This window comes from Apium graveolens, chromosome 1, assembly GCF_009905375.1.
Source record: "Apium graveolens cultivar Ventura chromosome 1, ASM990537v1, whole genome shotgun sequence".
Classification (NCBI taxonomy): Eukaryota; Viridiplantae; Streptophyta; class Magnoliopsida; order Apiales; family Apiaceae; genus Apium; species Apium graveolens.
Window position 1 is genome coordinate 62890000 of NC_133647.1, and position 72089 is coordinate 62962088.

General features: G+C 37.2%; 3 protein-coding genes and 1 non-coding gene across 5 annotated transcripts; 1 reads left to right on the forward strand and 3 right to left on the reverse strand.

Annotated features, from left to right (window-relative positions):
* Nucleotides 1-20340: 20340 nt before the first annotated feature.
* Nucleotides 20341-20447, forward strand: LOC141680869 (small nucleolar RNA R71). Its single transcript, XR_012558437.1, has one exon. It is a non-coding gene; the product is annotated as a small nucleolar RNA R71 (small nucleolar RNA).
* A 17563-nt stretch (nt 20448-38010) lies between these two features.
* LOC141673617 (uncharacterized) lies at nt 38011-39525 on the reverse strand. Its single transcript, XM_074480386.1, has one exon. The coding sequence runs from the start codon at nt 39523-39525 to the stop codon at nt 38011-38013; it is 1515 nt and encodes a 504-aa protein (XP_074336487.1).
* A 3-nt stretch (nt 39526-39528) lies between these two features.
* On the reverse strand, nt 39529-43094 carry LOC141673679 (uncharacterized). Its single transcript, XM_074480439.1, has 8 exons — nt 43091-43094; nt 42928-42987; nt 41862-42830; nt 41275-41523; nt 40934-41186; nt 40677-40809; nt 39792-40596; nt 39529-39650 (listed from the first exon to the last, which is right to left on the reverse strand). The coding sequence occupies exons 1-8, from the start codon at nt 43092-43094 to the stop codon at nt 39529-39531; spliced, it is 2595 nt and encodes an 864-aa protein (XP_074336540.1).
* On the reverse strand, nt 42528-44441 carry LOC141719861 (uncharacterized). 2 transcript variants are annotated; one of them, XM_074522232.1, is made up of 7 exons: nt 44047-44441; nt 43889-43943; nt 43651-43771; nt 43498-43575; nt 43074-43389; nt 42928-42984; nt 42528-42830 (listed from the first exon to the last, which is right to left on the reverse strand). In XM_074522232.1, exons 2-5 carry the CDS (start codon nt 43940-43942, stop codon nt 43196-43198), a joined length of 447 nt encoding a protein of 148 aa, XP_074378333.1. In that variant the 5' UTR covers nt 43943; nt 44047-44441; the 3' UTR covers nt 42528-42830; nt 42928-42984; nt 43074-43195. The 2 variants fall into 2 exon arrangements, with proteins under 2 accessions (XP_074378333.1, XP_074378328.1); XM_074522227.1 differs by having other exon boundaries at nt 42928-42987.
* Between the last annotated feature and the right edge of the window lie 27648 nt (nt 44442-72089).

The following is a 72089-nucleotide window of genomic DNA, read 5'->3' on the forward strand; positions in this document are numbered from 1 at the left end:
ATGTCTGAAAAACTGATAACTTTGGAAGCTAGTCAGATTACTACAAATTTCAAGTTGGATGCTATTTTCTCTCTTCTACAGAGTCTAGATGCCAAAAAGGGGGAGATAGTATCACAGAAGACAAAATGTCAACCTGGATCAGTTTTGAGGAAAAATACCAATTCTGATGATGATGGTGATAAAGAAGAAAAAGAGATATCTGATGCTATGAAAGTTGATACTATGAAAGTTCAATTTGGAACTGGAATTCAAAGTCAAAAGAAGACACAGTCAACTCATGTCTCTAAGGATAGATCAGATAGATCTAACAAGGAAGCTACTTTTGTTACTCCTAGTTTAATTCCTGATTTCAAAGATACAAATTCTGATGATTTTCCTGACACTGAAAGAGTTATAATGAATTCTTGATTCTGTGAAGTCTAAAGAAGAAGAAATTTTATTTCGAATGGATTTACAGATTCTCTCTGCTAATGTTGAAGCTGTTAGTGTTGAAAACTTCAAGGAAGAAGATATTATTTCTGATAGAGAAGAAAGAGCTCAGGAAGGAAAAATCAGAATAGCTGTTGATAAAGCAGATCAAGAATACACGAATATGCTTAAAAGATCTGAAAGGAATAGATGGAGGAGTTTAAATGAGAAAATGTTGCAAGAAAAAGCAGAAAGGAGAGTTCAAGTATTTCCAAAGATCAAAAACAAATGTAAATGGAGAAAGGTTACTGATCTTAACTGTAATGATAAATTGAGTTTTACCTCTGAAGGAATAAGGTTGGATGGTTTACTTAGTTCTAATACCATGGGAAATAATAACTCTTGGTTAGAACAAGCTAAGAAGCTGAAGTTGTTTGAACCATTCACAAGAGCTGGAATAGGACATCATGAAGCTAAAATTGTCAACTTAAAATTATTGAACTATACACTTGCTGATAGTCTAGATTAGGAAATAACTGCTGATCATCTGGATAGACTTGAAGCTGTGAAGATTATTCTTGATAAACATGATGGTTCTGAATCTAAATAGAAGATCTTACTCTTATTGCTAGCATGGCAAGTTCTAAATCCTTAAATTCACTTTCGCTTCATTAAGAATTAACACACTATCTTATAAGTTCGCGACGATCATAAGACGAATACGCACAACCAATACTAAGATATCATTCAATCACCACATACTAAGGTATCAAAAAAATTTAACTAAAGAAATCCATAAATAAATCCGCTAGAACCCCACAATAACAATTAGCCCATAATCGGACTCATCATCAACATGGGTTCCGATGAAAACATGACATATAAAATGTAGTCTTTATACGAATAATTATGCCAAGTATAAACAAGAGTATAGGTTCAGCAACACAAGAACAAGCATCCAAATTACAACTCAAAATAAAGATTCACAAGAATAAACTAGATCGTCTTCACCTTTGTTGAATTGTGCTATAGGTCTCTTATCATCTTCTCCTTGCGCTCTGGTCCATCTCTTTATTAAAATGACCTAATATGAATATATATAACAGCCATCAACAAACTGAATTTTGGGAATAATAGTGCGCGGCCGCGCCGGGGTTCTAAAAATACAGCGCGCCCGCACTGTGATAGCGCGCGCCCGCACTGTGATAGCGCGCGCCCACACCGTCCTTCTGGGAAAAACTCAGATTTCTTCTTAAATCTCGCTGCTTCGAGCCGGCTTTCCACAAGCTTTTATTCCAGCATCACCAGGACATCAAATTAGCGCTAAAATAATGCTAATTCACCTGATTACCTGAATAATGCGTGAAATGAAAAAAACACTAGAAAACACATTAAAACACTTAACAACTTGAGTACAAATGCATCAATTTAAAGCTTATTAGAGCATAAATGTCATAAATGCCACTCAACATATCCCCAAACTTGAATCGATGTTTGACCTCAAGCATAAACAGACTCAAAGAACAAGAAACAAAAATGCATGAATGCAACTATATGAATGCAACAATCCTAATAGAATAACTCAACCAATCAACAAGCAACATATCAACAAATGCAGCTACTCGCATGAAGATCAATCAAATCGTTCAAATCAACTTACAAACTAGAGACTTGCGTGTGTGAAGATGCTTACAGATATACAATCGCAACTAGATCCATAATCATGACTCACTACTCATCAAGGCAATCACAAGGTTATAAATAAAATAAAAAGCTAGACTCAAAATAACTTATAGCACTTCAATTCTTATATTGGAGTTTTATACGGATTCATGCTTTTATTCACAACAAAACAACACAAGTATGCTTATTTGATCGTGCAATGAGTGAGGTCCACAAAAGACTTATACAATAGCACCCATATAGCGAGCGTTAGGTTAACGGATCCCAGACCATAAAAGTCTTAGGTCACTAGGCATAAAGTCCCCTAAGAACTTAATAACTCGAGTACTAAAGAGCCCACTCGTGATCAATTATACATAACACTTTTTTTTTCTTTTTTTTTTCTTTTATCAATTTCTGAATGAGTGTGTTTCGCTCCATCTCATTCAACCCTAGACTACTCATAAAAATATGAGCCGGCTACTAGCCATTTGACACCTAGCCACACAACTAGCAATAAAATCCAATTTCTCCAATTTTTAAATATCCATGTCTTTTATTATTTAGAGAATACCCTAAATTCTAAATATAAACAAATGATTAAACCTCGATAAATCAACAAACCATGATCTAGAATTCTAGCAACCTATAAGACTTAGTGAAATACAAGTGTCTCTAGCATGTAAGTCAATTTAATATGACTTAACATCTCTAAACACGACAACACTACACTAACATCAATATCGCAAGTCAATCGAAAAAATTATCTAAGGGATCATGTTATAATGCAAATGCATGAAACTACATGAACAAATTATCATAAAACTACCAAAATAAAAAAAAATTACATGGAAAAATATGCAAACTATATAAACTAAACTATCATGAACATGCAACTATATGAGACTCACACAAACATATTCCTTCAACTACTACCCCCAAACTTAAAATATTCACTGTTCTCAGTGAAGGTAATACTAAGGAATCAGGCATACCTACTCTGAATCAGAATCCTCACCCTCAAGGGGTGGAGTGTCAGGTGTGTCAGGAGGCGGATACATAGAGTCCTCACCAAATACTGGCCACTGAATGTCAACTATGGTGGCTCTAAATGCAGTCTGAAGTGCCTGGGTGAGATCTTGTGCAAAATGACTATGGATGTCATGCATCGCATCCATCTTCCTCGCAAGACGCCTATACTGTGTCAAACTCAAACCAGCTCCCATCTCTGCTCTGGCTGCCTCCTGCTGCTGCTGCGATGGTCCTCCTTCATCTCCAAACTAAGATCTCCACGCAATCCTGCTCGCCTGACCAGCAGCTGGCCTCCCACCAGGTAGGTGGTCAAAAGAATACCCAAGCCCCTTCAGATCGGGCTTACCTCCATCTCATTCCTGCATCGTAGCCAAAGTAGTGCTATTGATCAGAGCACACGGAATCTGCAATTGCTCATGTACGGGCCAATGCATACCAACTGCCACGCACAGCTTTGTCACCACGGACACATACGGAATAGACCCCGTAGTGCTCCCCCTCAAGAACTTCAGAATCCCCTAGTAGATAACCATCCCAAAATCTATATAATCACCCTGCAGAATGCCCCATAACAGCCGTGCACGCTCCATACTAACCTCATGCACATGCGAAGATGGCATGATATTAGCACATATAAAAGTGTTCCATGCACGGGAAAACATGTTCATGTCGGACGCCGGGAACGTAGAATACTCGGTGACTTTGCCCCTCTTGATCTTCCAGTGAGTGTTGGGCTGGCACAGAGTAGCTACAATGAGATCCATATCAAAGTCCTCTGGAGTCTTATCGTTCCAGGTATCCTGCCCGGGCTTCCTCGCGGTCTGCTCAATCACAGTCCTGATAGCCTCTGCACTATACTCCACCATCCTCCCTCGTACCACAGTAAAGCCATTCTTCTCGGCCTTGACTCGAACTCGCTAACCACACTCATAGGCACAGCAGCTGGTGCCTCACAAAAAGGAACCCAGCCCATCTCAAGAATTATCTCCAAAAGCTTACCATCATTTCCTGATGGCGGAAAACCTCGCTATTTGATGATTGGCTTCGAAAGAAGCCTCGTGTACTCCTCATCAGCTTCAAGAGTAGAAAACCTGAGCCTCACACCATACGCAGTTGAAGAATTTGTGGTGCTGCTTCCAACTTGTGTTCTTTGTCTCATGGGTGCTATGGAAATTGATTAGAGAGAATAAGAGTTTTGTTTGAGAGAGAATTTATGTTTGAGAATTTGTGAATTGGTGAAGAAGTTTGTGTATGGGGTGTATGTATATGTAGGTGGTGAAAAGAGAATTAGATATGGAATAAAAGTGGGATTTGATTATGGGAATAATGGGAGTAATGGGTTTGATTTAGAGTAGGAATTATGGGATGTGGGAGAGTAAAATCCGGTCGGGAAATGATTTTGGGACAAAATTCCCGTTTCCCCCCCTTAAACTTCCTTTTATTTTTTTCTAGAGTCGGGACACGGTGAGGCCGCGCGCTGGGATGACGCGGGCGCGCGCTACTTAACCCAAACAGGCACGGCCGCGCGCTGTAACAACGCGGGTGCGCCGTGTTTCTGTGTAAATGGTGCGGCTGCGCGCTGGGACAGTGCGGGCGCGCCAGGCTTCTGTAGTCAGACCTGAATTTTTTCCATTTTTTGATTTTTTGTGATTTTCTCTTTTCTTCTTGCTTCCTCTACTTACTAATGTACAACAAACTTGGGTTACCTCCCAAGAAGCGCTTCTTTTACATCGCTAGCTCGACGTAGAATCTTGAGATCAAGTGGACAATAAAATGGCACTAACCGCCTCGCGGGTTGCCGTGTCATCATAATAATGCTTCAACCATTGACCATTTACCTTGAATGCTTGGCCCGAATCATTTTCAAAAATTTCCACCGCTCCATGTGGAAACACAGTTTTGATTATGAAGGGCCCTAACCATCTTGACTTCAACTTTCCAGGAAAAAGACGGAGACGAGAGTTGAATAAAAGAACTTGTTGCCCTGGCACAAATTTCTTGAGCACTAGACCCCGATCGTGCCACCTCTTGACGTTCTCCTTATACATCTTGGTTCTCATAAGCTTGAAGTCGAAACTCGTCAAGTTCATTCAACTGAAGCATCCTCTTCTTTCTAGCTGCATCCAAGTCTATATTCAATTTCTTCAAAGCCCAATATGCTTTATGCTCGAGCTCCATAGGCAATTGATACCCCTTACCATACACCCACTGAAACGGCGACATTCCCAGTGGAGTCTTATATGATGTTCTATATGCCCAAACAGCTTCATCAAGCTTCAAAGACCAATCCTTCCTTGATGGACATACCACTTTCTCCAAAATGCACTTGATCTCTCTATTAGATACCTCAGCTTGACCATTTGTCTGAGGATGATAAGCCGTAGCAATACGATGATTCACATTATACCTTTTCATCATGACAGTGAACTTGCGATTGCAAAAATGCGACCCCTCATCACTGATTATGACCCTTGGAGTTCCAAACCTTGTGAATATTTGCTTGTGAAAAAAATTAAGCACCACTTTTGCATTGTTTGTTGGCAATGCCTTAACTTTTACCCATTTCGACACATAATCAACCGCCAACAAAATATACTGATTGTTACAAGATGAGACAAATGTCCCCATGAAGTCAATTGCCTAAACATCAAAGACCTAAACCTCGAGAAGCACATTAAGAGGAATCCCATCCTTCTTAGATATATTACCCACACGTTGACATCGATCACATTTCAAAACAAACTGATGAGCATCTTTAAACAATGTTGGCCAAAAGAACCCTGCTTGAAGAACACGAGCTACTGTCTTTTCTCCACCATAATTTCCTCCATAAGCCGTTGAGTGGCAATCTCACAAGATTACCCCCATTTAGCTGTAAGGAATACATCTCCTGATGATTTGGTCAGCTCCTTGGCAAAAAAGAAACGGCTCATCCCACATATACCACTTCGCCTCATGTAGAAACTTCTTCCTTTGAGCATAAGATAAGTCGGGAGGCATGATACTACTCACAAGGTAGTTCACAATATCTGCAAACCACGGCTCTTCTTCTTTCACTCCAAACAGATGCTCGTCGGGAAAAGACTCATTTATCAATGTCTTATCCAATGAAGTAGCATTAGGATTCTCTAAACGCGAGAGATGATCAGCAACTTAATTTTTAGTTCCTTTTCTGTCCTTGATCTCTAGTTCAAATTCTTGGAGCAAAAGAACCCATCAAATCAATCTAGGCTTTGAGTCCTTCTATGAGACGAGATATCGAATGACGGCGTGATCAGTGAAAACTGTCACCTTAGTCCCAAGTAGATATAATTGAAATTTCTCAAAACCGTAGACAATAGCCAAAAGTTCTTTTTCCTTAGTAGTGTAATTCAGTTGAGCAACATTTAGAGTCTTACTAGCGTAGTAGACCACATGAAATATGTTGTTCTTTCTTTGCCCAAGAACTGCTTCAACTGCGTAATCACTTGAATCACAAATCATCTCGAAAGGCTCATTCCAATCAGGTACCGTTATGACAGGTTTCGTGATTAAACTCTTCTACAATGTCTAAAAAGCTGCAAGGCACTCGTCATCAAATTTAAAAAGAACATCTTTCTCTAATAGACTGCAAAAAGGCTTTGAAATTTTCGAGAAATCTTTGATGAAACACCTGTAGAAACTCGCATGACCAAGAAAACTGTGAATTCCCCTAACAGAAGTTGGTGGAGCAAGATTCTCAATGACCCCCACCTTGGCATTCTCCACCTCTAGGCCTATATTAGAAACCTTGTGACCGAGAATGATGCCCTGACGCACCATAAAATAACATTTCTCCCAATTGAGAACCAGATTAGTCTCAACACACCTCTTGAGAACGTGTCCCAGATTCTACAAGCATTCATCAAAAGAATCGCCAAAGACTGAGAATTCTTCCATGAACACCTCAACATTCTGGCCAATCATGTCAGAAAAGATAGCCATCATACATCTCTGAAATGTGGCTAGTGCACCACACAGACCAAAAGAAACTCGTCTAATGGTGAAAGTACCAAATGGACAAGTGAAGTTAGTCTTCTCCTGATCTTCTAGAGCGATACAAATTTGATTGTAACCCGAATAGCCATCCAGAAGACAGTGATACTCATGACCGGCTAACCTGCCAAACATCTGATCAATGAAGGGCAATGGGAAGTGGTCCTTCCTAGTGGCTTTGTTCAGCTTCCAATAGTCCATACAGACTCTCCACCCCGTGACTTTCCTTGTCGGAATAAGCTCATTCTTTTCATTTGCTACCACGGTTATTCCACCTTTCTTTGGTACACATTGAACCGGGCTTACCCATGAACTGTTAGAGATAGGATAGATGATCTCTGCATCTAGCCACTTCAGAATTTCCTTCTTTACTACTTCCTTCATGATAGGATTAAGTCTTCTTTGATGCTCGACTGTAGGCTTGCTACCTTCCTCTAGCAGAATTTTATGCATACAGTAAGAAGGGCTGATCCCCTTGATATCTGCTATAGTCCATCCAATTGCCGATCTAAACTCTCTCAGACTCCTCAAAAGCTTTTCCTCATGACTACCTGAAAGGTCAGATGTAATAATAACAGGAAGAGTAGATGCATCACCTAAAAATACATACCTCAAATGCTCAGGTAAAGGCTTAAGCTCAAGAGAGGGGGTTTCCTCAATAGAAGGCTTGAGGCGTTTAGGAGCTTTGTTCAATTCCTCCATTCCAAGAGATTCAAAAGGCATATCAATCTTCCTCTTCCAGGGAAAAGCATTCAAATACTGCAATTGCTCTTCACCTTCGTCATCTTCACTATCTGAATTCCCCAATAAGGCTTTTTCTAAGGCATCATATCTTAGCAATTGATGAAGTTCCGATGTGACCACCAAATCGACCAAATCCACTTTTAAGCACTCCTCATTATCAGTAGGAAATTTCATAGCATTGAACACATTAAAAGTCACATCCTGATCAAGCACTCGTATTGTAAGCTCACACTTCTACACATCGATCAAGGTTTGTCCAGTGGCCAAGAAAGGTCTTCCCAAGATTATGGGAATCTTCTTATCCTCCTCAAAATCAAGAATTACAAAATCAGCAGGAAAGATGATTTTATCAACCTTGACCAAGACATCCTCCACGATACCTCACGAATATGTAATAGAACGGTCGGCCAACTACTAGGTCATATAAGTTGGTTTGTTATAGGGAATAAATAAATCCTGATTACGTAATTAAATATTGCATTAATTACACATAATTTGGGCTACAGGGCCCAATAAGAAGATGTATGACATTCAGACCAAAAAGGTTAACATATTGATCTGGCCCGATGGACCAGATCAGGCCTGATGGAACAAAGAAGGCCCAAAACCCTGAATATTAATTAATTTCATAATTAATTAATAAGGGAAAAATCAGCTATTAAGAAGAGTCCCAATAAGGACATAAATCCTTGTAGATTGGCCTCCAAGGGACCTAGAAGGATAAGGAATCAGTTTCCTACCATTTAGGACTCCAAAGTCCATTCTAATTTTGAGACTTGACTACCAAGTCTCCTATACCAAGTCCAATTCAAGGACTCCCAATATATATATAAGGGGCCTCACCCCACAAATCAGAACTACGTTTTTTGACTTGATCCTTGGCAATCAGCAAGGTACGTAGGCATCTTGTTAAGGCATATCGAGTCACTAAAACAAGAGCAGTCAAATCGAGCCACGAAGCTCACGTTCCTTAATAATAAATGCAGCAATTATATACCTTAGTTTTTAATCCATAACATTTGGCGCCGTCTGTGGGAAAGCACAATAACAACCATGACGAGAACACGAAGAACAATTAGAGCCCTTGAAGGAGGAACACCAGCGGGGACAACCCAAGTGATTTCATCAACCGTGGAGGTACCTCCTCATTCAACTTATGCAGCCACCCAAGGAGAAGCCCAGATAGGGGCAACTGAACCTCAGCCACAAGGGACGATTCACTCGGCTACTCAAGGTATGAATCCCCAAATTCAACAACTACATGCACCTGTGAATTCTCAACCCATTGGGTATGAGTATTTAACTATTGTGACTACTACCCCCCATATGGGATACCCCTTTACCCCGAGGTTGGAGGAAGTGGACATGCTGGGCGGAGTGAAGCACGAGGGCGATCGCCCCCTATATACAAGGTTTGGCTTCTATCCCTGAGGATCAGGAATTTTATGGTCCTTACACTGAGAGAAAATCTGAATCTTCAGATGATGAAGTGGCCCCAAGAAGGAGGCGTGCTGGCAAAGAGCCGATGGCTGATGGTCGTCAACGTCCTAGGAGCACCCAATGGATGAATTCCCAAGAATTGCAGGAAAGGATCAGGGCTTATGAGGCTGAGATTCAAAGGCTAAAGCGCGACTTGGAGGCGCACCAGAATGCCAGACCCCCACTACCTCCAAGGGGGAGGAATCATCTTCCCTATCATAGACCTGGATGGTCCAACACAGAGAAGGGTTGTTGTCCTAAGGGCCGATCCAAGCAATCTTCTTCCCCTTGGAGATCCTGATGATCCTACCCCACCATTCACTGAATAAATAATGAATGCCCATATCTCAAGGAAGTTCAAGATGCCCACTATCAAAACTTATGATGGCACTGGAGGTCCCGCCAATCATGTCAGGACATTCTCTAATGCACTGTTTCTACAACCCGTAAATGACGCTATTAAGTGTCGGGCCTTTCCTCAAACCCTGTCAGGTATGGCTCAAAGATGGTATAGTCGTCTGCCCCCAAACTCTATTGGGTCCTTCAGAGAATTAAGTCAAGCTTTTATTAAGCAGTTCATCAGTGGGAGAGTGCATGAGAAAAGTTCAGCATCCCTCATGAGCATTGTGCAGGGAGCGAAGGAATCCTTAAGAGACTATCTAAATCATTTCACGAAGGAAGCTTTAAAAGTCCCGAACCTTGATGACAAGGTAGCCATGATAGCACTGCAACAGGGAACTAGAGATGAGTTTTTCAATATGTCCTTGGCCAAACGCCCCCCTGAAAGCATGTTGCAGCTCCAGGATAGGGCAGGGAAGTACATCAAGGTAGAAGAGATTATGAAGAAGACAGTCGTGAGCAACGAGCCCGCTGGAGGCAAGAAGCGCAAAACCCTGACTCAACTCCGAAGAGAGGAGGACCTGGAAAAAAATTTACTGGGTATGCTAAGCTGAATGCTCCAAGGAGCCAAATTTTAATGGAAATTGAGAAAGATTGAGATATTCACTGGCCTAAGCCCTTGAAGGCCGATCCTGCCAAGTTAGATAAGAGCAAGTATTGTAGATTTCATAAGGATGTTGGTCATGACACTGATGATTGTAGGCAACTAAAAGATGAAATTGAGTTCCTTATTAGAAAAGGGAGATTAAACAAGTACACTGGAGATGGAGGAGACAGGAGCAACAATGTGAGAAAAAACTTTGACGATCGAAGAAGAGATCAAGAAGTTCAGGGGTAAAATCCCCAACCTAGGGGACCGGTGATAAATACAATCTTCGGAGGACCGCGACCCCGAGGGCCTGTGATAAACACAATTTTTGGAGGACCAACTGCTGCTGGATTATCCAAGAACTCCAGGAAAGCGTATGCCCGAAAAGTTATATATATTGTTGGAGAAGCCCCGAAGAGGGCCAGGACAGGAGTAACAATGTCTTTTGATGATTCTGATCTGAAGGGTGTGAAATTTCCCCATGACGACCCGTTGGTCATAACCCCGATAATAGGGAACAGCCCGGTGAGGAGGGTCCTTGTGGATAATGGTGCTTCAGTGGATATCTTGCTCCATGACACCTTTTTAATGATGGGATATAATGATTCCCAATTGACCCCAACCGACATGCCCATATATGGATTTGCGGGAGTGGAGTGCCCCGTGGAAGAGATAATCAAGTTACCACGAACCATAGGACAGGAACCAAGGCAAGCAACTCAAATGTTGGACTTTGTGGTGGTGAAGGCTAGTTTGACTTACAACACTATCATGGGAAGAACAGGGATACATGCCTTCAAGGCAGTCACTTCTTCCTACCATTAAGTTATGAAGTTTCCCACTCGGGACGGGATCGGAGAAGAGAGAGGAGATCAAAAAATGGCTAGAAGTTATTATGTGGCTTCTTTGAGGGCAGATGGAGTTGGGGGGCAGGTTCTTCCTATTAAAGATCTGGATATCCGAGAGAATGATGAGAAAAAAGGAAAGCCAGCAGAAGACTTGGTTTTGATTCCTTTAGCCCCCGAGGATCCTGAGAGGGTGACTTTCATCGGAGCCACACTCGAGGAGCCCCTTACAGAGAAGTTGGTGAACTTTTTGCAAGAAAATAGTGACGTGTTTGCATGGTCAGCAGCTGATATGCAGGCATAGACCCGGAACTAATTACTCACAAGCTGAATGTGGACCCAAATTAGAAGATGGTGAAGCAAAAGAAAAGAAGTTTTGCTCCAGAAAGGCAAGAAGCTATAAAACAGGAAGTAGAGAAGCTCTTAGAGGCTAGTTTCATTAAGGAGATTCAAATTCTGGAATGGTTAGCAAACCCTGTAATGGTGAAGAAGGCCAATGGAAAATGGAGGATGTGTGTGGACTTCACTGATCTGAATGATGTCTGTCCTAAGGACTGTTTCCCATTACCAAGGATTGATACTTTGATAGATGCCACTGCTGGGCATGAGATGCTGAGCTTCATGGATGGATTTAATGGATACAATCAGATCAAGATGCACAAGGACGACATCCCAAAGGTATCATTCGTCACTGACTTTGGTGTTTAATGTTATCTTGTTATGGTATTTGGTCTAAAGAATGCAGGAGCCACCTATCAAAGGCTGGTAAATAAAATTTTTAAGGATCTTATTGGTAAGACCATGGAAGTTTATGTTGATGACATGTTAGTCAAGAGTCTAGTGAAGACTGACCATATAACCCATTTGAGGGAAGCTTTCGAAGTCCTAAGGTACCACAAGATGATGTGCTTTCGGAGTAGGATCTGGAAAGTTTTTGGGATTGATGGTCTCCAAGAGAGGAATCGAGGCCAATCCCAATAAAATAAAGGCAATCCTGGACATGGAGCCCCAAAAAACTATCAAAGATGTTCAAAAGCTCACTGGAAAGGTTGCTGCATTGGGACGATTCATCTTAAAGTCTGGAGACAAGTGTTTGTCATTCTTCAAGTCTTTAAAGAAGGTTAAGGATTTTGTATGGAGTGAAGAGAGCCAGAAGGCATTCGAGGAATTAAAGAAATATATGGCTCAGGCCTCGTTGCTGGCCAAGCCAGCTTCGAATGAAGTTTTATACTTATACTTGGCCGTTTCAGAGAGTGCCTTGAGCGCTGTATTGGTTAAAGAGGAACTAAAAATCCAGAAACCCGTGTACTATGTCAGTAAAATTCTGCATGGAGCTGAGTTGAACTCAACTATTGAGAAGTTTGCTTTAGCCTTGGTAATGGCTTCGAGAAAGTTGTGTCCTTACTTCCAGGCTCACAAGATTGAGTTGCTAACAAATCAACCCCTAAGAAATATCATTCATAGTCCCAAGGCTAGTGGGAGGTTGATCAAGTGGGCAATAGAGCTAGGAGAATTTGATATTAAGTATAAGCCACGAACGGCAATAAAAGCCCAAGCATTGGCTGACTTCGTGGTGGAATGTACCATACCCAACCAAGAAGTCGGGGGGCAGGAGGATACCATACCTCAAGACAAGGGAGTTGAGGATACCATACGTCAAGATAAGGAAGTTGATAAGGAAAAAGAATATTGGGTTCTCTATTTTGATGGAGCATCAAAAAAAAATTCAAGTGGAGCAGGTTTGGTTTTACAAAGCCCTGATGGGTTCTTGATTGAGTATGCAATGAAGTTAGACTTCCTGACCACAAACAATAAGGCAGAATATGAAGCTCTGATAGCTGGCCTCGGCCTAGCAGGGACATTGAGAGTCAAGAACTTAAAGGTCTGTGGAGACTCGAAGTTGGTTATATCCCAGGTGAAGGGAGAGTTTGAGGCAAGGGATGAAACGATGGCTAAATATGTCCGCCTAGTAAGGGCTGTAATGACCCAATTCGATGAATGCCATGTTGAGCACATTCCAAGGGAGGAAAATGCTAAGGTAGATGCCTTATCTAAGTTTGCTTCATCCGAGATAGAGGAAAGTTCAGGAAGTGTATACTTCCGCATTCTGAAGACACGGAGCATTGATGTTAAGCTTGTAGCTCCTATAGGTCTGGGGACATCATGGATAGATCCCATTAAGACCCATATTCAAACCGGTTGGTTGCCAAATGATGCTACTGAAGCACGGAAGTTGGCTGTTCGAGCACTAAGATACTCTTTGATAGATGGGATTTTGTATAAAAGATCTTATGTGGTTCTTTACTTAAGGTGTCCCAGGCCCGATGAGGCACGCTTGGCTCTTGAAGAAGTACTTGAAGGTATCTATGGGCAACACTTGGGGGCAGAGCACTAGCTCATAAGATAGCCCATTTAGGTTTCTATTGGCCAGAAATGATGGCCGATGCCAAAGAATATGTGAAGAAGTGTGACCGCTGTCAGAAGCATGCACCTGTCGTTAGACAGCCCCCCGAGATGCTAGCCTCCATCAACTCACCCATCCCCTTTGCTATGTGGGGAATGGATATACTTGGGCCTTTCCCCATGGCCACGGCAAAAAGGAAGTTCCTGATTGTAGTCATTGATTATTTTACTAAGTGGATTGAAGCCAAGCCTTTGGCCAAAATCACAACTAAGCAGGTTGCACAATTCCTGTGGGAAAATATCATGTGCCGGTATGGAATTCCTCACATCCTGGTCACTGACAATGGAACACAGTTCAACAATGAGGAATTCAAGAAGTATTGTGAGGAGAATGAAATTGAATTAAGATTTACCTCTGTGGCTCACCCACAAGCCAATGGGCAAGCGGAAGTGGCGAATCGAAAAATCCTAGATGGACTAAAGAAGAGGGTCGAGAAGTCAAGGAATAACTGGGTGGATGAAATACTCCCAATACTATGGGCCTATAGGACTACTTGTAGAGTCACGACTAGAGCAACTCCCTTCATGTTAGCATATGGGGCAGAAGCAGTTGTTCCTGTAGATATATCACATTCCTCCCCCAGGATTCAAGCTTTCAATGCTGAGGAAAATGAGGAAGGGAAAAGGTTAGCCCTGGATCTAATTGATGAAGTACGAGATGAGGCACATACGAACATAGTGGAATATCATAAAAAGGCTTCGTTCTACTGCAACCTAAGGGTTAAATAAAGGTTCTTCAAACAAGGTGACTTAGTCTTAAGGAAGGTGGAAGCTTCTGGTATAGGACAGAAAGGGAAACTTGCCCCAAATTGGGAAGGGCCATACAAGGTTAAGAGCGTTCAGGGTAGAGGAACCTACAAGCTGGAGACTATGGATGGTTTTGAAGTCCCGAGAACTTGGCATGCCCAAAACCTGAAGGTTTACAATATGTAAAATAGTTAAAGCTCGATTCTCACTTGTCGGAATGACGAGTAGGTTTAAAAGCACCTTGAAGCTTTGTTTGCTTAGGATCTTTATATATTTAATATAGGATATATTTAGTTTTATCAGGGTTGAACCCATCTCATGTAAGGTATTGAGAATACCAAGTAATAATAAAAAGCGTTCAGCTTAATCTAGCCTATTAGATTGATACATTGTGAAGGATAAAACCAAGTTATAAACTTGAGTTTGAAAACTCAGAAAAAACACGATAATACTTGGACAATACAAGTGAAATTAGCAAAAGTCAATTACAAAGTTCGATATTAAAAAGAAAAATACATAATAATGCAAAAAACTTAGGTCTTAGAAGGCTCAGATTCTTCAGAACCACTATCTGAAGTCTCCTCGGACGTCTCTTCAGTCAGTCCCTCGAAAGTCTCTTCAGAAGTCTCCGCAGAGGTTTCCTCGGAACTACCCTCGGACGCTTTGGATGCCACAGGGGATGCTGGTTTTGGAGGCTCTTCTACCCTGGACTTCTTTATAATAGGCTTGGTCCCCTCCTCAGAAGAAGATTCCTCCTCTTCAAAGCTGGATTCAGGCTCCTTCCTTTTTTCGCCTTGGCATGGCTTCCTGATGGCGCTCTAACCAGAGACACTGAAGGGCCATCCTTAATCAGATCGGCAAGCTTATCTGCAATGCCCCCGAGTGCTGGGACTTGCACAGGGCAAGGGAAGGAAGATTGTTCAAGGACCTCAGGAAACTCTTCCTGGATAGCCTCCACAGTAGCGCCCCATCCTTCCTTGTAGCTGACTGGATGAAGGAGGGCATCGTGCTCCACCATTAAGTCCTTGAATTCTTGAGTATCCATCCAGCCATCAAAGGCCTTGTCCTTCTGGGCCTTGAAAATAACAATCTCAGCCCGGGCCGTTTCAAGGTCGGAAGTTGAGGAGGCAAGTTGGGCTTGAAGAGCCTCTATCCTCTGGTTGGCCTCCTCCAGCTTCTTGTTTGCGTCTTCTAGGCCAACTTTCCAAGCCTTGGCTTGGTGAATTGCCCCTTGAAAATGGACGTTTGCCTACAAGAGACAAAGGAAAAGTGGGAAACAAGAAAAATTACAACAGAAAGCTATTAATGCAAAAAGAAAAATATGTACCATCGCCAAAGCCTGAGCTCCAAAAAGCTCATTAGCCTCCAAGTCCTGTTGAAGGACAAGGTCATGATAGTCTACAGGGGAAATAGAATGCATAGACCATTCCTTGGAAAGTGATGTGTTGCCAACAATCGAATCCTTTCCCCAGATTCCCCAAGCAGGTTGGAAGAAAGCCCCTGGTTTCTATTTTGTACGTAAAGGTTGGCTGGGCCCTCCTCGTCTCCTTCCTTCGCCTGAAGAAGGAATTCTGGGAAGCGATCCCCAAGGCGCGGGTCCTTAAGACCTTCCCGGCGCGTTTCATCCGGGTCATTTCCAGGTCTTTAGGCTTTGTAGCCTCTTCGATCTTCTCAGCAACTGCAACGAATAAGATAAGTGAATTGAGAAATTAGCAAAGTAAAAAGTGGGAGGAAGAAGACAACTAGAGAAGGAAGGAAACGTACTTTTTTTAGGAACGGGAGAAAGGCCACGTTCTACAAGAACGGTCTCCCTGATAAGATCCCAAGAGTGGGAAGTCCCATTATCTTGAGTAAGGAGGTTGAAGGCTCTGGTTTCCTCCTCAGATAAAACTATATCATTCGGGCTCCCATCCACAACTAGCCCAAAAGACGAACGAAAGAGGGTTCCCCAATTGTCGCCCTCCCAAAGGACGTACATAAAATCCTTCTTCCACCCCAAGTTATTGTCGGGGATGGAATTCCCATTCACTATGTGGGGAACAGTGGGGCGTTGGTTCAAAGAAACCCACCCCGGATTCTTGTCGGGGATGTTCTTGAACTGAAAGATCTTTTTGAACGTAGCAACCGAGGTAGGGATGTTGTGCTTGGCGCATTGCGACAAGTAGCAAAGAATCAACCTCCAAGAGTTTGGAGGGAGTTGGCAAGGGTTGATGCCCACATCAGCTAGCAGAACAGGGATAAATGAGTTAAAGGGGAGTCTGATACATGCCCTTAGAGTGTCCCTGTAGACACATAGAGCGTCTTTCTTCCATTAGCAGGCCCTATCGGCCGGACTCGCAAGAACCAGCTTGAAGGGTTCCTTGATTTTGAAACAAGTACTCAGCTTATCCGGCTCCTTTGGATCCCGGAAGACACTGATATGGTCGTGCACATCCAGATGCGCATCAGACGGGTACTCATCCCCTCGGGTGTTGATCATATCAATCAAGGAAGTGTACCTCGATCGAATGGGGAACTCATTAGACTTTTTGGCCACGTTCATCTTGGCTAAACGAGTCATTCTCTTATCAGCCATCTGAAAAAAGGGCGCAAAAGAAGACAATTTTAAAACACAAGCTATGCAAAAATGAGCAAAAGAAAAGAAGAGAGAAAGGTATTTTACCTGAAGTAACGCTGCAAAAAGGGGCTGGCTTGCTAAGTGAAGGTTTTGGGGCTCAAAAACTCCGACCTACAATTATTTCTCTGAGATCTTTAGGAGAAGAAAAGAGGAAGGGAATTCAGAAATGAGAAAGTGAGAAATGAGTGACCCTAGTTACTTCTTTATATAGGCGAAAAAGGGAAGATGAAAAGGCAGAAAAGCCCATTAAGCTGAAGGCCCAAAGAAAAAGCCCAAATTCTGGAATGTTCCAGAATATCTTTAGAATTATTAAGTTTTGGAACCTTCCAGAATATCTTCAATAATTCTTAAGGCTCAAACGAGGCCCAAATCCAAAAAGGATGTGGAAAAGTGAAGGCCGAAATCCAAAAAGGATTTGGAAAAGTAAAGGCCCAAACAAGGCCCAATCCAAGTTGGATTAGGAAAAGCCCATTAAAGACCGGGATTGAGGTCGAATTTGAGGTCGTAAATCCTATTCGAATTCTTTCGAACAGGCACCTGAAAAATACGGGTTAAAAAGACCAGGATGGAGGTCGAAGTTGAAGTCGTGGATCAAGTTCGAATTCTTTCGAGCAGAAGCCAGAAAAGCACTTATCAATAAGACCATGATTGAGGTCGAAATCCTGGTCATGAATCAAGCACGAAATTTTTGAGAAGAAGGACCAAGATCCAGGTCGTAGGTTTGACTAGGATCCAGGTCGAAACCCTGGTCGTGATTCCTAGTCGAAACCTTACGAACAGGAGTCAAAAAGGTACCAAAACTTCGACCAAGATCCAGGTCGTAGGTTCGACTAGGATCCAGGTCGAAACCCTGGTTGTGATTCATAGTCGAAACCCTGGTCGTGATTCATAGTCGAAACCTTGCGAACAGGAATCAAATAAGGACAAAAATTTTGACCAAAACCCAGGTCGAAGGTTCGATTAGGATCCTGGTCGAAATCCAGGTCAACCTAGTCGAAATCTTTTGAACAGGAATCAAACAAGGATATAAATTTTGACCAAAATCCAGGTTGAAGGTTCGACTAGGATCCTGGTCGAAATCCAGGTCGTGGAACCTAGTCGAAATCCTTCGACAAGGATTAAAATGCTGGCCCAAAGTTCGAATAGGATCCGGGTCGAATTTTCGACTAGGATCCTGGTCGAAAAGGGCTGAAAGTTAGAAAATGTTTTTGAAAAGTTGCAGAAAATTTGGAAAATCTCGAAAATAAAGGGAAAATTCCTAAAAAATACCAGAAAATTCCTAAAAAGAGGGAAAAAGGTAAGAAAATAATAGGGAAGTTTTTGAACAACCCTGAAGCCGTGTACAAGGCAAATCGTTGTAAATGTGTAGGTCGCTCCACACTTTACACAAAATGATACCCTGTAAGGGAATGAGTGAACTTAACTTTTGCGAAATCTTATACGGTTTCCCAAAAGTTGGGGGGCAAATGATAGGGAATAAATAAATCCTGATTATGTAATTAAATATTGCATTAATTACACATGATTTGGGCTACAAGGCCCAATAAGAAGATGTATGACATTCAGACCAAATAGGTTAACACATTGATCAGGCCCGATGGACCAGATCATGCCTGATGGAACAAAAAAGGCCCTAAATCCTGAATATTAATTAATTTCATAATTAATTAATAAGGGAAAAATCAGCTATTAAGAAGTGTCCCAATAAGGACATAAATCCTTATAGATTAGCCTCCAAGGGACCTAGAAGGATAAGGAATCAGTTTCCTACCACTTAGGACTCCAAAGTCCATTCTAATTCTGAGACTTGACTACCAAGTCTCTTATACCAAGTCCAATTCAAGGACTCCCAATATCTATATAAGGGGCCTCACCCCACAAATCAGAACTATTTTTTTTGACTTGATCCTTGGCAATCAGCAAGGTACGTAGGCATCTTGTTAAGGTAGATCGAGTCACTAAACACAAGAGCAGTCAAATCGAGCCACGAAGCTCACATTCCTTAATAATAAACCCAACAATTATATACCTTAGTTTTTAATCCAAAACAGTTTTGGATCAGGTAAGTCCAACTGCTTGAAGATTGACAAGAGCATCAGATTGATGCTAGCTCCCAAGTCACATAAGCATCTTTCAAAAGACATTTTTCCAATAGTACATGGAATAGTGAAGCTTCCTGGATCTTTAAGTTTCTGAGGTAACTTCTGCTACAGCACAATACTGCATTCCTCCGTAAGAGCGATAGTCTCTGAATCATCTAGTTTCACCTTCCGAGAGAGAATACCGTTCATAAACCTTGCATAAATAGGCTTCTGCTCGAGAGCCTCGGTGAAAGGTATGTTGATATGAAGTTTCTTGAACACCTCCAGAAACTTCTCAAATTGCTTGTCCAGCTTTTTCTTCTGCAACTGCTTAGGAAAAGGCGGTGAAGGATAGATCTGTTTCTCCCCTGTATTACCTTCAGGCGGAGTGTGCTCAACAGTAGTCTTCCTTGGTTCCACTTCTTCATCCTACTTCTTTGCTTCTTTCTCAGCCTCAGCTTCTTCAGTTAACTCTTAAGTTTGTTCGGGATTCGCAACCTTCCCAGACCTCAAATTGATTGCCTTTACCTGCTCCTTAGCTTCCCTCTTTCCTGGCACTTCAATGTCACTAGGCAATGTACCAGGTTGACGATTTAGCAAGACATTGGAAATTTACCCAATTTGATCTTCCAGGGTCTTGATAGAAACAGCTTGAGTCTTGCACATAAGCTTCAACTCCTCTAATTCAGATTTTTCATTAGCTTGTTGCAGCTGGAGTTATTGTCTTGGTGCATACTGCAGTTGCTGAAAACCAGTGGGTTGTATTGCTTAGCTGGATACTGCTGAAAAGGATGTTGAACCGCATTTTGAGCATTGCTCCGGCTGAAATTAGGATGATTGCGGTTATTAGGATGATAGGTGGCTGGCACAGGTTGCTGCGATCGCTGGAAGTTGCTCACGAACTGAGATGATTCACTAGAAATTGTGCACTGATCAGTCTCATGGGCACCAGAACAAAGCTCACAGACACTAGTGATTTGATTAACTCCATAATTCGCCAAGGTGTCCACCTTCATCGTCAAAGCCTTAAGTTGGGCAGCGATAGTAGTTGCTGCATCCAACTCCAGAATTCCTGCTACTTTTCCCTGAGTCAATCTCTGGGAAGGATTCTGGTACTCATTAGCAGCCATCAGTTCAGTAAGTTCATAAGCTTCATCGTAGCTCTTAGCCCACAAGGCTCCTCCTGATGCTGCATCAAGCATGGGTCTAGAAGTAGGACCCAATCCATTATAGAAATAATTAATAATCATCCAATCAGGCATGCCATGGTGTGGGCACTTCCTTAGCATCTCCTTATATCGATCCCAAGCCTCACACAGAGATTCTCCAGTTTGCTGTGCAAACTGGGTAAGGGCATTCCTGATTGCAGCAGTCTTCGCCATGGGGAAGAATTTAGTGAGAAACTTTTGAGAAAGATCTTCCCAAGTGGTGATAGACCCTGCTGGTAGAGAATGCAACCATCACTTAGCTTTGTCCCTCATAGAGAATGGGAAGAGTTGCAGCTTGATAGCATCTTCAGTCACATCATTGAACTTGAAAGTGTCGCAGATCTTGATGAAATTCCTGATGTGCTTGTTGCGGTCTTCAGTTGGAGAATCCCCAAATTGAACTGAGTTTTGTATCTTCTGGATCGTGCTTGACTTGATCTCAAAAGTGTTAGCCCTGATGGCTGGTCTGATGATGCTAGACTGAATGTCCTTAATCTTAGGTTTAGAATAGTCCATCAAAGCCTTCGGATTTTCTGCTTGATCACCCATAGCTACTAAAATTGGCTCTTCAACTTTCTCTTCTTCCTCTAACTTCTCTTTATCCTCAAAAATTTCCCTACGAACTACCACAAGTTCTTCCTCGGCTTTATCCAGTGTTCTCTTGCGAGTACGCGAACGCGTATGCATACACCCCCGCTAGAGTACCTGAAATAAGACAAGGAAATAATTAGGTAACAATGTCCGAGTCAATGAACCTTTAACGACCACTGATGGAAAGCACATAAACTATAAATTAACATTGCAGTCCCCAGCAGCGGCGCCAAAAACTTGTTAGTCGCTAAACACGCGCTAATAATACACACAAGTATACGAGTTCGCAAGTAGTAAAGAATCTTTTCTAGTTCGTTCCCACATAGACTGTATTGGTTAACTGTTTAATTTATGCACCTAAGCAACAATGTATGGTTATTATCCAATGCTAAGACGATAATAAATTGAGATTGTTTATAACTAAAAGTTAACTAATAATTATAACTATGAGAATAAGATTGACTGAATTAATATATATGACAAACATGGGATTCTAACTTATTTAAATACTTCATTCAATAGTCTTATTATTCTTAACCTTAGCATGCAATGGTGATGATACTAATCAGATAACACGAAATTGATAAATGCCAACTTTTATTGCACGAGTACCATTCTACCAGACATCCACAAAAGAGATAGAAGCTGAATAGGCACCAATTATATTGAGACCCTATATGTCTATAGAATTTGACAACATAACGGTTTAAGCACAAGTTATCTATCTTGATTACATAGGTCAAGTAAGATGGTTAAAATTACCTACGAATCATGCATGACAAATACATGAACCTATGCTAGCATGGCAAGTTCTAAATCCTTAAATTCACTTTCGCTTCATTAAGAATTAACACACTATCTTATAAGTTCGCGACGCTCATAAGACGAATACGCACAACCAATACTAAGATATCTTTCAATCACCACATATTAAGGTATCAAAAAAATTTAACTAAAGAAATCCATAAATAAATCCGCTAGAACCCCACAATAACAATTAGCCCATAATCGGACTCATCATCAACGTGGGTTCCGATGAAAACATGACATATAAAACGTAGTCTTTATACGAATAATTATGCCAAGTATAAACAAGAGTATAGGTTCAGCAACACAAGAACAAGCATCCAAATTACAACTCAAAATAAAGATTCACAAGAATAAACTAGATAGTCTTCGCCTTTGTTGAATTGTGCTAAAGGTCTCTTGTCATCTTCTCCTTGCGCTCCGGTCTGTCTCTTTATTAAAACGACCTAATATGAATATATATAGCATCCCTCAACAATCTGGAAGCCTTCCCTTTTAGAATTGTATTAGAAACAGGATTCTTGAATTCGGCATCGGCGCGGCCGCGCGCTATCACAGTGCGGGTGCGCTGTATTTTAGGAACCCCGGCGCGGCCGCACGCTATCACAGCGCGGGCGCGCCGTCCTTCTGGGAAAAACTCAATTTCTTCTTAAATCTCGCTGCTTCGAGTCGGCTTTCCACGAGCTTTTATTCCAACATCACCTGGACACCAAATTAGCACCAGAACAATGCTAATTCACCTGATTACCTGAATAATGCCTGAAATGCAAAAACACTAGAAAACACATTAAAACACTTAACAACTTGAGTACAAATGCATCAATTCAAAGCTTATTAGAGCATAAATAAGTGTCATAAATGCCACTCAACACATGACCAAGTTCAGAAACATATCACTCACTCCAATGACTCAAGACTGAAGCTGGATCAGATGCACTCTAGCAGATACACTCCTTCAGCCTTGCTTATGGAAGAAATTAAAAAGGTTGTGCAGGATACTTTTGGGTCTCTACTTCCTCCACATCTCAATCCTCATCAACCATGCAAATTCAAGAACTTCAACAGCAATTGTCTTCTTGCCAAACCTCAAATAACTCACTAAGAGCACAAGTACATGCTCTCATATCCTTGGTGTAGAGTCAACAAACAGACATAAAAACCATGGTGGACTCTCACAAGCATCTCCAAATGCAGAATTATGTGGCTTTGGGAGCCATCATGGGGAAGCTGAACAAACCATTGCCCTCATTGCCTACAATTGTAAGGCCATAAATACCAACTCCCCTACGCATGCATGTTCCCAAGACTAGGGGGAGACAACACCTAGGATTCAACAATCCAAGGATGCTGGTAAATCAAAGGAGCCTATTACATCAACTCAGCATGGCCAAAGTTCTTCACAAGCTCAACAATTCCAAGATGTGGGAAAAGAAAGACTCAACAAGGCTGCAGAAGGACCAAATGAAGATCAAGAATTCAGTGAACTTCTTGTAGTCCTGAGGAAGTCTCTTCAAAACAACTACATCACCTACAAAAGAGCATTGGCCAAGAACATCAACTCCATTAGAGCAGTTGTTGTGAAAATTGATAATTATTTGGAGAAAAGGATTGTTATGAATATCAATGATACTGGTGTGGAAAGATGTCTCCAGGTGTCTCTTCCAAATATCAGAACCTTAAGAGCATCTGAGCTGGATGTAGTGATTTATAAGGTACATGTGGTCATCATAGAGGACACCCAATTGCTTCATGAACTCAAAAAGGCTCAAATAGATGCATTTCATGAAGCTTATCTATATCCAAGTAACGGGGTGGCCTACATATGTTCTCAGACCAAGAAATGCAAGATCTTTAATGTTCCCAAGAACCGTGTTAGAGGAAACATGAGGCTGATTATGACTCTTAAATCTGATCTGAAACGCAAAAAGAACAAGAAAATTGAAGATTAAGAAATGATCAGAATCCTTGAAAGGTACCTTGTAAATATTGATACCATGTTGCCAACCTCACAATTCAATTTAAAAGATGACAAAGATGATGATGAGCAGAAGCATGATAAGCCAAAACCTTCTGGATCAAATCCAAGTCAATCTTCAAGAGCAACTGGCAGCAAAGATAAGAAGAAGGATGAGCGCAAAGAAGATCATAAGAGGAAGGAAGATGAAAGGAGAAAGAAGAAGAAGGAAGATGGTTTAGGACCACAACCATCCTTTTAGATCAAACACTCAACCATCCTTCACCTCAAAGCAAAAATTCTTTTATAAGCCAACTGCAAACTCTCTTCTCAAATTCCCAATCACTACCAGCCAAACTAGCCTAAAGAAAATCTCAAACCCACCTTCATTTAAACCACCAACCAAGATTCACTTTAAATCTGTTGAGAGAAAAACAAAGCAACTGCAAGTTACTGAAAGATCTCTCTGGAATTGCTATGATCAATCTGACTTTCTGCCACTAAATTGGTGCCACACAGATGAAGAATATTTTCAACAGCTAGCTGAAGAAATAGTCAGAGCCTGGGTTGTATCATATACAGAAATCAGAATATATTATGATGATGGTTTTTTCACTTTACTTGTCAGTAACCTAAGGGACACACTTTCAACCAAAGAATTCAAAAGAGTAATTAGTTTAATGAAGGATAAAAATACAATCACAAGGTTTTGGAAAGCTGTATGTTGTGTATGGGTGAAAGAAAGGGATGAGAAAAATGCAAGGGCAAAGGCTAAAAAGGAAGAAAAATATAGGAAGTATGCAGAAGAACTTGCAAGAATTGAGAAAATATCAAATGAGCTTAAAGTAAAAGGGATGAGCAGACTTTCCAAAGATGGACATTTTCTGAACATAAAGGTTGGAAGATACTCCAGATTTAGAGCTAGTTACTTAAATGGTTATTCATTAGATGAGTGGCTCAAGCTTGTAGAAGCTTTAAGAGGAACTGAAATTATAGAAGAAATGGAAGTGTTAGTAACTCTTAAGGATCTCATTAGAAAGGAGCCCAAGTATGAGGACTTTATGTAATGAATGCACTTGTTAAAACTTCTATAACCACTCAATGTTAAATGATTTATTTCTGTCAAGTTGTATGTAAAGTTTTAATTGTTCATTATAGCTTGGGGTTAGTCTTGTTACCAGGCATGAATTTGTGATAAGCAATCTTCTCACAAATTAGAGGATATTGTTGTGCAAGACATGCATGTACTATAACAAGACTAAGTCAATTTGACAACCCTAAGTACGTTGTATGATAATCTAAGTTTGCATTTTGTATTGCATCACTTAAGTATGTAAAAGGATAAATAGATTAGACTAGAGTATATTTATGTAAACAGTCTCAAGCCTAAGAATAAACTCTAGAAGAAGATTATTAAGATCATGCCTTAGAGACAATGTGAAGAAGCTTGGAGTTGATAAATCTATTTTGGGAAAAACATTTTATGTCAAGAAATCTACAAGTCACTGATTAAGTCTTATAGAGAAGTCATTCGAGAACTCCAGAATGACTTATCGAGAAGTCTAGAAAAGCTTATAGAGAAGTCTCAGAGATATCGACAAGCCAAAATGAAGACATACAGATTGGAGATATCGACAAGTAAAAATATCACTAGAGATCTCTGAGATATCGATAAGTCAAAATATCACTAGAGATCTCTGAGATATCGATAAGTCAAATTATCACTAGAGATCTCTGAGATATCAAAAAGTCATTTCTTCACTAGAGAACTCAGAGATATCGATAAGCCAAAATAAAGACATGAAGATTGGAGATCTCGACAAGCCTAATTCTCTTTTAGAGAACTCAGAGACTTTGATAAGTCAAAACAGCTATAGAGTAATAAGAGATCTCGATAAGCCATTATTGTAACACCCCCAAATCCGGGGTCGGGGATCTGAGTTTTCATGAGTTCCATTTCCCTTAATAACATTAATCTTAACACACAACCAACTACTGCGTATTGTGACCCCACAATATACACACACACCACAAGTTATAGTCTCAGAGATGAACATCAAAAATAACACAAGTCATTTTATTTCACAATTATAAGTCATTACACCTCAAAAGGGTTTCTGAATAGATTTACATATTCTTTTCCATTATTACAATTCATAAATATACATAAGTCTGGTACATCAAAAGTTGAAAGCCTGGCCTATTAGTAGTTCTTACCTCAGCTACAGCGGCATCAACGCCTATAAGAAACTGCGGAACATTTCCTATCCGCTCGTGACTTGGGAGCTTGGTCCAGTTCATCTTGTCTAGCTGTTGTTGCATGATGAAAGAATAAGGCAAGGGTGAGCAAAAAGCCCACCAAAATAACATGTATAATAATTAACAATCTATGAGCATTCTCATAGTACTCATGAAAGTCTTGGTCAAGAAGAAATGAACTAAGTTTGATATCTTAACGCGATGAAGTCACAAAAATATTCAGTATATATATACACTTTTTCAAAATATTTGAAATCCTCTGCCATGCATAATATACATAGAGTTCTAGTTTATAACTATATAAAAATATCATTGCAAGGTGATCTCATATATCTAACCTTGTCTCAACGTTTTTCTGAAAATCTTTGTCATGTATAAGATAATCATTACTAGATATAAGTTGAAAGGATGAAGTTACAAGATACTCCAATATACTTATATCTTTTCCAAATACTGCTTGAACTACTACCGTTCAAGGTACAATCAGTTTCAATAGTTCATCATATATTGATGAAGTTACAAGGTAAGACTCGTATATAACTCATTTTCATAAATACTCTTAAGGGCTTTTATTTGGTCAAGGAAACTCAAATCTTTGATCATTAACAAAATGTGAAGTTATGAGATACTTCAATTGATGGAAACATCATTTTGAAAACTCGACCTTGCCAACACTCAACAGTCGCCCAGCCGTAGCCTTTCTATCGAAGTGCTCTGGGTAATGTTGCAGAAATATCCAAACCGGATGATGAACTCATTATGAGAATTTACCGTGCTAGAAAGACCACTGACGATGATCAGTCGCTGTAGTATAACCCCACAATTTTTTACATGTAGAGGGGAATAGCCGGATTTACTTGTCGACCGAATGCTGGACTCCTAAGGAATGAACCGTCTTAGCGGAACTTCCAGGCCATTTGGGCCAATAAATAAGGCTGGGCCGACGCCACTCGATCACTTACGCTACTCCTAGTTCAGATGAAATCCATGACTCTGAAATGTAAAGCTCGTCTCCCCTTTCCCCAAGTAAGAACTTGTTGATACAACTCCACCAAGAAGTCGCATCTAGTTGGAAATAAAAACTCACCAATTATCCCAGGTGATACCTGTTAATGGATTAACTTATTCCAAGAATTTTACTTCCCGAGTGTTGGGTAAGTAATAAAACAACAACCTTGTTGCGAATATAAAAATACATCACGGAGCCAGATCCCTCAGATTTTTGAGCGAGTATTAAATCCCCTTCGAAAGGAAGATCTAAAATTTGAAAATGAGTTTTGGGATCCGCTCTAACTTTCAAAAATAGTTTTGATAAAATTTGAAAATAATCTCTGGAAATATTTAAAGTAAGAATGATTTGATGGTATCAATCATTTTTCGAATACTTGGCGAATATCGAAACATTATTCTTTAAGAAAATAAAAAATATTATTTAATAAAATAAGTGGAGTCATAAGTCCTCGAATGATTATTCAAACTAATATTCATTTATTAAATAAAATAAGTTTCATAAGTAGAAACTCTATTTAAATAAATAAAATAGTCTTGGATCGTAATAAGAATCTTAAATGAATATTCGTAAAATAATATTTACTTATAATTTAAAAAATATCGAATAAACCTTATTCGATTAATAGTTTTGAAACTATATATATAATATACTCGGGAACATCATCTCCCGGTTTAGAAAAATGTTCAACTTTGGGTCCCCTATACTAAGGGTATACGCAACTACTACTTATCTCTAGTATATGTATTATGTAGTTTATAAGCAAGTGAATTGACAATGAAATATCAAGATCTCAAAACAAGCATGCATATATTCATCATATCAACATGCTTCAATATATCGCAAGGTTTGCTAATAATAATCATGCACTTATCTCAAGATAATGCATATATATATATAACATCACAACAATAGTTATACGGGTAGAAAACTTGCCTGAGTGTTCCGGGTTAGACTTAAGCTTAGAGTGGGTCTAGTAAACTATGAACAACATAATCCAGAATTAAACCACGGTCGCTTAAGAAACTAGACTTTATCCATTTAGACCCTAATGTTCGCTTTTGCGCTTAACGATTTACACAAGTCGCTCGAGTACCCTCGGCTCCACCATTTTTATAAAATTAATCGTTAAACATTTTAAGGCGACTCTTTCGCGAATACTTTACCAACTGCCTAATCCACCTTAAAAAATTGTTTTGTAATCTAATTAGTCTTTTAAGGGCCTTAAACAAGGTCTCAAAGTTATGCGAGAGGTAAGGGTTCATTCGCGAAACGCCATTACTTAAAACGGTCGTTTCTTCTAAATCGTACATCGGATCTAAGCGAACCATATACCAAAACGAAGCTTATGACACGATCTAGCTATACATGGAAAAGTTACAGTTCAGTCAGTGAGTTCCCTGGTCTGAAATTCATGCACAAACAGTTTATATGAAAATGGGCGTTACAACGGCTATGTTTACGCGATTTTCCAAAATTACCAATCCAAACAACCACCAAATCCTCACCCAAAACATCAACCAACATCAAAAACACAAGATCTTACCTAAACTACCAATTCAAGTCAAAACCCTTCAAAATCATAACTCATTACAAGTACTAACATAGATCAATCAACAAACATCTTTTAAACCACCAAAACTAACTAATACACATGGATCTTACTTATACAAACATGGATCTAACTTATATAAATATGGGTCTAACTTTAATTTCACCAAATCATCCAAAAACTCATTATAAATCAAAGTCAAATGTGACGGCCTCAACCCCGGGCTCAGGAGTTGACGTCACTAAACACAATTACTAGAAATATAAACAACAAGATTATTATTAATATATACTAACTCAACCCTGGACCAAGATCCGATCCAGTTTCAATTATGATCCAGGCGACATATTATTACAAACCATTTATTCAAAAGTCTGACACAAACTGACTTATTCAGCAACTCATCAGACCGCACGTGGTCTGATACTAACTACCTCTGAGTAGCCGGATCCAGAAGGGGTGGAGACATGGTTCTGCCAAGGTCTGATTGGTCTTCTAGGCATCTGTGATATATATATATACTAGTAGGGGTGCCCGCGGTGCTGGGCGTTCAAAGATTTTTAATTAATACAAAAATTAACATAATCAATAAATTGTTTAGTCACAATTAAATCCTTGAATTTAAAGTTTTACAGTCTGGGCCTTTCCGTAATATAGAAATGTGGAAAACATCATGTATACATTTGTGGCCCATTACACCAAAGCATGCAGTTGGATAATTTCTTTCATGCCTCGTCCTTCAAATCAAAATATCAAATTGATTCTGAATCTACATTAAGTTGGGACATGCCATCAAGGTGATAAGTTGATGTTGAAGTCTGTAACAAATACCAAAAGAAAGATGGATTTAAGAAAATGTTATATTTTTATTTACTAACTTTGTATATTCAGAAGAGGTGAAGCATACCTCTGTGTTGTCTTTGGCTTTGAGCTCTTCTTTGCTTGTTTTCTTAGCATTTTGAATATGTCTGAACCCCAAGCAGATGCTATTAGGTGTGTAACTTGACCCTTTGCTCAACATGTTATCTTTGTTGATAGTAATCTGTACTGTTATTTCTTTTGATTGAAGGTTTTTCAATTCTAGGGGGAAAGTTGATTTAGTTCTTTGCTACAATGAAGATAAGTAATGTTGTGATTATTGAGCAGACCTATTGCAATATTTACGAATGTGCTGTAGTTTTTTATAGTTGGAATACCTGGTCGTAAATTTCCTGTGCTCTTTTCTCGATTATAGCTCTGACTTGTCTGTCCTTCAGAATTAATTCCATACCGCCAGTTCTATCAGCTACAACAATTGATACTCTAAACCTGTGACATATAATAATGTTATTGATGTAGCGTCATGGGTCGAAGCTGTCTTTGAAGTTGACTGAAATCGTCTACCTTTTTTTCGGATGTGGAATAATCCGTTTACAGAGTTTGCAGATGTAGTTTCCTATTTCGTGTACAACCTCGTTCTTGCAATTGGTGTACAGTCTGAAGAACCAGGCGGGTTTGTCGTCAACATACTAATGACAACATGTGAAATTACTTCAAGCTGCATAATAAAACAAAGCTACGTTAATGGAAATTGGTTATTCATTTCAAATTAACATATTGACATCAACATAGAACCTCCATTGACTGTGGTTGTAGCTGTTTGATTTGGGCGATGTCGAGCTGCTTGATTTGTTTCTGCTTTATCCTCGTTGTTATTTGCTGTGAAAAATTGGATCCTGCAATCTGCTTGTAAATTGTATGGTTTTTAGGCACAATTTCCTTTCATTTACTTTAGCAACTGTTATGAAATAATTACCTTTTTCTAATTTTTTTCATGCTATGGTGTTTATGGTTCAAGTAGAAATGTGTTGCAGCTACATGGGACAAATCAACTTCGTCTTCAACCAGTTGAATTGGTTGTGGTTAGTATTCACCAAAGCAGTTTAAAGTGCATCTTAAAAGCTAACATATAATGATGCATTCATAATGTAACAGTTGCATATAACATTTGAACTTCAAACCTTTCCAAAGACCAATCTTTGCAGAGGCAAATATAACTATTACTGGTTCATCCAAAGGTTTCTGAAGTTCTTCAAACAATTTCTTGGCCATGTTGTCCCGGAAAGTTACATTGATATGCGACCATTCATGAAAAAATAATTGGTTATTTTATGCGATTTGAATAGTTCATAGGAAAAATATGGTAACTGCTAGTTTTAGGATAGCTTTGTAACCTCCCATCAGTGATTTGAAACTTCAACTATGTTTGTTGTTGCCCTAATCGGTTAACAACCTGTGACAGCTTTATTGATGATCGATTACAAATGATTCCAATAACATCTAGTAGCCAAAAAAAGGAGATAGATGTTCATTTCAAACAATCCAAGGACTGTTAAAGAAGAAATTATATAATGAAGAAATGAATTACCTGTCAAGTATGTATTCACATTAGCTAATCCCCGTAAATCAACATGGTCGTTGAAATCAAATGTGTCATCTGGTAATTTCGAATCTTTCTCATCCAAAAGCTTAACCTTAGTGTCTTCTCCGAAAATTAGTTTGTATTCATTGAAGACGGTTCTGAACTTTTCGTCGTCTTTGTATTTTTCCACATCAAAATGTGTTATACTGCATGTAGTTCCCAAAGCAAGCTTATCGTGCAACTGGTCGTTGCATTTGGCTGGTACAAATGCTTGGATCTTCGTTTCCTGTAAGATTATTAAGTTCTTTTCTTAGAAATGAAAACAGCGTAAGTGTTCAAATTTTTTGCTTTGTTAGAAAATATGTTCTTCACCTGTTTGTCAATGAGTAGCAGATTGAAGTTGCTGAAAGGTTGTCCTTGTTTTGTACTGCCTCTCCACAAATGAACAACTTTAACTTTGATCTTCCAGTCTCTTCTACTTTCGTTTATAGAAGCCAAATCATCGAATCTCTTAGTATTGGTTGACATTTTGTTAGTATTTGTGGAAGCTGGTTGTGTTTTAGGAAGTTAGTACTTTAATGGATGGGAGAAGTTGACAGATGAGTGTTAGAAGTTATGAGGTGATATGCCATATTGGAATAAATATATCAGTTATATTAGCTGACCTAACCACACCTTGATTTTATTATTGTTCTTGTCCTTGGTAAATCAGCTCAATATTCTTAGTTATAATACTTAACTGCAAACCAGATTTTACTATATAGCGAATAGTACTCATTACATTACAAATTATCATAAGTTTCCCAAAAGGGCACAAAATGTACTGAGTAACAAAGTATTGCATTTAATTTGGAAGCATCAAAAAGTACGCAATAGTGCTGAATCCTCCTACAGCTGCTTGCACCTTGTAATATAACATCAGGGCTGCAATCAAAAATTTCAAGTAAGAAAGTAGAATAAAATTATGGGCCATATATTTAATGTTTCAACCTCTATCACCTTCTCAATTTTGATATTTTTGAAAAGTTTTGGAGGTGCTTTTTCTTGTTGGTCAAATGGCAAGGTCTCTGGAGTCTTTCTTGCTCTTGTTTTCTTGGTTGTAGATTTTGCCGTTTGGGGAGTTTTCCCAGCAGTAGTAGGGGAGCCAATTTCCTGAAAGTAAAATGTTTTCTTTTTAAAGGTTTAGAATACTACAGGATTTAAAAAATTTGCCATGTAGTGGGACTAAATTGAAATAGAACATTACGTCTAAAATTGACATGTCCTTTTCTTCATTTTCCTTTTCTTTCCCAGGTGAGTGATTAGCTGTAATTTATGTTGCACTAATAACTTCCACAGCTTCATACATAACGGACATGTTCTTGATGTTCTCCTCATTCAGTAAGATTTTAATTGTGTAGTGTTTGTGCTGAAGCTGTTTTAATACCTCAGGGAAGGGTTCCGCAGCTGGTTCCTATATTGTAACATGTAGGAAAATATAGATTTTATTAGGCTGAAATCTTAATTAGTCCTACTGAAATTGTAAACTTATAATTAAGAATACTTACTTCCAAGTATTCGCCTTGAATGTCAAAAACCGAAATTTCAAGCAGCTTCCTAATCTCTAAGTCCGGAAAAACTATACCAACAGATGACTAACCATCAGAGCATATTGTAAGGACGCGGAAAACGTAATTTGCCAAAGCAGTTGTTAGTAAAATTTATAAATAAATAAACGTATTATGCCAAACCAAATAAGTTTCAAATTGATAAAATTGCTCATCATATACTGTTTCATAAATTTGCAAAGGTTTATGCAAAATCGGTACGGATTGTCTGGATGTGGGATGACACGGTTGCATTTGCCACATTTGTAATCACCATCTACATTGTGTATTTGAACATCGCATCTTCCGCAACGTGCAAAGTACCTTGAGGCTTTTTCATCAACCCTCTTCACTGTGATCTCAATTGTAACTTCTTTCTGCATAATTTGAAAAAAAAATTAGTAGGTTCAGTTGTACAATCTTTCTGAGTAAAAGGTGTATTCAGTTTCAATAACCTTAATCCACTCAGTTCCTAGCTTGGTCAGTTGTCCAATTGTTATTATTTTAGGCTCATCAAACAACTTCTCTTCCTCATCACTGTATATATCTAGCATTGGTCTTCCTTTGAAACTGTTTCATTTATTTTGACAATGTAATAGTTGAATGACAAAACATTTTTTGTCATGCAGAAATCATTAGCAGAAGCATCTTACGTATTTCTCAACTCTGCGACGCAGAAATGTTCTGGATTGATATATACTCTTGTAGCCGGGTAGTTTGTCAAATTAATGGTACCTATTTTTTAGAGAAAAGATCAATTGATGGTGCACTATTACAAAAAGTCGATGTAATATCAGTAATAGCAAAAAGAACTTAAGGCCTGCAAATACCATCATATAAGCTTATCTTAGCAGAAGCTATTATCATTACAACTGTTTCGTCGCTCTTTTTTTCAAGTTCCATTTCACAGGAATCTCCAAAATCGTTGAACAGAGTAACTGGGATTGTATATCTGCTTTGAAATGATGAAATGTTAAATAAAAATTTTATTTTCTTAGTAGTTGTTAACAGTTTGCAGGTGTAGTGCCAAAATTTATATTACCTGCCATCCGTTAATTCAAACATGAATCTCCTAGTTTCAACATTGTTATTTACCGTGCTGACTACAGGCCTTGTGTTTTTCACAATACCCGCCACATCTAAACAAATTAGTGGTTCAACATATCATGTAAACATTTGAAGTTAGTAATTAAGACTTGCCTGTATGTAGAAATTGTAATATATGAAGACATAATATGAATGCAATGTAATAATATTTGGTTTTAGAACAACTGTTACCAATTAAGAAACGATTGTTCTTGGCTCCTTGTGCAATTTCAGGATACGCGCAGAAATCAAATGCATATTTTTCCACTGGTAGACCATCTCCACTTGCCTTGACGCATTTGGTGTTTTCGTTGAAATAAATATGCTTAGACGTTCTAACTACACGGTATGTTTCATTGCCAGCGTATTCCTTAACTTTGAAAGATGACAACTCATAAATTTCACCTTCCTCTAGATTTGTTGTTACATTGTCAAGGTACTTTGCGTTTATAAAAGCGTGAATTCTATTGTTCTGTTAATTCATGAGTAAATATTACTAAGGGTTATGGTGTGACGACATATATGGATGTGTAAAATAAGCTAAATATTGGAGTTTTTTCAGGAATACATACTGAATCATCAAGAAATATGATATTGACTCCCCAGAATTGCTGAGTTTCTCTGTTAATACCTTTCCAAACTGCCTGCACTCTTACTCTACAAGTCCACTCCGAATATGTTGTGTCAATATCCTCTAAGGCGGCGTACTTTTGTAAATCCATAATAAATAGATCTACACATGGAAGAAATAATTAATAAGGTTACAATTTGCCTTCATAAATGTAAGCAAGAAGAGAAATAAATTTGCAGATCTTATGGGGTTAGAAAGTGTGTTACTTGTAGTGCAGTAGGAGTAAATGTAGTAATGAATCTTTGGTTGTTTGAAGTGAATTAATAAGATGAATCTTGTATAAAGATTTAAGAAGTAGGGTTAGTACATAAAGTTTACAGTGGAAGGAAGCTAAGAATAAAAAGTACAACTTTAGTTCACTTGCATAAGGTGTAAACAGCTAGTCCTTTTATTGTTCACCGGTTAATATTTTTGGGTTACTTAGTCGAACTACGGTGACACCTGCAAAAACTGGAGCATATTAGACATTGCTGGTGGATATGTCTCTTTATCTTGAAAAAGGCGTAGTTGTTTTGCCAGAGTATAAGCTATGGGTTATATATTGTGGCAAGGACTTTTTATAAAACTGATGTAAGATGTAGCAATATGATATGGACTCCAGTTGGACAGTCCTTCTTGCTGCGTTAATGTTTTAGGCGGGAAAGTTATTCAACTAAACTTATTGGTTAGAAATTTAAGATTTCAAGAATTACTATAATGTTACAGCAATTACCCCTTTTAATAATAATAATAAGGAAATTGAATGTCCGTAATAATGTGAGAAAGAAAATTGTGAAATTGTTAAAGTTACAATAAAAGATTAAGTTCTCTGTTGTTTTTTTATATTTGTGTGACGTTGAATATCGAATTTTTGATATACTAACTATCGTTAATAAATTAAGATATATTTGGTATAGTTACAAAATTTGAAATGTAATAAGTTTATTTTATGGTGATTCCCTTATATATTTAGTCTATTCAATGGATTTATAAAATTAACTTTATGTTAATGAAGGAAAATTATAAGGAAAATTGATTTAAGAGAAATGTATAAATTTTTACGATGACACTGAATCTGATACATACATTATATATGTCGCACTTTATAGGTTTCATACATTTTACAATAATTCAACAAATGGGGACTTAATTCTTTTGGCTTTATACTCTTGTTGTTACGTTAGCGTATTCCTAAATTTGACAACGATGAATGAACTGTTACGCGAACTTTTTCCCGTTATTTGGTTCTTTACCTAGAAGTATATTACATGTACATCTGAAGGTATATATGTTATTATTTTGGTCGTTAAGTAATTCAATATGGAAAAATTATTTGTTTGTCAAACTGGTAGTTATTATTAATAATTAATTTTTTTTGAAAGAAAGGATAGTTTATGATAATAAAGCCAGTACATTAAGATAAGAGAAGATTGATGGTGAGTTCTATATTCATTTCTTTAATTTTCAACAAAATTAAAAAAATATAATGGAGAGACGACGTGTAATGATTGGGGATGATTTGTGTCCTTTAAAAAAATGGTAAGAGTAATATTTTAAATTTTTGTGACACAAATAGAAGTTCCCTTTCTACAATGATACTTTTATCATATAGTATTTGTTCACAGAGACTTTTATGAAAGTTTGTTCGCTAATTTAGTTCTTCATATTTTATGAGGCCTTGGTTTATTTTTAATAGTTTATACAAATTTACCTTAATATATGACGTGATATTTCGTTCATTGATAAAATTTTACTTAAAATGATTCGGTATTATTACTCTATAAAGTTTTAGGAAATGTTAATGAAAATATATTAAGTAAGTGAAAGTCATATTTTATAATTTGTAAACTTATATTAACAAAGGAGAATATTAAGGCTTAAAAGAAAATTAAGCTTGGTAACACACTAATAAGGCATGGCGATATCAAATCTAAGACGAACGTAATATTTTTGGTAATTGCAGAAATCATTATTGGACTAATTTATAAGGAATTAATAAATTTTAATTTGCATGCCTTTATTAAGATTAGAGTTACTTATGTGTTCAGAAATTAGTAGCACAATTCCCATTGTGTTTTTGTTTATGGTAAATTACATTACAAATTTAATACGAACATATTCAGATTATTAAATATCTTCTATATCATAATGAACATATTTAAAAAAGGCAAATTTATTGAAATTTAGCCATTTTTTATTTAGGTGACAAATAGTTTTAATTTCATCAAGATTAAGTATAATGAAGCTGAATGATTTAATTGATATTAATTTCTTATAAAAAGGACAGGATGCAAAGGTCAATAGAATAACTATTCTTTTATTTTTTATTCTATATGTTGATATTTTTGGGATGAAAAATATCTTTTAAAAGTATAGATAACTCGAAAAATGAGGAAAGGCCTGTAATGATAACTTGGAAATGTTATTCTATTTATTATTTTATATGTAAAAAAATATATGTACGTATTCATTTATTAAAAACTATAACGTCTTCGAATATAAAGGTAGGCATCCTAATGATAATTTTGAATTTATTTTAAAATGTTTCAGGAAATGAATTAACTAAATTAACAAAAAAGGAAGAAATAATTGTGACGGAATAAACAGTACTAACACATTGTTGCCGTTGTCAAACAGTACTAACACATTACCATGACAAACTGGTAATGATTTTGAACAACATTTTGGTATCCCTAACACATTTTGAGTATTTTTGTAAAAATATTAAAATATATGTTTAACTATGAATCCAAAAACAAATAATTATATTCAAATACTCAATAATTATAGTTTTTCAGTTAGAAAAATAGAGGTAATATATGTTAAGGCTCTTAGCTTTATTAATTCTGCATAAAGAAGCATACGTGCAACTAAGGAAATGTGGATCCACAAAAGTACGAATATCTTCATAAAAGTCATTACATAAGTTGAAGATTGTGGTCTGCAAATAAACCTATGCGCAGGGGCGGACCCAAGTTTCTTAATTCACCCGGGCTAAAAATTTAAACTAAGAAATGAAGATTTTAAATAAATAAAGGTTATTTTATTCTCATACCCTGAGATATAATTACTTTCACTCATTTCATATTTTTATGATCAAATAGTTGGGTTTTTAATCTTAAACACGTATATTTAATGTAAACTTTGTAATGTTTCAGTTTTATTTATTTAACTAACGAACCCACCTATGCAGCTTTCATTTATTTAATTTAAACCAAATAAACCTGTTTCTTATTGATTGGTATTGAAAAGAATAATCACACTATCAAAAACCATTTTAAATCTAAAATGAAAGAGAAATATTTTATCAAGTGAAGGAAAATAATAAAATATTTTAATTATTTTTAGTATAACATTATATATATTGTAAAACCAAAAACAACTTAAATAAAATTAACTACTATGTTATTACTATCAGAAAAAGAAAATTAATAAAAAAATTATTTTAAATTTGTAATCCTCAAAACTAAAGATACTTTTTTATGTAGAGTATAAAATTTTGCAAATAAAATTAGTTAGGTGGAAGATGAACTTAACAATTACCACATTTAGTGGTGTTTTCTGCGTGAAACAGTTATTATTTTAATTAATAAGATGCATTGTTTCAGTTTTCAAGTTTCCAAAAATACTAAAATATCTGACCAGGTAACTTTCTTTTTAGTTGGGTGGGGGAATTCTATTAACTAGGGCTGAATCAAATTTTGCTAACCAGTTCAGTAGTAATATTTTAAGAAATAAAAAGTTCACCAGGGCTACAACCCACCCTAGCCCATATGCAGGTCCGCCCCTGCCTACGCGTAAATATGGTACCACCATAGATTGCAAGGCATACTGTCTAATGTAGAACTAAATGGAATGCAAGGCACTCTAAGGTTTTGGTAGGGAATAGAATATTTCTTTGTAGATAACATTCTGAGTAATATTGGTAGGCTGTCCTGCTTCATCGTCAACAAAAATCTTTAAACCACCCGGTGATGTAACTCTGCTAATGGCGACATAGAACTGCCCATGGGTGAAGCAGGACTTCGGCAAGTATAAGCCTACAGTCTCCAAAGATTGACCCTGTGCTTTGTTGATCGTCATGACGTAACATATTTGCAAAGGCATTTGCTTACGAACCAGTTTAAAAGGCATCCTAGTTTCACTTGGGGCTAATTCCATGCGTGGGATAAAATTTCGTGTACCAACAAAAGCTCCACAGATTACTTCACATTCAACACAAAATTTCAAGCATTTGGTGACAATCATTCTAGTGCCGTTGCAGAGACCTAGAGTTTGGTTGATATTTCGCATTAACATTACAACTACACCAACCTTGAGTTTTAAATCATGGGGTGGCAGACCGAAAATATTGATGGAATTAAGATATTCAATGGGGAAGGCATTGTTCAAATCATCAGTCGTACCTCCAAACTCTTCAGCAGTGTCAATGCTTAAGTAAGAAAAAGATTCACCAGGGAGCTTCTCAACAATCAGGGAGTTCAAGTGACCAATTGTCTGGTTGGTAGGTGTTAAGATTGCCCATTCACTGAGATACTTGGGATCTTTGCATTTATTAATAAAGTCCGGATAAGTTGCATGTATCATGTTATCTACGGAGTTCTCAGATTTAATGTCACAAAACTGCAGTGGGATTAAAATGTCATCCTCACCACAATGTGGATTTTCTTCAAGTGGGGGACTAACTTTACCATCACCAATGTCCAGAACCCATTGAGCAAAATTGGACAATTTCTGAATTTCAGTAATACTATTACCCTTATTTAGCCTCATATTCCGCTTAAGAAGGAAGATATGACATGTAGACCATAATCTAGAATGTGAAATAGATGCAACAACAATATCACCCCTTTCTCCATATGTGATAACTGGTAGTATCTGCCTGAAGTTACCACCGAGAAGTACAGTTATTCCACCAAAAGGTAAACCGGAACATGTAGCGTCAACTGACTTCATTAAATCACGCAACGTACGGTCAAGGCATTCGAAGGCATATCTGTGCTGCATGGGAGCCTCATCCCATATTATAAGTTTAGTTGCTCTTATAAGGGCAGCAATGTCAGAATTGTGACTAATGCCACAAAGAGATAACTCATCAAACACTATTGGTATTTTGAACCTCGAATGGGCAGTACGACCACCTGGTAGTAAAGTAGCTGCAATGCCAGAAGAGGCAACAGGGAGGACTATATCCCCTCGAGATCTCAACTTCCATATTAGTGTCCTCCATAAATAGGTCTTCCCACAACCACCACTGTCGTAGACAAAATAAAGACCGCCAATACCGCTCTGAATAGAATCCAAAATCTGAGTATACACATCGAGCTGTTCTTCGTTACAGTTTGACAACAATGCCTTGCACTGTTCTTCCATTTCTGCCATATTCTAAGATGTTTCCTCAATTATAAGGTTATTCAATCCATGGTTCAAATAGGAGGATGGAGGTTGAGGCAGCTGGCCAAAATGCTTCAAGGACTTACCAATAGAGCGAAGCAAATCATCAATCTCTGATTAACAAATGAGAGGGAAAAGTTAACATGAAATTCTATGATACTGTACCTTAACAAATATTTAAAAGGCAAAAAAATTATTCTGACATTACTAATTTGTATTTGAATATTTTAGTTTAGTTTGTACTGGTCATATACCTGCTAGAGCATAAAACTGAAGTTGCATTTCAGTAAGCTCCAACTTGGGATCATGTGTTTTGTTGCGGCGCTTAAGTAAAATATCATCAATCATTTTTCCCCAGTGACATTTCCACAAATGTCCGAGGTCTGTAACCTTGCAGTTAACGATTATATGGACAAATAACTGACGTATCCGTGGTGGCAAACCACCAGTAGAGCACTGTTTAATGACCTCATGCCATTCCTTGTCATGGTCCAGAAGTCCGTACTCCTTACATGCATCCTTAAAGGAACTGAAACATACACCATTAATAGTTCTTAATTCCTCGAAAGAAGTAGGACCTCTAACTTTAGTTATCAAAATCCGCAAATACCAAACCTCACCACTACTGTGATCACAGTAAGACAGTCGACCAATTTGAAGACCCCGTTGCCTTTTTTTCCAACTTCTTGCTGTGTCATTCCATACATAATGTTGAGGTATTTCATCATAGGTAAATTTCCTCGCATTACTATCAGTTTTGTTTAATACAAAGAAGGCCTCAAGCTTGCTAAGGCGTTGTTTCTCTTTCTCAGCTACTTCCTGTAATGATCCATCTGCACGGAATGTACAGTTCTTCTGGTCTGGAAGATGGAATGGTAATCGCTCAACTGACAGAGTTCGGTGATGTATAGGGAACCCAAAAATACGGTAAGCAGCTTCCGCACCACATACATAATGTCCATCAAAATAGGCATTGATTTCGTCTATAGGCTCGTCCACTTTTTTATGAGAGCTCTTACGCTTCTTACCTGTGATTTTAACAGTAGCAATGTCATGCCCCTTCAAACAGTATTAAACAAATACTTAATACTGCGAGCATGACAACAAATCTCAATGTTCATGTGACATTGATATTTCACCAACAGATCACGGTTATAAGGCACAACCCACTGGTTGTCTAATTCAGCTTTCCCTTTTTTGATGGTGATGTTTTGCCTACGCCGCTTGTAAATTGGGAAACCACTTTCATCAAAAGTGGTACGTGGACAATATCTGGTAAGATCAGAGTGTGGTTAGTACTGTGAAATGAATAATACAAATATTGTTAGCAAAAAATTGATTTCATATTATTATGTCCACACAGGTGGTAAAGTAAATAGGATAGAAAATAGGTTACTTTTTGGGGAAGAAGCGAGTACATTTGAAGCCTTTCATGCATGGGGATTTGAGGTTCTGCAATCCACAAGGGCCATGCATCATAAACATTTTGACAGATTCATAACCAACAGGATCTTTAATGGGATCGGGGATCTCAGCTGAAACAAACTTGTCAACATTTTTCTTCAGGTAAACCTTAGAGGCAGCATCAAGCCAAATCAACATATGTACGTGAGGGAGGCCACGCTTTTGGAATTCAACGACGTACATAACTGTTACATAAACAATCAGTCCGCATTAATAATTGGATAACAGGAACAACATGTAATTCAAGAAAATAGAGGGGCTACTAAAACTCACTTCCAATACATTTACCAAAATACGATTTCTTCTTGATATCATGCGTCAACTGATCCAACTTGAGACAGAATACTCTAGAGATAATGTCAGGGGAGTTGCTATAGTGACAACCTGGAAGGAATTCCATCATTCTTTGGATTTCATCCCATAAAGGGTTTGTCGTCATAGTCAGAAATATGTTGGGATGACCAACATGACGACAAACCGCGAGGGCATCTTGAAAGTTCTGCTGCATGTAACGTTTAAAACCTACAAATCCAGAAGGCAAAATCACACATTTACCTACATTTGATGTGCTTAAATCTCCTGACCGGACAGAGTCGCAAATTTGGCTATACAATTCATTCCTCAGAATTGTTTGGTTTATTCGAAACCACCACAACCTTGTCTGCTCAATTGCAGAAAATGCATTCACTATGTATTGCTGGTATAAACGACCACCCAATCTAGGAGTCATACATATAATATCAAAGTGGTATATATTAGTCTTGAGCCCTCCAGGTACATTAGATTTGTCATAGGATAAATGTAAGATTATATGAAAGGGTGACATAAAAAATTGTTTACAATTTGGAAATGAACAATACCTTCATTATCTCTAACTTGAAATCTGTAAGTATAGTACTTTTTCATTGAAATCATGTCGTGATCTTTTAAGTTGTTAGGATCTGCACTTGTAAATGGAATTTTGTCATGGTAACCATCCTCATCATTGGGAAAAAGAATAGGATATTGTAGTGCCATAAATTTAGGATGCACATAAGAAACACGTCGCAACCTGCCCATCTTAGGCTCAATAATAATGTCACGGTCACATGTTGTATTATCACTGCTTCCTACCATGACACCAGCAACATCATTAGAGGCAGATATGTGGTTTTTGCGACCACTCTGGGATCTACAAACTTTAAGCTCAACTTTCAAATCAACCAAGTCATTGTTTTCAAATCGATCGCGAGCCATACGAAATTCTTTGCATAACTCATTAGTCTGGTCAAGCATTTGCAGCAACCCTTCAACAACTTGAGCATGAAATTGGGTCTTATCACTCGCATTAACCCAACGCAATCTATTGTTCACTTCATTAGCAGTGTCATAAATGTAAAGTTGGCAGAATTTTGGAGTTTCACCATCATCAGGAATTAATGATCCGAAAACATGGTGATTCTGTCCGTTTAGCCTATAAATATATGGTCCCCGACCATTATAGATAGAATGATCTACGTTACCACCAGCTGAAGTGAAAGAAAATATAGCATTGTAGATTCCTATATTCCTTAGAAATGTAATAGATTTTAATGGATCATTGTAGATAATCTGCAGATACGGTGGAGTTGCAGGTGTAGGTGGTAGTTTTACTTCTCCTCTCTTGCAGCAAATGGAAAAAATAGGAGTTCCCTGGCTAACATATTTGTTTACTCTTTCCTCTTTCCACATTCGTGCATTGCATTTGCCACAAATGGCAGTGGGAGAACCAAGTGTGCAATATTCATCAGGAAAAACACTTCGCAAACGTCTTCGTGTACCAAAATGTGGAATCTCAGTGTTTGTGTCAGCTGAAGGAAGGATTAAAAATAAAATAAGTTCAAAAAATGGTATAATATCATAGACATTAATCCACATTATTTAAGAGGAAGTGTAAAAAATACATACCTTTATCACTATCAATGTCATAATCTTCACCCCATGGCTTTTCAACACAAAACTCATCTACTACACAATAAATGAAAAGTAAATTGGTTGACGATGTTAAATACAAAAAAAGTGTTTCATTAAATGGAAGTGACTTGCGGGTATACCATTAGAGTTATCGGACCCATCATGTATCCGATCATCTTTTATAATTGAAGTCTCTAAAAAAAGAGTGCACCATTAACGTTAATATATAAAAGAAATTAGTATAGCTGAAATATTTAAATCACTAACAACATGCATAGGTAACTAGCTGGTCATCAAACGCATCAACATTATCAACATTAGGCAATACTGTTTGGTTAAGCATGTCTTCAAAAAAACTGCTCTGTGAGTCATCAACAGCAACAGGGGATTGCAATTTCCTACGCTGTTTTCTGGGCAAAGTTGAACTTCTCTGATTTGTTATATCAGACAATGGGGCTTTGTTTCATATGATGTGCAAAAGTGATGGAAAAATCAGGTTTCAGTTAAGACCAAAATAAAAATTATGGGGTATTACGAAAAAGGTGGATAACATATACTACTTACATGAAAATATTGATCTAGTAGATCCATTATGAATAGCAGTCGATATACTATTATTGGCATAACTTCCAGGGGTATTTACTGCATCAAATAAAATTAGTCAATTTCAACATAAACCATAGCAAAAAATAAACTTTTTTATGGAGAGGTTCGTACATAAAATAGATTGTGCAGAAAGAGGTGAAGTGGAAGGTGACCCATTAACATTGTTGCTCATGTTCTCCTTGTTAGCATTAAGAAGACGTCTTGGTTTTCTTTTTTTTTTTGGGTTTGTTGCCTACCAACACAATGAAGACATATAAAACAGTTTTAACAATGTACAAAGAATTGAACAAATACAAAAATAAAGGAACCACAAAGTTCTTAATGTAAACCATGATAAAATTTGCAAAACCTTTAAGCATATCCTCGGATGAAAATAAGTGCCATGGTTTACCAAAACCATCATCCTAGAATAAAAAACAAATTGACATACATAGTTGAGAAGCTTTTATGAAAAGCTTATTTTAAAATACAATGGACAGAAATCTGGAAAATACACATAACTCTTACCATGAACAAATGAAGACTGGGACAAACTTTTGGAAGCTGGAAGAAGGGGGGTGAAGAAATGGTTGTGGAAAACACAGACTGGGTTATCCAAAAATTCAAAATTTGAATGTTTGTATTTTTTAAAAGATCTCTACAAATCTACTTTTTCTACTACTACTAATTTATTTACTATAGACATTGTCTATACATTAAGTTAAAACTTTAGAATTGACAGATAAATGCTTGCTCGAGTATATCTGAAGATTATACAATCTATTTATGCACTGCCCAAGGAATGAAAAAGCAGCTTTTGGAATTACGGATAACCGAGTTCAGATAATGTTAACTGCTGGAACTGCTAGGTAAATCCTTTATCCATCTGATATTGCACGAACTGGGGCACATTCAAGGCAGCAAGCATGTGAACTGGGGTACATTCAAGGCAGCAAGCATGCTGTGTACATGGACTATTACGATTGGTGGTAGTACTTTGTACTCATATACTTCAACTGGAGCAGGTAAACATACTGCAACATGTCCTGTGCAGAAGACAAATTGGATGGTTGATGTACTTGACACATGCAGCTGGTAAAACTTGTAATTATAAGCAACTCCAAGGGCATTCTTCCAAAATGGGTGTTACTGTAGAAAACAGGCAACAGACACTATAATATAGAAGATATATATATAACAGGCTACAGGCAACAGACACTATAATATAGAAGATATATATATAACAGGTTACAATGGTGAGCATAATCGCTCAGCGGTACAATTATATGAATAACAAGATAAAACAGTAATGTAGACAGTGATAGGAACAGAACTGTAATCAACATGAAATCTGAAATCCGTAAATCATTCGACAACATTATATAACAAAAAGCTGAGATAACTGGATATCACTGACTAGCATACTTTTAATAAAACAAACGTAGTAGTGTGTTGTGTAAGTACCAGAGTCCAATTTTAGCATGATATTCACATTTATATAACCACTGTATCAATCGCTTATATACCCTTACGGAAATCACAAAGCCAAATCAGATACGTAACAGATATGTGAAGACAGCTGATCAGGCTATCAACACCGGACGACTCTAAATTCCATCCCATTTACTTGTTCCGGAACTCAGAGACTAGCTAGGTCTCTGACCTGCTGGACTAATCGGTTATATAATGCGCGCAACCGAATTAGCCTCGCACGCCACCTCAATAGGCCTACTCTGGCCCCTATGTATCCCATATCTGATCGTTTTATCCAGTTTTCAAAACACTTATACCTATCTCATTTCAAAACCATTCATTTTAACAGCACACGTAAAATCTGGTTCACAAATCATTTTCATTCGAGATAGGTACCCTTTTCGAAGTTACGTTTCCCCAAAAACAATTTTAAAAAAATGATTTATTACTACAGGGGATACGTAACTTAAAACATTTCCTTTCCATTATGAAATTAAAACATTAGCTATTCACATATACTGAACTATAAAAGAATGGTCAGGGTACTTACCTTGCAATGCTTTTAGAGACCCTAAGTAGCTATTACGCTGACTTAGGTCCTAGCGAAACTCGACTGGGATCTACAATAACAGAATACCCTAATCAGTTATACCGACATGCTTGATATCCTCGAACCCTAATAGCCCAATCTGATAACCTGACTCGTATAATAGTTATACATGTAATCACATAATCCGTATTCATATAAGGTTAAAATGTTTTGCAATATATAGTACGTTCTCGTATTTAAAATAATTTTTTGGAAAATTTTGGCAGCAACTCATTTGTTTATAAGCCTACCTGTCGATTACAATCGACGTCAATATCCGCAACAATCAACAATCCATCATTGGCATCACACCTCCAAAATTCCAAAATTATTTATATACGAAACCGGTTATATGAATTATTTTATTTATTTATAAAATTTTAGGACTCAGAATTAATTCATCACCATCCGCTCGTAAAAAGTCATCGCGGACGGCGGCAAAATTTCGCGGGTACCCGATAAATTTTTGGGTTTCCAACACAAAACTTCGCCGATTATTCAAAATATTTTCCGCACGAAATATTCATATCACGAATATTATTTAAAATAATTATCCTGCAGAAAAATAAATTAATAAAATTAATTCCAAAATATTCGAACCACAACACAACCAACAACAACCACAAAAGCACAGTCACATGTTCCTACGCGGTACACACACGCGCCATCAGGTGCCACACACACACATACACACAATCACACACACACAACGCTGCACATATATATATATATATATAAACATATATATTCCTATGTATATATGCATGTAATAGACAAAAATGAAACTGAAGCACAGGAACTGAAGCAACTGGATGTTAACAGCGGCGGCCAGAAAAATAAAAAGGAAGAAAGGACGGCGACTGCAGCGAAGCCAAAGAAGAAAGGAAGAAAGAAACGAAGGAAGATAAACGAAAGAATGAGGAGATCGAGAGTGAGAGATTAAGAGATTAAGCCGGAGCTCCGAGACAAACAAACGGGGGGGGGGGTAAAATAATTATTTTATTTTTTTAACAGGTGTAGCAGCTAGACACAGGGCATAAACACGTGTCCCTAGTTGTTTACAAAACATACACGTAGCTGCAAGGATAATTATAAACTTTTTAAAGTCCGGATTGGCCCGAAATTCAAAATTTAACGGATCGAGGTGACTTAAAACGATTTCAGAAAATCACAGAAACAGTTTCAAAATGTTATAAATATCCCGGAGTTATAAAAACATTAGTTTTGAAATTTTTAAACAATTTTTGAAGTGCAATTTTTACCCGATTTTTAGCAATTAAACGAATCGACGCGCGGGTGGAATTAATCCCAAAAATTTCCAAAATAATTTGAAAATTCTTAGAATATTATAAACTTTATAGAATATGAGTTTCGTGATTTTTGAAGAATTTTGGATTTAAATATGGATTTTACAAATAAACACAGTCAGAAAATCATTTAAAGATAAATAATTAATGAAATATTGATTTTCTCAATTTTATAAAATCCTAAAAATAATTATTGAAATTATAAAATCATCAAAACAATTTAGAGACGATCCAAATATTTATGGATTTAAAATTATAATAAAATCACTTTTAAACGCAAAACAAAACAATGTAACTTAATAATAAATTACACAACTCCAACCTATATACCAATAGATCACAGATAATAATAAAAATCAACACACTGTTGTCAAAACCAATACACATATGTTAGGTTACACACACTGTAAAGGGGGGTTGAATACAGTGTATAGCACAATCAAATCGAATTCAAAGAACACAAGTAACAGAAAACAAACTTTATTAAACTCTGTTACAATGTAGAACTGTCCTCTCTCAGTGATGAGCAAAATATCACGAGAGCTGCTAGTGTTACAATGAATATTATTCTCGATAATGATAACACATATAGTGTAAACCCTATGTCTGTGTTTATATACTACACAGTTACAAGATAATCGCTAACTGATATGGAATATAATTCTGCTTCCTAAAATATATCAATCATATATCTTTTCTTCCAAGTATTCTATTCTTCATAGAATTCATTCTTCATGCATATCTCTTCTTGCGTTTGTCTTAATCTTCTTTCCTTTCAATCAGTCGCCTTCCTTATCTAAAAGTTTCCTTTAAGTCCTGATATTATCTCTTGATAAATATCTTCTGAACCTTAAGTACCGATAACTTAAGTTCTGTCTTCAGTATAAGTGTTGATATCCAGTTAAGTACCGATTTGTCCTGTTTAAGTAAGATCTGAAAACTAAACACAAATCATATTAGACATGACATTATCAAATATATCTAACAATCTCCCCCAACTTGTAAATTAGCATAATATACAAGTTTAACAAATATTTGATGATGTCAAAAACATTAAGTACAAATGCATGAGAATTTGACTAGATAACTACAACTTACAGTCATTAAAGCTTTACCAACTTTAACTTCTGATAACAACTTCAGTCTGTATACACATCAAAATTTGAGAAGTTGTAGATATTGACTTGGCTTCACTTTCCTATCTCTTCGATGTCAAGAGTTGTTCTGAGATAGTTCTTTAACAAACATCTCTCAGCATATCTGAGTTCATCAATCATCCTCCTTTTAGCATCTTTAAGCTCTACTGTATCTTCACCAGTTTGAAAGATAGCATATCTGAGATCATTAATTTTTGCTTTTCTCAACTCCTGGTCTAGTCTAATGACATAGGCTTTGTCAGACTCTAGATTGAATTCAAGTCCCTTAATACCAAGATATGTTCTGATCTTTACAGTATTAGGCTTCATCTCAACAATATCACCCTTGTGATCTCTGTACTTGGGACAGTATGTGCTGTCAGACTTTACAGAATAAAGCTTCTTCTGTCTCTGAATTTGAGTCTTTAAATAATTTGCAGCACTTTCTGTTAATTTGTCCTTCACTTGAAGTAAGAATAAAATACGTTCTAGTTCCTCAAAATACTTCAGTGGTATAGCATTTTCCCTTATATGGTAAACCCTTCCATCTATCATGAAATATAACAAGATGTGTTCTTTCAAGAAGGTATGGTAAATCATTTGTACAGATTCAAGTTGATTCAATCTTTCAGGAGTTACTCCAACACCTGGTTCACTTAAGGAAGTTGGATCATTGGTTGTGTTCTGCACTCTTCTTTCATCAGCACTACCCAATCCAGATTTATCTCTTGCTTCCTTTCCAGTAACCACTCTTGCTTCAAAACCACTTGCTGCAGTCTTCAAAGGTTGAGTCTGTTTGGCTTTAGTGAATCCCGGTAGGAGTAGCTTTGAGGATTTAACATGAGCAATGTCAGAGGTTTCCTTTGACTTATCTTCTGATATCAAGCCAACTTGAGCTATGTCAGAAGTTGCTTGCTTCATAGTTATATCAGAACTAACTATATCTTGACTCTGAACAACTTGAGCCATGTCAGAGGTTATTTTAGAAATCTTCCTTGAAGTCAGAGTAATATGAGCATCTTCATCAGAAATTTCTTCATCCATAGGAGGCACATAAACCTTTACAGGTTCACCAACTTTTTCTTTGCCCTTGGACCTTGGATCTATCTGCAATTATGATTTGGCCTTGGTTGCCACAGGATTTGTCCTTTCTCTTATCACAATGCCTTTAGCCGTAGGAAGTTTCTTTTCAACAACAGAAACTTCAGATTTGGAGATGACTTTTTCTAACTTAAGTCTAGCTTCTTCTTCCTTTAAACTCTCAAAGTCCATTCCTGGATTTTCTTTCAGAAATAACTGTCTTGAAATTTCTTCATCAAGTTCCAAAAGTTCATCAGAACTTATCCTTTTACCAGTATCAGAAGTTATTCTTCTTCCAGTATCAGAACTTGTTCTTTGACTTGTAGTTCCAGTTCTACTTGATGAGAGACCTCCACCTTGACCATGACCTCCACCCATTCCAGAGTTTCCCGGGTCATTACCATCATCCTTTTTCTTCAGTGTCTTTACAGATTTGCATTTGGACTTAATTACCTTCTCCCCTTTTTTGGCATCAGCAGGTAAAAGAAGAGAGACAAGCAATTCTATTGAAGATTGGATCTTATTGAGTTGATCTTGCTGAGAAGCTTGATTTTTCAAAATTTCATCAATCTGAGATTGTTGCTTCTCTTAGGTTTTCTCAATGTAGGCAATTATGTCAAAGGTAGGTTTGAAAAACATCTTCTTGTCCAGCTTTGCAACTCTATCTTGCTGATTCAAGGATTCTTGAATCTTGTCCACCTTGGCCTGAGTTACAGATTGTTGACCTTGAAGGTGTCTTGTACTAAGTGCAGTAACTCTTAGCTGTGTCTTGAAATCATCATTGACTAGCATCTCATCAGCTTTTTCCAAGTGTTGAGCAAGAATCTTTTCAGAAGGAACAAAACTGACTGAGTTCCATTCTTTAGTCCACTCCTGTCCTCTAGGGGTTTCAATCCAAGGGACTGGTGCTTCCCCTGTAACAAACTTCTTGACTATCGCAGCTTTTGAAGGAGCTTGTAGAGGTGCATGTCCAGAAGGACCAGCTGCATCAGCATCTGCATTTGTAGCAGCATTACCAGTATCATCAACATTTGCAGCATCAGAACTTACAGAGTCAACATCTTCAGCATCCTCTGATAAAAGAACGGTATGAGAGGCTATGGAGGCTTCAACATGATCCTCTAAGTGCTGATCTCCAACTATGTTCTGACCAACAGCCATATTCTGATGCTCACCTAAAATCTGATCTTCAGCATCTAGATGCAGAGAAGGTGTTGTAGGCAATTCTTGATTAAAATCAGCATCAGGAATTGGTGTTGTTGGTGGAGTGACTTGAGTTGGTGGAGCTTCTAGATTCAAAACCTGAGGCACTTCCAAGTTATGTATGTCAATTTCATCACATGGCCCCTGGGTATCAGCATGAACTGGAGATTGATGAGTTGCATGAAGGTCTGGATCAGCACTAGGAGAATTGTGAGCTTCAACAGGGTCTTGTGAGATCAGAGATTTCTGACCCCCTTCCTTAGCTGCTGCTTCCATACCTTTACCAGAATCTTCAGGCCTTTTTGCCAATGTTTTGAATCTTTTAGCTTTTAAGGAGACTTTAGGAGTTGTATCATCATAATTACGCTTTCTAAGCCTTTTTAGGGGCCTAGAACTGCCAATAGCAACATCCTCCTGAGAAGAGACCTTCTCAGCTTCTCTAACAACAGGTTCTGATACAGGAACCTGTTCCTCAGCATCTGATTCATCTCGCAGAATGAATCTCCTTCTCTTCTGTTGTGTCTGAGGTACTTTCTTAGTCCTCTTAGGTTTGGAAGAGGAAGGCTGCACTGTAGGTTCTGAAGTTTGAGGTGGAGAAGTTTAAGGTGATTGAGTAGAGGTGGTAGGTGCTGATGAATGAGGTGCAGACGGTTGGACATCTGGATATAGTGCAGTGTAACGGGATCATAGGTTATTAAGGCTTGTTTGACAGATAAAGGAATTAAGAGGGGTCTTAACACAGCCTTCTTATTATCAGTAGATAATAAGTCAGTAAAAGCTCTTTTAGCTATTCTGAATGACAAAATTAATTCACTAGCATTTCGGGGCTTATTATCACAACAGAAACTATAGATAAGCTGACAGAATCTAGCAAAATAAACAGTAGATCTATCTTCATTCATTCTATCCCCAATAAAACCTAAGACAACACTTGCATAGTCAAAATCAGTTTGATTTATGAGAGCATACCCGATTTGTTGGCTGAATATGGGAATTGCATCAAAATTGGAACATTTGTTTACAAAAGCCTTGGTTATGCAATCAAAGAAGAAACTCCATTCCCTCCTTATGAAAGATCTCTTCAACTGGCCCAGCTTTGCCAATGTCCTCTCATATCCCAGACTGGCCATCATGTTTTAAAGAACTGGATCTTCAACAGTAGAATAAACACAGTTCTCAGGTAGCTGCAGTGCTTGTCGAACCGTAGACAAGGTCACAACATACTCATCCTCCCATGATGAAAAAATAATACTTGGGGACCCTTGAGCACCACCATCATCATATAAACCGCTTCTCCAGAACTCCAGGACTTTAGTACCAGAGACTGCTTCGGGTTCGGTCAGAGCATACCCAATATCAGAACTAGCAAGAAAGTCCTGAATGAAGTGAAGTTCAGATGGGGCTTCTGACTTGCTAAGAATAGCAGAGAAGTTATTAGGAACAAACGTAGCTCCATCAAAAATTATATCCTTGGGTGCCATGAGAAATTCGTGAGAAAGAAAATTGCCTATAAGGTATTTAAGAAAATGTCTGAATGAAAAATATCAGTAGATGAGAGAGAATAAAAGTAAAAAGAGAGAGATAAAATGTGAAAGTAAATAAAAGATTTTACAATTTTTCTCTCTTTTACTTATACACGGTATAAAAAGTAACCGTTGAGACACCTGTCAGACATGCAGCAGTAAAAGATAATTAATGGGCACGGGTATTCAGTAATCATTACTTATCACATGCAATTTTTCAAGGAAAAACCATTCCACTTACCAAGTAATCCCATTAATCAAGGACGTTCAGTTTTATTTTAAATTTTAAAATTGTTCCCACTTAAGAAATTATTATTACTGCTTTACCAATATTATGTAAAAATATGACCAATGAGAGAATGACCAGAAATAAACCAAGTGAATAAATACTGCCACGTCAGAATCAGAACTTGATTTGTATTAGAGCTAAAAAGGTCATCAGAATATGGTTAGTATCAGGATTTATAATATTATCAGAATATGAAACGACTCAAAGACAAAATCTTGCAAAAAAATAAAATTTCATTAATATATTGAGCAAATACATTTCATGAAATTTAAATTACATGCTTAAAATTACAAGATTGTCCTAAGCTACAAATCCTAACATCAACAGCTTTAGTCCTAAGCTAAGAAGCCAGACAAAGCTGATGGTGAAGAGAAACAGATGGATATCAATTATTTCTTCTTCCTACTCTCAACAAAAAGAACAACAAGATGAATGATCCGTTCTTGCTGTTGGAGAGCTTCTCTCATTTCCTCTTCCAGATGCTCAAGATGGCGATGATAGTCCATGTAGAAGAATAAGAGGTCTGTGAGAACCTCTTGGGGAACTGAGTCCCAGATATCATCAGGAATGGCAGTGACATGCCACTCCTGCCTCCACTCAGTACAGCTCAACTCGATAGTGAAAGTGTCATAGTTCAGAACTAAGTTGAAACGAACCCTGTTTTGATGAGAAAAAAAATGAGTTTGAGAGAAAATGAGAGATGTGTTGGCTGGAATGAGGTGTTGGTTTATATAACCAATAAAATACCAAGAGATGCAAGGAAAATTGAATAGTTACAGTTAGAAATAATTCTACCTCATCTCCCTAGGATGATGAGAATAATAATAGTCATTGGAAGCTTAAAAATAGGATTTAATGCGCACACGAAACAAGTAAAAATTATTGTGCATAGACGAGTACCACTAACCTAAATCATGTTGACTGTTAATATCTCACCCAAACAAATTCTGATTTTAAATAAGACTGTTTCAGATTTTAACCACAAATAAGTCAAGTAAAGAATCATGATTTAATATCAGAACTTAGACTTATATCAGAACTTAACAGTCATCAGAACATGATTCCTTAACTCGAAAGGTGAATGCCTATTTCTATAATTCTTCACACAAATTTTGATTTCGTCTCTTCAGAACTTAATCATCAGAACTTCCATCAGAACTTGTCCTCAGAATTTATGCAACTGACACTTAACCTGTTCATCTGAAATAACATTTATCACCACAGTAATTTTCATCATCCATATGGAGTGTATATGTGTGCAGTAAGCTAAATATCAGATAAAGATTAAAGTCTGATTCACTTCAGTACATCTTAGAAATAAGGCATAACTGAGAATTATGCTCAAAATCTGTCGTGATTCTGAAGTCTACTTTAGAATGAGTTCATGCATGAATCCACCTCAACTGTTTTGTGCTCATTTTGTGCATCTTTTGAAATTCCATTTTACTGTGGCTTCTCGGTGTAAGTGAGTCACGACTGCTTATCAGAATTTATGCTATAATCAGAGTATTTCTCCAGTAATCATAGAGTGTGAAAAGTCACCAAGAAAATATTTATTTTGCTTTTCTGATGCATATTTCTTAATACCAGCAATGCACTTGGGTCTTCCCTTCCACATTTTTACTCTTGATCTCAAAGGAGTACCTGATTTTAATTTCTTTTTCTTTTCCTTTTCTTTTGATAAGTGAGGCTTATCAGCACTTAGTACATTCACCAGATTTACTAACATCAGAACTTAATAGATAAGAAGCATTATTCTAGTTTTTGACTTAGTAATAATATAGACAAAGTAAACTTAACTAAGCTCAATATCAGAATTTGCTTGTGTTAAAAGATTTCCACATAAACAATTACTTCAAACATGGCATCTTTAGTTTATTAAAGACTATAAGGTCAGTATCTAGCATGGTTATCCTCATTGGATTGAATAGTCACAGAAACATTCATCTCACTATCAGAGTTTAGAAATTCACATCAGACAACAATCAGTACTTAAGCAATTTTCAATTAAGCACAAAGATAGTAATATCTATAAATACTGATCATAAAGTCTGATGAAACAGAATCATAAACTAAGTAGACTTAGAGAAAGAACCTGAAACCATTCCAAGTTCATGTACCAATCTTGTAAAAGTAGCTTCACACAGTGGTTTTGTGAAGATATCTGCTAGTTGTTGATCTGTTGGAACAAAGTGCAATTCCACTGTACCTTCATCCACATGTTCCCTTATGAAGTGGTACCTAATGCTGATGTGCTTTGTCATTGAGTGTTGAACTGGATTACCTGTCATAGCAATAGCACTTTGATTATCACAGTTTATAGGGATTTTAGAATATGTTAACCCATAATCCAGTAACTGATTCTTCATCCAAAAAATCTGTGCACAACAGCTTCCTGCAGCAATGTACTCTGCTTCTGTAGTTGATGTGGAAATTGACTTTTGTTTCTTGCTAAACTAAGAAACTAATCTGCCTCCAAGAAATTGGCAGCTTCCACTTGTGCTTTTTCTGTCAATTTTGCATCCTACAAAATCTGCATCTGAGTAACCTATTAGTTAAAATATGATTCGCTGGGATACCACAATCCCAGATCAGCTGTTCCCTTAAGATACTTGAAAATTATTTTCATAGCTGTTAAGTGAGGTTCTCTTAGATCTGCTTGAAATCTTGCACAAAGACAGGTAGCATACATGATATCAGGTCTACTAGCAGTTAGATAGAGAGTGATCCAATCTTACCTCTGTAATCAGTACTATCTACTGATATACCAGTATCCTTATCCAATTTTGTTGTAGTGGCCATGGGAGTGGATGCACTTGAACAATCTTGCATTCCAAATTTCTTCAACAAATTTCTGGTGTGCTTGGATTGACAAATAAAAGTGCCTTCTTCATTCTGCTTGACTTGAAGGCCCAGAAAATAGCTAAGTTCCCCCATCATACTCATTTGATATCTTGACTGCATCAGTTTGGCAAACTTCTTGCAAAGTCTGTCATTTGTAGAACCAAAAATGATATCATCAATATATATCTACACCAAAAGTAAGTCATTTCCATGGTTGAGGTAGAACAGTGTTTTGTCAATAGTTCCTCTGTTAAATCCACTTTCCAGAAGAAACTGAGCTAAAGTCTCATACCATGCTCTTGGAGCTTGCTTAAGGCCATAAAGTGCTTTATCAAGCCTATAGACATGATTTGGAAATTTGGAATCTATAAATCCTGGAGGTTGTTCAACATATACTTCCTCTTCCAATTCTTCATTGAGAAAAGCACTTTTCACATCCATTTGAAAGACTGTAAACTTTTTATGAGTAGCATAAGCCAAAAATATCCTTATGGCTTCCAATCTAGCAACTGGTGCAAATGTTTCATCATAATCAATTCCCTCCTGTTGAGAATATCCTTTTGTAACCAGCCTTGCTTTATTCCTTGTAATTATGCCATCACTATCAGTTTTGTTTCTGAACACCCACTTTGTACCAACAACAGATTTGTTCTTTGGTCTTAGCACAAGGGTCCAGACTTTATTTCTTTCAAATTCATTTAACTCTTCCTGCATTGCTTGTACCCAATCAACATCTTGAAGAGCTTCTTCCACTTTCTTTGGTTCAGTCTGAGAAAGAAAAGAATTATAGAGACATTCACTTGAAGTAGTTGTTCTAGTTCTGACACCTGCGTCAGGATTTCTAATTATTAAATCAGGTGTATATGATTTAGTCCACTTCCTTGCAGATAAAATTTTTTCTCTAGAACTGGATGCTCCCCCATGATCCATGTTGTCTTCATCAACATTTTCTGATGCTCCCCCTGAAATTATGCTCTCTGAGTTGGATCCTTCAGAAATTGAGTTTCCAGAATTATCAGAACTTGGCTCATCAGAACTTGATAAATTAGAACTTGAAGAGCCAGTTGTAGGTTCTGATGCTTCTTGAGATGTGGTTGTATGTTCAGTATGCTCCCCCTGCACAGGTGCATCTTCCTTTGACGTAGTCACCATAGTTTCAATAACATCAGAGTTTAATTCATCAGAGTTTGCAGTATCAGGATTTAGACTATTAGGATTTTCAGTATCAGAATTTAAGTCTTCATTTTCAAATCTCAGCTGATCATGATCATTGAAATCTTCAAGTCCAGTAATCTTCTAGTCATCAAAGGAGACATTGATAGATTCCATGACAACCCTTGCTCTTAAATTATAGACTCTGAAGGCTTTTGTGGAAAGTGGATACCCAACAAAAAAAATTTCATCAGCTTTTAAATCAAAATTTGGATAGTTGTTCAGGATGAGTCTTAAGAACAAAACACTTGCATCCAAATACATAAAAATACTTCAGATTTGGCTTCTTTTTCTTCACCATCTCATATGGTGTCGTTCCATGCTTGTTAATGAGTGTTGCATTTTGAGTAAAACAAGCAGTCTGCACAGCTTCAGCCCAAAAATAGGTTGGTAGCTTTGCTTCATCAAGCATAGTTCGTGCAGCTTCAATAAGAGTTCTATTCTTTCTTTCAACAACTCCATTTTGTTATGGAGGTCCAGGAGCAGAAAATTCATGCTTTATTCCATGGTCTTTGCAGAACTCTTCCATGATCAAATTCTTGAACTCAGTGCCATTATCACTTCTTGTGATCTTCACAGAATCTTTGACCAATTTATCCAGTTGATTGACATGATCAATCAAGATAGATGCAGTTTCACTTTTTGTGTGCAAGAAATACACCCATATATATCTGGGGAATTCATCCACTATGACCATAGCATATTTCTTCTTTACAATAGACATGACATTCACTGGACCAAATAGATCTACATGTAGTAGTAGATAAGGCTCAAGAATTGATGATTCAGTCTTGCTCTTGAATGAAGATTTTCTTCGCTTAGCCTTCTGACATGAATCACAGAGGCCATCAGGAGCAAATACTGATTTTGGCAGTCCTCTCACAAGATCTTTCTTGACTAGTTTATTTATATTGTTGAAATTTAAATGAGAGAGTTTCTTGTGCCAATTCCAGCTTTCTTCAATTGATGCTCTACTTAACAGACAGATTGCAGAACCATCAGTACTTGTTGAAAGCTTGGCTTCATAAATGTTACCATGCCTGTATCCTTTTAGAACAAATTTTCTTGTAGATTTGCTTACAACTTCACAGTGTTCTTCAAAGAAATCCACATGATAACCTCTGTCACAGATTTGACTAACACTCAACAGATTGTGTTTAAGTCCTGAGACCAGAGCTACTTCTTTAATTATGACATTTCCAAGATTGATATTTTCATATCCCAATGTTTTTCCAATGTTGCCATCTCCATAAGAAACACTTGGGCCAGCTTTCTCCACAAAGTCTGATAGCAGGGCTTTATTTCCAGTCATCCTAAGTATCCACTGTCCAGAACTAGGATGTTTTTCCTGTTGCCCTGCAATCACAAAGACCATTAATGATTAGCTTTAAGGACCCAGACTAGCTTGGATCCTTTGGCCTTTTTAAGTTTGTTAACATTTGCAGCGGATTTAGCATCAGAGTTTATGTTAACATTTTTCTTATCAGCATCTACACTATCAGACTTTGTATCAGAACTTACACTAGAAGGAACAATGCTAACTTTCTTTAAAGAAGGTTTTATTTGATAATAATCATAGTACAAACTATGATATTCCTTACAAGTATAAATGGAATGACATACACTACCACAATGAAAATAAAGATTTTGTGGCCTATATCTAACAGACTGACTCTTAACTCCTGACTTTAAAGGTAAGGAGTTTATGTTCTTATTCTTCCTGCAAAAAGAAGCCAGATGGTTAGAACTTCCACAGTTATGACATGTTTTTCTAGGAGCATTAGGAACAGGCTTATAATCATTGCTTTTATTCACACCTTCCTTTCCATCCCTATTTTTCCTAGTTGACTTTACCTTGTTTATATTCTTAACATCTTTCAGCTTATGCTTAAGTTGCTTCTTTGTCATGAAGCCTATGTTTACTTCAGTTGGCTTTTCCTGTTTTAGTTTGTCAGAAGTTAATTCCTCTTTAACTTCTGATTTCTCAGTTTCAGACTTTACAGCTACAAACTTAACAGGTTTTACCTTTGGCTTTTGTTTAACAACTATAGGCTTAATTTCTACAGTTCTTTTATCATTCTTGTCATCTCCATAACCTAAGCCCTCTTTCCAGTTTCCACTACTTAACAAATTCTGAGTTGTTCTACCAGAGTTAGTCTAAGTCCTAATAATCTCTCTTTCCTTTTCTAACTCAGTTTTTAGAGATTCATTCATTTTAAGTACTTCATCCCTAACATAGAAAGCATCATCTCTATCTTTCTAAGTTTGATGGAACATGACTAACTCTTTTTCTAAATAATCATTCCTCTTTTTACAGGAAAGATTTTCAGAAGTTAATCTTTCACATGTTAAAGTTTGATCTCTATAACTAATGAACATGGTTTTAAGATATCTTTTTAACTCATTAATGTCATCAGTATGAAAGGCATAAGTAGTTTGAGGTACCTTTAACTCAGCAGCTTCAGAACTGCTATCAGCATTATCCATCAAGGCATAGTTCACCTCACTTTCAGAATCTGAAGTGTCTGTCCAGCTTTTCTTCTTTGTGACAAGAGCCTTGCCTTTGTCACTCTTCACTTTCTTGCAATCAGGAGATATGTGGTCTTTCTCACCACACTTGTAGCATTTGATATTTGTGTAATCTCCTCTGTCAGACTTCCCTCCTTTGCCTTAAGATTTTCTGAAACTCTTCTTATCAGAACTTGCACCTTTCGTGGAAAACTTCTTTCCCTTCCTGAACTTTCTGTATGCAATCCTTGTGATTCCTTTCACCATAAGAGCACACAGCTTCATCATCTCTTCATCAGCATCCATCGCAGGCAAGCTTTCAGTTTCTGAGTCATCATCACTATCAGAACTTGATGACTCAGTATCAGACTTTATGATGAGCGCTTTTTCCTTGCCTTTCCTTAAGGTAGCTGCTTTGGGGGATTCTTCCTCAGCCTTAAGAGCAACTGTCCTTGACTTTCCTCCTTTCCTCTTGCTTCTTTGTTCTATCTCAAGTTCATGAGTCTTGAGCATCCCATAAATTTCATCAAGAGTTGTTTCTTCAAGATTATAGTTGTCTCTTATAATTGTGGCCTTCAAATCCTAACTTTTAGGAAGAGTTGACAGGAATTTAAGGTTTGAATCTTCAAGATCATACTCATTATCAACTAGTGACAAATCATTCAAGATTTGACAAATCTGTCATATAAATCAGTCATTGACTCATTAGGCTTTGAGTCAAAGTGTTCATACTCTTGAGTGAGTATAGTCCTCCTGTTCTTCTTAATCGAATCAGTTCCCTGGCATCTTGTCTCCAAGGCATCCCATATCTCCTTTGCAGTCTTACAGTTAATTACCCTGTTTGACAATACATTATCAATGTCATTATGCAGCAAGTGCCGTACCTTAGCATCCTTAGCAATTGATGCGATATCTTCAGCAGTGTAATCACTCTTCTCCTTTGGTACAGATTTTGCTGTTTCACCTGCAACTGCAACTGCGAGTTTGGTTGGCTTGTGAGGTCCTTCATTGATTCTGTCAAGATATTCTGGATCTGTAGCTTCCAGAAACATAGTCATCCTCACCTTCCATATGGGATATTCAGATGGTTTCAGTATGGGAACTCTAATAGCCTCATATCGACTATGGATTTGAGTCTTTGGAGGTTCTTCAGTTTTGGTGGGCTTGGTTGGAGTTTCTGCTTCAGACATGATTATTTTTGGATCTTAAACTGTTTGTGTGTTAACAGATAGGCTCTGATACCACTTGTTAGGTCACATACACTGTAGAAGGGGGGTTGAATACAGTGTATAGCACAATCAAATCGAATTCAAAGAACACAAGTAACAGAAAACAAACTTTATTAAACTCTGTTACAATGTATAACTGTCCTCTCTCAGTGATGAGCAAAATATCACGAGAGCTGCTAGTGTTACAATGAATATTATTCTCGATAATGATAACACATATAGTGTAAACCCTATGTCTGTGTTTATATACTACACAGTTATAAGATAATCGCTAACTGATATGGAATATAATTCTGCTTCCTAAAATATATCAATCAGATATCTTTTCTTACAAGTATTCTATTCTTTATAGTATTCCTTCTTCATGCATATCTCTTCTTGCGTTTGTCTTGATCTTCTTTCCTTTCAATCAGTCGCCTTCCTTATCTGAAAGTTTCCTTTAAGTCCTAATATTATCTCTTGATAAATATTTTCTGAACCTTAAGTACTGATAACTTAAGTTCTGTCTTCAGTATAAGTGCTGATATCCAGTTAAGTACTGATTTGTCTTGTTTAAGTAAGATCTGAAAACTACACACAAATCATATTAGACATGACATTATCAAATATATCTAACAATATATTTTATTTAATTATTTATTCAATTATTACACTTTTAAAATAATAAAAATAATAAAAAATATCTGAGTTTTTATATCAAATCTTGGGTTTGAGAGATTATACCTTCCTTGGAGTGAAATAAGTTGCTAGGGAGCCTTATGACCTTGATCTATCCTTAAACAAGCTTGGATCTCACAAACAATCAAGAAAACACAAAGTTAGTTTTTTGAAGATACCATTCATCAAGAACTTAAATAAATTGATTAGCTTCGTAAACCTTGGAATCTAGAGCTCAAAATCATACCATAACTAAGTTTAGAAATATAGAATCCATGGAAACAAACCTCTTAATTTTTTAAGGTGTGGAGCTTGGACTTTGAAAATCACATCCTTGTATTTTCATGAAAAAGTCGAGCCTAAACAATGGGGAGAGAAGAAGATAAAGTGCTTTGGTGTTTGTGAATGATTTTACTTGGTTGTTATCCAATTTTGCTAAAAATATCTTGGTTAACTTAACCTTAGTTAATCAAGGGTTAAAAATTAAAATACTTGGTCCATAATCAATCTTGCAAAATATCTTGCTAACCATGCTTGCATCATCATGCTTCATTCTTTTGCCACTTGTCAACTCCATATGGCTTGATGATGTCATAATCCTTGGCTTCTTGTACAAGCTTGTCTCTTGGTTGCTTATTTGTTTTACGGTTCGCTTAACTCTCATTCTCGTTAATCGTTTGAGGGATCATATACGGGATCTTGTTACTTGGGCTTCCCTAAACCTTTAATATTTTATACTCCTTTAATGATCCTCTCTTATAATCCTTGAATTTAAATTATTTTAATCATGTTACCTTATACTCAATTCTTTCGGTATCTGGTGGATTTTCGGGAAAAATAAGAGTGTCCGAACTCGAATTATGACAACCTTTACATACACTTATTGTGACGGCCACAACCCCGGGGGTCAGGAGTTGATGTCACTAACAACAATACTAATAAACAACATAACCCAACTTATTAATTATACATAATTTCGACCCCTTTACCAAGACCTTTTCCAGGTTTAAGTATGACTTAGGTTACAACCATCACAAAACCAACTTACTAAGGACAATTCAACAATACTATCTTTATTCAGCAACTCAACAGACCCGCTTGGGTCCAACACAACTACCTCAGAGGAGCCTGACACGGAAGGAACTGGAACTCTGCCCCGACTACCACTGAAGAATCTCCTAGATATCTGCAATACATATACAAAACATTGTTGCAAGGGTGAGCAATCAATTGCTCAGCAGTACCACTATATGAATAGTAATCAAAGACAGTTTATGATAAATAATTATAGGAACAGAAATCATAACTTGCTATAAAACAAGTAAAACATGTATGAACTGGATATCAAAACTAGCATGCTCTACAAAACCAAATCATTAGTGTGTGCTGTGCATAAATATCAATTTCAATCTTAGCATGCTTCTTTCGTTTTCAAATCTTCTGTCCCATCGCAGGACCCATAAAACCATTTGTCCCGTTACGGGGACCCAAAATCATTTGTTCCGTTATGGGAACCATAAAACTTATCCCATCACAGGATCTATAAAACTTGTCCCATCACAGGACCTATAAAACTTGCTCAGATATAAAGGTATTGGATGATCCCCGGTGAGACAGCTGATCAGGCTATCCTATAAAACTTGTTCCAGAACTCAGAGACTAGCTAGGTCTCTATCACGCTGGGCTGGTGGTTATAATAGGGTGCGCAACCACTTCGCCTCTTACGCTAACTTCCAGGCCGTTACGGGCCTTCTGCGCACACTCATCCAATTATCTGATCATTTTTATCCAGTTTTCCAAATCACTTACCAATCTCTTGTCAAAACAATTATAACTAGCACATTTTCCAAAACATTTTCATTCTATTCAAAATTTTAGAGATAGGTATTTTCAGAAGTTACTTTTCCCCCAAAACACAAGTTAATAAAATAATTTGAAACCCAGGGGATACGTAACTTAAATCATTCTGTTCCAGTATGTAATTTAAATCAACAATTATTCATATATACTGAACCGTAAAAGATTTGTTCAGGGGTACTTGCCTTGCAGAGCTTTACAAATAATATCGATTGACCTTGAGCCGACATAAACGCTCAGGATTTATCGCGTAACCACTAGATTACCCTGGCTTCGACTTCAACACTCAGGTCCTTCGGTTGGAACCTTACCGAGCTCGTCGACTGTCCACTAGGCTATCCAACGTCAACTCTTAGGCTTTCCGACTAGCACCTACAAAGTCGAAACACCCTAACTTAGACCATTGATTATGCTTGACATATCCTCGCTAACAATCTACCCAAACGTTAACAAAACCCGACTCGTAACATACTTCATATAATAATACACGTATCAATTAGGGTTCACGTCTTCGAAAGTAGGTTCCGTGTTCATTTTCAGAAATAGGTATATTTATCCTTTTATGAAATTAGGTTTATCGATTTTTGTAAAGTATTTCATCACAACACATCATCAGATTTCGTATAAGGTACGTACATATAACCGATCGAAGTCCCGATAGTCATTGGGTACGGCCTCGTATTTCCGTAATTTAATTTTCCGGAAATCGGGCAACACCTCCTTTATTTATCGGACTACCCGTCGAACATCCCGACGTCCAAACAAACACAACTACAATCAATCGCAATCCAAACCCAACCACCGATTTCAGTCATCAATATCAGTCCAAAATTCTCAATTACCAATTAAATACAATTATTAATTATTAGCCGTGTTTTTATGGTTTAATCGTATTTTATTCGCAATTCGCACCTTAAATCGTATTTTGTATTTTAAATTGTAGGACTCAGAAATGATTCATCATCGTCCACCGTCCACTCGTAAAAAGTCATCGCGGACGGCGGCAAAATTTCGCGGGTACCCGAGTAATTTCTCGGGTTTCCAACGCAAACTTCGCCGATTAAAATAAAATTTTCCCACACGAAAATAAATTTTATTTCACATATATAACTCAAAATATTCCTGCAAAAAATTAAATAATATAATTAAAACAATTTCAATTCAGACAGGACACGCACACGTAACTATAATGCGCCCACCGACACAACATAATCGGAAAACAGGAGCTGGAAAAACACAAGGACAGCGATACAATCGGGGGAAAAAGAAAGCACAGAACACACACATATACATGGAACACACATATATATGTATATATACTTTACAGGATTTAACCGAAGGCATGGACCAACCGGAAAAGAGGAAAACGGCCGAAAAACGCAGGCAGCAGTCGGCGAAAACGAAAGGGAGAGAAACACAGAAGAGAGCTGAGAAGAGAGAGAGTATTACAGAGACAGAGAGGAGTGAGAGATCGAGAGATTGAAGAGAACGAGAGAGAGAGAGAGAGAGAGAGAGGATTGTGTCGAGAGAGAGATTGAGAGAAATGGAGGGATAAGGAGGAGAGGAAAATGAACTGCAGAAAAATAAACGGGTTGAACCCGACTAAAACCACCCCCTGCCCCCCTTTTTTTTTTTTTTTTATAAACCCCGCAACAAACTATTATCTGACCTGTACTTTGTTTAACGATACAATTCACAATTAATATAAATTTGAAATAAATTCCAAACTGGATTCAAAATTTCCGAACTAAATAAAATTAATCAAATAAAATTTTCGTAATTTTTAGAATAATTTCTAAAATGAAATTTATTCCCGTTTTTATCAATTAAACGGATCGACGCGCAGGTGAAATTAATCCCAAAAATTCCCAAAATACTTTTTAAAATTCTCGGAATATTCCAAACTTAATAAAATATAAATTTCGTAATTTTTAAAGAATCCCAGAATTAAATACGGATTTAACAAATAATTGAAATCAGAAAATCGTATATGGCTAAATAATTGATGAAATATTGATTTCTCAATTTTAAAAACTCCTAAAAATAATTATTAAAATTATGAAGCAATAAAAATGATTTTAGAGTTGATCCAAGTATTTATGGAAATAAATCCTGAATAAAATCACCTTTAAATATAAAGGTGACACAACACAACTTTACAACGAATTACACAATTAATACAAGAACACCAACAATCACACATAATTAATTAAAATATTAACAAAAATAATATTCAGCTGACAGAACCCACAGACCTATTTTATTTATGCAATTATTTAATAATTACACATTTAATATTACAGAAATGTACGAGTCGTTATAATCTTCCCCCCTTAAAAAGATTCTGTCCTCAGAATCTGATTTTAACCAAACAAGTGAGAATATTTGTCAAGCATATCTGACTTTAACTCCCAAGTAGATTCTTCTACTCGAGGATTCATTCAAAGCACACTCACTAAGAATATAGACGCATTCCTAAGGACTCACTCATAACGATCTAGGTTTTGGGTCAATCATTCCACGCAAAACAATTTGGACAAGAGCCCATTGACTCCTACTCAACGATTTGGTTCGAATCAAGAACATATCGCTTTAACAATGATATGCAGATCACACTATAAATTACTGCAACTGTAATGAAAATGCTAACCCTTGAGCATTTCATCTATCTTCCTCGATACCTGCAACGGTACATATATTTAGGGCTCAACTCGCCTCTTCTAATCAGACCTAACCAATCTCTTTTTCGATGCAAATTCGTCTTCTTTCTTTGTCCATCACAAGCTGCGTCAACTCCTTTTCGAATCAACACCACTACGCCCTTGGTGCGCTGAAATTACTCAGGATCTAATAACATTTCTACTCCCGCTTTCTCTCAATAGAGGGGAACTCACACTTATACTCACACAGGGCTTCGCAAGGTGGCATTCCCCCACTAGGATGATAACTTGGCCCTTCGTCTACGGATGATAGATGGTACTCATATTCAATTTAATTTCCAAACATTCGAATACTTCTTACTCATTTCCATCCATTAAGACTAGAAAATAATTTCATATCTTCACTTCTTCTCACCTTTAGGTATTTGGACTTTACATTCCACTCTTTCCAATTCTTTTGTTAACTCCTTGAATTAGGTCACCTAAATAATCAATTCTTAATAGGGTTACTTATTCCTATTCGTCATCTTGTTAAACTCCCGATAATCATTACATACTCTCATAATTTCATCCTTCTTTTCAGCAACATTTCTGGTGTAAACCAAGGGACTATATCTGGTATGCTCACTTTCCTTACTAATATCTTTTACAATTATCGAACTAATTATTTCGTCTCACTGGCCTTCCAAGAAACTCCAGGATATTTATATATTACTCAACTTCCTTCAGCTTAAGTATTTTCTACTTCGTATCTTTACACAAGGTGGATCTACTTTATCTCTTTAGCTTATTAACTCCTTTCTTCACACGATTGGAAGAGCTTCTTATCTTGCTCCTTCTTTTAGCAACTCACCCTACTACTGGCTTCCATACACTTTACTATTCGCTTCTCCTGAATTAATCTTTGCCTTATGAAAGGAAAACCAATTCGTTACTAAAATCATATCAACTCTTCTAGATCAAAGGGTGTCAGGTCAGCTGCACTACGTCCGAATTCTAAACGCTCGTTCTTTTGGTCACTCTGGAAGTTCTGCCTCTAACTGTGCTAGATGTTGACCCTTGGGATGTAATACCTTGAGTAACCATTTTCCCAACTTCTTGCAATACGCCCAACCTTCCCACATTGGTAACAAGTAACTCTTGAATTTTCTGGATTGCACTCCGACGCATAATGATCCTTATGACCACATATAACATATCGAACGTTCTTTGTTTCCAGGTCTGAAAATCACGTCAGAAATTGACTTACTCTAATTGGAACCGACTTCTATCTAACTGACCATTAATTGGTATAATTAACCAACTCTCTCTTTTAATTGTTCAATTGGAGTATCAACAGAAACCTCAGTAACACACAAAAGTATAAGTTGTATCCATAAAGGTAGAGTATTTTCCAAAAATTTGGGCAGCATTTCCTCTATGTTATTGTCTACCAGTCGGACTCAAGCCGACACCAATATTCAACCAACAACCATAACAATCCATCAACATCAACCAAACCACCAACAAGTATACTAACCATCTTTCACCACTCAACTCCACGGTTCACAATACTGTGACACATAACATGTTAATAACCATAGGTATCACTAACCAACATAATAAAATGGGGTTGGCTATTTCAGCCACTACTACCAACAAGTAACCTTGCAAACTAGGTCAACTTAAGGACCTCTGTTAGGCATACTAGTCCAAGTTTCAGCCAATCATTCTTCTAAAACCGATTCCCTATCATTTGCCATAGACTCGATAACCACTGAATTAACTTTTCTAAGATAACAACCTTTCCCAATGGATCACAAATCCTTTCTGCTGCCATCATTCCAAAATAACAACCAAACACAAAACTTTTATTTCTCCTGACGGTCAATTCTTCATTTACTTTCCATAACTAGGACGATCTGACCATAGTGATTACTGAAGAAAATTCATTGCCATAAAATACCAAATAAAATTTCAAAGTCAAGATAATTTATTCTAAAAGTAACATGAAGGAAATGCGGATATGACTGGGAGCAACCATACAAGTACGTAAGACGGCCAATCTTAGTACCATACAGCTTACAACACATATTTCGGTGGCGTCCCACCAGACTCTTTGTCACACAAACAAATAGTCACATCATATGTATTGTTTGCCCCAATCAACCGATAGAACCTCCGAGGAAAGAAATATGAGGGTACAAGGTAGAAACCTCAGTACTCATCAACATTCACCATGAGACTCGGCTGTCATGGCAGCCGCTGACTATTATCCTTCCACCTGAACGTTCATGATCAGATTCGCTTGCTCGAGAAAAGAAACTAGAAACCTCAACAAGACATTTCCAATGATGCCTATATATACGGGAGACTTGCTTAAACCTAGGGCAGTTCCAACCAATCCCCAACAGACATCAGGGTCACGCCTTCGAACCCTTGACTAAACTCACAGACTTGCTCCTCTGGTTGAGTTGCTGACTCATATCTATATAGAATAAACCTTCTTGCACTCTTCTGACTCTATTCCTAACCTAAATCAGGGACTCAAACCTGTAGCTCTGATACCAACCTGTGACGGCCTCAACCCCGGGGGTCAGGAGTTGATGTCACTAACAACAATACTAATAAACAACATAACCCAGCTTATTAATTATACATAATTTCGACCCCTTTACCAAGACCTTTTCCAGGTTTAAGTATGACTTAGGTTACAACCATCACAAAACCAACTTACTAAGGACAATTCAATAATACTATCTTTATTCAGCAACTCAACAGACCCGCTTGGGTCCAACACAACTACCTCAGAGGAGCCTGACACGGAAGGAACTGGAACTCTGCCCCGACTACCACTGAAGAATCTCCTAGATATCTGCAATATATATACAAAACATTGTTGCAAGGGTGAGCAATCAATTGCTCAGCAGTACCACTATATGAATAGTAATCAAAGACAGTTTATGATAAATAATTATAGGAACAGAAATCATAACTTGCTATAAAACAAGTAAAACATGTATGAACTGGATATCAAAACTAGCATGCTCTGCAAAACCAAATCATTAGTGTGTGCTGTGCATAAATATCAATTTCAATCTTAGCATGCTTCTTTCATTTTCAAATCTTCTGTCCCATCACAGGACCCATAAAACCATTTGTCCCATTACGGGGACCCAAAATCATTTGTTCCGTTATGGGAACCATAAAACTTATCCCATCACAGGATCTATAAAACTTGTCCCATCACAGGACCTATAAAACTTGCTCAGATATAAAGGTATTGGATGATCCCCGGTGAGACAGCTGATCAGGCTATCCTATAAAACTTGTTCCAGAACTCAGAGACTAGCTAGGTCTCTATCACGCTGGGCTGGTGGTTATAATAGGGTGCGCAACCACTTCGCCTCTTACGCTAACTTCCAGGCCGTTACGGGCCTTCTGCGCACACTCATCCAATTATCTGATCATTTTTATCCAGTTTTCCAAATCACTTACCAATCTCTTGTCAAAACAATTATAACTAGCACATTTTCCAAAACATTTTCATTCTATTCAAAATTTTAGAGATAGGTATTTTCAGAAGTTACTTTTCCCCCAAAACACAAGTTAATAAAATAATTTGAAACCCAGGGGATACGTAACTTAAATCATTCTGTTCCAGTATGTAATTTAAATCAACAATTATTCATATATACTGAACCGTAAAAGATTTGTTCAGGGGAACTTGCCTTGCAGAGCTTTACAAATAATATCGATTGACCTTGAGCCGACATAAACGCTCAGGATTTATCGCGTAACCACTAGATTACCCTGGCTTCGACTTCAACACTCAGGTCCTTCGATTGGAACCTTACCGAGCTCGTCGACTGTCCACTAGGCTATCCAACGTCAACTCTTAGGCTTTCCGACTAGCACCTACAAAGTCGAAACACCCTAACTTAGACCATTGATTATGCTTGACATATCCTCGCTAACAATCTACCCAAACGTTAACAAAACCCGACTCGTAACATACTTCATATAATAATACACGTATCAATTAGGGTTCACGTCTTCGAAAGTAGGTTCCGTGTTCATTTTCAGAAATAGGTATATTTATCCTTTTATGAAATTAGGTTTATCGATTTTTGTAAAGTATTTCATCACAACACATCATCAGATTTCGTATAAGGTACGTACATATAACCGATCGAAGTCCCGATAGTCATTGGGTACGGCCTCGTATTTCCGTAATTTAATTTTCCGGAAATCGGGCAACACCTCCTTTATTTATCGGACTACCCGTCGAACATCCCGACGTTCAAACAAACACAACTACAATCAATCGCAATCCAAACCCAACCACCGATTTCAGTCATCAATATCAGTCCAAAATTCTCAGTTACCAATTAAATACAATTATTAATTATTAGCTGTGTTTTTATGGTTTAATCGTATTTTATTCGCAATTCGCACCTTAAATCGTATTTTGTATTTTAAATTGTAGGACTCAGAAATGATTCATCATCGTCCACCGTCCACTCGTAAAAAGTCATCGCGGACGGCGGCAAAATTTCGCGGGTACCCGAGTAATTTCTCGGGTTTCCAACGCAAACTTCGCCGATTAAAATAAAATTTTCCTACACGAAAATAAATTTTATTTCACATATATAACTCAAAATATTCCTGCAGAAAATTAAATAATATAATTAAAACAATTTCAATTCAGACAGGACACGCACACGTAACTATAATGCGCCCACCGACACAACATAATCGGAAAACAGGAGCTGGAAAAACACAAGGACAGCGATACAATCGGGGGAAAAAGAAAGCACAGACCACACACATATACATGGAACACACATATATATGTATATATACTTTACAGGATTTAACCGAAGGCATGGACCAACCGGAAAAGAGGAAAACGGCCGAAAAACGCAGGCAGCAGTCGGCGAAAACGAAAGGGAGAGAAACACATAAGAGAGCTGAGAAGAGAGAGAGTATTACAGAGACAGAGAGGAGTGAGAGATCGAGAGATTGAAGAGAACGAGAGAGAGAGAGAGAGAGGATTGAGTCGAGAGAGAGATTGAGAGAAATGGAGGGATAAGGAGGAGAGGAAAATGAACTGCAGAAAAATAAACGGGTTGAACCCGACTAAAACCACCCCCTGCCCCCTTTTTTTTTTTTTTATAAACCCCGCAACAAACTATTATCTGACCTGTACTTTGTTTAACGATACAATTCACAATTAATATAAATTTGAAATAAATTCCCAACTGGATTCAAAATTTCCGAACTAAATAAAATTAATCAAATAAAATTTTCGTAATTTTTAGAATAATTTCTAAAATGAAATTTATTCCCGTTTTTATCAATTAAACGGATCGACGCGCAGGTGAAATTAATCCCAAAAATTCCCAAAATACTTTTTAAAATTCTCGGAATATTCCAAACTTAATAAAATATAAATTTCGTAATTTTTAAAGAATCCTAGAATTAAATACGGATTTAACAAATAATTGAAATCAGAAAATCGTATATGGCTAAATAATTGATGAAATATTGATTTCTCAATTTTAAAAACTCCTAAAAATAATTATTAAAATTATGAAGCAATAAAAATGATTTTAGAGTTGATCCAAGTATTTATGGAAATAAATCCTGAATAAAATCACCTTTAAATATAAAGGTGACACAACACAACTTTACAACGAATTACACAATTAATACAAGAACACCAACAATCACACATAATTAATTAAAATATTAACAAAAATAATATTCAGCTGACAGAACCCACAGACCTATTTTATTTATGCAATTATTTAATAATTACACATTTAATATTACAGAAATGTACGAGTCGTTATACTTATATACTTTATAGAATACTAATATGATCTCAAAATTTCCATTACAGTGCTCCTATATAGTGTGGTCTGATAATTTTACTCAATTAACAAAATCAGCAAAAGTTACTAATCATCAGGGTTTCAAAAATTCCAAAAATTGGGGTTATTACAATTATACTTATCGAGATGTCGAGTTCTCTATATAACAAACTGGAGATCTCGATGTAAAACTCAAGTACAAAATGCAGATCAGTTAAATATCCAAGATTATCGATCAACAAACAAATTAGTCACTGATTTGAAAAGTCTACAAAAGTATCTTGAAGAGTACAAGATCAAAGGCCAAGATTAACGAACAAAGTAAAGTCACAGACATGCACGATTTGCAAAGATACACTAAGCCAGAAATAGAAAGTTTCAGTTAACTTAGAGTAGGGTTTAGTACATGCTATTGCATGTTGTGTAAAACCAGTGTTTACTATCTCATAAAGTAAACATTGGATGCTCTTTTTTAGTTGTAAGATATAGATCTAGAAAATCTTGTAACTCTCAAGAGAGAAGGTGAGTTCTGTATCAACAAATAATCTAGAAATTTGTAGCAAGACATACTTGATTTTAATATAAAATTAAGTCAATTTTGAAAGATAGTGTGTTCATGTGCATGTTTCATTATTCCTGTTAAAACATATTATCTCTACAGTTAGATTACTTTGTTCACCATCCGTAACAGTTCAAAAAGCTTGAAAATAATCCAAAACACATTCACCCCCTGTATTGTATTCATTACCTAACAATATGGCTAGTAGGAGTACTCTCATCAAATTCACATTGAATAACCTGCCAATTTATTGGTTTATCCTTTTCAGGATCCCAAAAAAGTATTCTTGTTGAGATGGATTGGATAAGAAGAAGAATTTTATGGAAGGGGCTTGAAGAGGATAATGGGGGGAAGGGAAAACTTCATATAATAAACTGGAATTTAATTTTTCAACCCAAAGAAGGGGGTGGTCTAGGTCTAGATTTCTTAGAACAAAAGAACTCATGACTTTTAAGTAAATGATGGTGGAGGTGGATAGCCGAGAGAGGCAGACCTTTGTTGAAAATAGTTAAAGGTAAATATATTCTCAAAGAAGAGTTATAGTGGGATCAATGCTGGAAGAGGAGTAGTAAGTTGTCAGGAATAAT

Excerpts from the sequence above, each read along its gene's own strand:
- LOC141673617 (XM_074480386.1), bottom strand. The coding sequence starts at position 39,525 with ATGGCAGAAATGGAAGAACAGTGCAAGGCATTGTTGTCAAACTGTAAC.
- LOC141673679 (XM_074480439.1), bottom strand. Across the intron at positions 42,831-42,927 it reads TGACATTGATAGTGATAAAG|CTGACACAAACACTGAGATT; the intron begins GTATGTATTTTT and ends TCCTTCCTTCAG. Across the intron at positions 41,187-41,274 it reads TTTTGGTAAATGTATTGGAA|TTATGTACGTCGTTGAATTC; the intron begins GTGAGTTTTAGT and ends TTTATGTAACAG.
- LOC141719861 (XM_074522232.1), bottom strand. The coding sequence starts at position 43,942 with ATGATGGTTTTGGTAAACCATGGCACTTATTTTCATCCGAGGATATGC. Across the intron at positions 43,772-43,888 it reads ATCCGAGGATATGCTTAAAG|GCAACAAACCCAAAAAAAAA; the intron begins GTTTTGCAAATT and ends TTGTGTTGGTAG. Across the intron at positions 43,390-43,497 it reads TACTAGATCAATATTTTCAT|CCCCATTGTCTGATATAACA; the intron begins GTAAGTAGTATA and ends TATGAAACAAAG.